Here is a 72,089-nt window from a genome sequence, read left to right on the forward strand (position 1 = left end):
AGGTAGACAAAAGGTAAAGGGTAAATGGACAGGGGGGGGGGGGGCGGAATCAAGATCCATAGAAAGGAGCGGCACAGCAGTGATCAGAGGATCACAGGAAACAGCTAAAATTAAGCTGTTTATTGAGGCCCAATGGAGTCATGGATTTTAAATAATAGATCCAGCGGGTTTCACGCTGCAGGATCGCCCGATCCCAGTCTCCCCCCCCCCCCCCCCCGACGTGGAGGGAAAACTCTGTCAATGCCCATGACGGACACGTGAGCACTGCCATTATGATGATTCTGGATGTGGTTGGCTACTGGTGTATCCTTGCCCTTGGATATGTCGTTAAGGTGCTCACCCACCCGCCTGCGAAACTCGCGGATGGTTTTGCCGACATATTCTTTGCCGCATTCGCAGGCGAGGCGGTAAATCACCCCATGGGTCCTACAGTTGATGAAGTGGTTAATGGTATAGACCTTCCCAGTGTTATTACTGCGGAAAGTCTTACCAGTTTGCAGATGGCTGCAGGCAATGCAGCCACTGCATCTGTAACAGCCTTTGATGTTGGACTGTAGCCATGCAGAACCGGCGGGTACAGGAGCTATAAACTCACTCGGGACCAATCTATCGCGGAGATTACGTCCTCTGCGGTAAGTGATGTTGGGGTATTGCCCCAATACCTCTCTAAGATCGGGATCCATCAGAAGGACACCCCAGTTGTTACATATGATGTTGCGAACCTCAGGTGCCGCACGATCAAAAGTACTGACTAGGCGGATGAGCTTCCCTGTCTGTGCCTGGTCAGACTTAGGGATTAGAAGATTTGTGCGGTCTACCTGCAGTGCTGCCCTGAAGGCTTGTCGCAACACCTTGTCAGGGTATCCTCGCTGAATTAAATGCAGTCGCAAGTCAGCGGCCTGTTTGATGTACTCTTTTTTAGAGGAGAAATTTCTCCTAAGGCGGAGGTACTGACCTTTTGGGATGCCTTTCTTAAGTGGGAGCGGGTGACTACTCTCCCACTTAAGGAGATTTTTTGTCGTGGTCAGCTCTCCCTCCTCTGTTTAGAGATGAGGACGTCTAAGAACGGCAAGTGGGCAGTGTTTTTTTCACTGGTGAAACGGAGACCTAAATTGTTTGTATTCAAGGCCTTCACTAGGGGGCAGAACGAGACATCATCGCCATTCCAGATGATGAAGATGTCGTCGATGTATCGCGCCCACAGTCCCATGGGATCCATGAGAGAGGATCCGGCGTCCGTAAATACTGTCCTGAAGCTGATATCCAAGGGCAAGGATACATCAGTAGCCAACCACATCCAGAATCATCATAATGGCAGTGCTCACGTGTCCGTCATGGGCATTGACAGAGTTTTTCCTCCACGTCAGGGGGGGAGACTGGGATCGGGCGATCTTGCAACGTGAAACCCGATGGATCTATTATTTAAAATCCATGACTCCATTGGGCCTCAATGAACAGCGTAATTTTAGCTGTTTCCTGTGATCCTCTGATCACAGCTGTGCCGCTCCTTTCTATGGATCTTGATTCCGCCCCTCCCTCTGTCCATTTACCCTTTACCCTTTGTCTACCTTTATGAGCCCTACCACCAGTAATTTTTGTCTTTGTAACTTGGGCTGGTTTGTCTGCGTTACTAAGTACATATGTAGCTCTGTGAGTCCTGCAATTCTCTTTCTATTTTTGCTGTATATTGTAGACCGCTTACACACTGGTCTCTTCTGCAGCCTGTGATTTCCCGTGACACCGTTCATGGCGTCCGGCTGCTAGGTAACCGGCCCGCTCCCAGGTTGTTTTACTTTATGTTCCTCCCCCGATCCTGCGTGTCATTCCGGCAGCGGCAGGCGTGTCCACGTGTCTCCGCCCCTGACGCTTAGCACACCTCCATCCTTGCGGCTCCCTGGGCGGAGCCTGGGATGCATACGCCACACTCAGGACCGCCGATCACGTGGCCAAGCCTTCCCGGCCCCACGTGACACTGGAGGACGTACCCTGGCGTTTGGTGCGCTGTGTCTTCCTTTAAAAGCGGCGCTTAAGAGGTAAGCAGTTGCTGAAAGCCCCATACTCTATACCCTATGATTTAGGCCCCACAGTGACCACATTGTGCTTTTTTACAGCGCTGTTTGTGCTACGGCAGCCCACTGACATGCCAGTACCTTGCGGTCTTTCTGTGTACACAAGTGTGCCGTCAGGTCCCATTGGCCTGGCCACCATAGTGCCATCAGGTCCCACTGGCCTGGCCTCCGTACTTTTGAGCTTATTTTGGCCCCACTGGTCCATTTTTTGTCGTCTCTGACCTTCTTGGCCATAACGACACAGCTCATAGCTCGTAGCCTTTTTTTGCTTTAAATTTAATAATTTTTAGCCCACTTGGTTACCAGTATTGCTTTCTTCAAAGGCATTTCCTTGCCTGTTACCCTGTATTTATTACGTCCCCTGATACATTTTTTCAACTGAAACGTGACACGTCGGGACACCTTTAGGGTACACTAGGTATACCAGCCCCCATAAGGGACAAGGTATCCGGACGGGGTCGCTCCTTGCGGGGCAAGTACCCCGTATAGGTAGGCAGAGTCTACTAGCCCCTTCCCACTTTTCAGGGATATACTAGGGACTCCGTTCCTGACCTTGCTTACTACTCAGCAATCTATTTGTACGACCATTCCCCTTGCATGGTTTCCAGTGATTACCACCCCAAAGAATTGGAAGATTCCTGCTCTGGCACTGTCTGAAAAGACCTACCCATTCATCCATCAAGCTCTTCTTGGGTGAGATCGTTTCTCTTCTACACTGGTTTTCTTTTCCATGCTCTTGTTTGTGGCCCATCCGGGTTTGTCTATATATGTGTTTTGTGATTGTCCTTTTTTGTGCCACTTATTCTAAAGTATTTACGATTAAATGTTAAGTTTTATTTCCTTTGGTCACACTCAGGGGATCAGTCCATTAACACAATCCTCACCCTGATCCTCCTTCCTCTCACCATTTACAGTCTGACCAAACATATGATCCCACACTCGGATATTCCGAGGACCTCTTTTCATCGCCATTACTTGATTTGCCCCTCTCCCTAAGCACATTTGAAGAGGGACATGAGATCTTGTGCCCTGATTCCCAACCTCTTGAGCATCCACAGTCACAAGAACATAACGGGGGAACGGCAATTTGTATTTAATGAGGTGGATGATGATGAGACACTGCCAATAGGTCAACCGCAATTACTGTCTCATAAGGTTGATGAACAGGATGAGACACAGTTGTCAATCACTGAGGTTGTGGTTAGGACAACAAATAAGGAGGATGATCAGAGTGAGGAAGTGGAAGAGGAGGTGGTGGACGATGAGGTCACTGACCCAACCTGGGAAGGTGGAAAGCCGAGCAAGGACAGCAGTACAGAGGGGGAGAGATCTGCATAACAGCAACAGGCTGGAAGAGGCAGTGGGGTGGCAAAAAGGAGAAGGCGGGCCACACCAAACAGGCTCGCAACTGTTCCACGAGCACCCCCTTGCGGGAATCTCCCTTGCCAAGCAGTAGATGTTACGCAATATGGCGCTTTATTGAGGAAAGTGCAGATGACAAAAGAATAGTAGTTTGCAATCTGTGCCATACGGAAATGAGCCGGGGCGTGAACACTAGCAACCTCACCATCACCAGCATAATCTGCCATATTGCATCCAAACACTGTAATAAGTAGGACGAACCCCTGGGTCCACAATCTGTGTCTGCGGGTGACACCACTGCCTCCTCTTCCCCTGTGTTACATTCTGCGAATCCCCTGTCGAAGACGCAGGCCCGGATGCCTCCCGCCCTGCACCTGGACCTTCGCAAGCACCATCAGCTACCACATCCACTTCCGTGTCCCAGTGCAGCGTCCAAATGTCCTTACCCCAGGCCTTTGAATGCAAGCAAAAATACCCTGCCACTCACCTACATTCCATATCACTAAATGCGCAGCTTTCCAAATTACTGGCCCTGGAAATGTTGCCATTTAGACTTGTGGACTCTGAGGCCTTCCGCAGCCTGATGTCAGCGGCTGTCCTGCGTTACGCAGTCCCCAGCCATCACTATTTTTCATGGTGTGCCGTGCCCGCCTTACACCAACATGTGTCCCGTAACATCATCATACGTGCCCTGACCAACGCAGTTACTGAGAAGGTCCACTTAACCACGGACCACTGGCGGATCCGGGGAGGGGGGGCAACGGGGCAATTTTGCTCATAAGTGAGGGGGGGGCGGCGGCGGGGCACAGGGAGATGAAGCGTTCATCTCCATAGTGATCTGTATCGCCGTCCTCAGGACAGCGATACAGATGACTGTGCTGAGGCAGGGGAGGGAGAGGCGTGTCCCTTTCCCTTCCTCTGATAGGCTGCAGGCACTAGGCCGGCAGCCTATCAGAGGCCGGCGCAGGTGGCGCGATGACGTCATCGCGCCGCCTGAGCCGTACAGCGCGGGACACAGGCCGGAAGAGGCCTGCATCGCTGCCAAGGAGGTAAGTATAAGTGTTTATATTTTTTTGTGTACAATACTGGTGGCTACTAGCACGTAATGGGGGGCTCTGGCTACTGGCACATAATGGGGGGCTCTGGCTGCTGACACATATCGGGGGCTTTGGCTTCTGGCACATAATGGGGGCTGTCATTACTAGTACATAATGGGGGGACTGTCATTACTGGCACATAATGGGGGGCTGTCATTACTGGCACATAATGGGGGGGGCTGTCATTACTGGCACATAATGGGGGGCTGTCATTACTGGCACATAATGGGGGGCTGTCATTACTGGCACATGATGGGGCTGTCATTACTGGCACATAATGGGGGCTGTTATTACTGGCACATGATGGGGGGTCTGTTATTACTGGCACATGATGGGGGGTATGTTATTACTGGCACATGATGGGGGGCTGTTATTACTGGCACATGATGGGGGGCTGTTATTACTGGCACATGATGGGGGGCTCTTATTACTGGCAATATTATTGGGGGCACTATAGGGGCATCTACTGAGGCCACAAAGAAGGGGTGTTTTATATGGGGGGCTCTGTACGGTAGAATTTTATACTGGGACACATTATGGTGGGTACTATGAGGAAGGGGGGAGAGGAGTACTATGGGGTCATCTACGGTGGGCACTAAGAAGGGGTATTTTATACTTGCAAATTATGGGGGACAGTGAGGGCATCTACTGTGGCATTTTATACTGGTACATTATGGGGGGCGCTAGGAGGAAGGGGGAGAGGAGCACTATGGAGGCATTTACTGGGGACACTCTATAGGGGTATTTTATACTGGCACATTATGGGGGCTCTATGGGGACATTAGATCAACTAGGGGCATCACAAGGGGGTATATTTTGCACTGTCACATTATAAGGAGAATTATTTCTACTGGGGGGCATTAGGGTTGGCTTTATTACTCCCCCATGGTATGACCCCCTAGTAGCAGCACCATCCTCTCCCTTCTCTGCTATCCCTCATTAGGATAAAACACAACATCTGCTCAGCCGAGCCCCCAGCCAAGTGTTGAAGTGGTGTCCGAGATCCCCAAGGGCCAAGCCAAGTAATTGTAAGTTTTTACGTGAAATATGTTTATGTTATACACATATAGCCTACACTGTGCCACACAATATACAGTATACCTCTACGCTGTGTAGTTTGTTCTATAAGCACCATTTTTTGGTGGCGGCGGACAGACAAAAATCTGGAAGTGCCCCTCCCGAGACCAGGCTCTGTGCCCCTCACAGACACATGGACAAGTGCATTCGGCCAGGGATGCTACATTTCCCTGTCGGCACACTGGGTGAATGTTGTGGAGGCCGGGAGCGAGTCATACCCTGGGATGGCACAGGTGCTACCGACGCCAAGGATTGCAGGTCCTATGTCGATCAGGGTTTCCGCCAGCACCTACATTAGTGGCTCCAAACCCCACTTCTCCTCCTCTGCCTCGTCCTCCACTTCCACCTCCGATTTATCCGTGTGCAGCACTGCTGGAAGCAGTGTAGCACTACAGTGGGGAAGCAGCAACAGGCTGTCCTGAAGCTGATATGCTTAGGGGACAAACAGCACACCGCCGCAGAGCTGTGGCAGGGGATAAGAGATCAGACTGAGCTGTGGCTCTCGCCACTCAACCTACAACCAGGCATGGTTGTGTCTTATAATGGCCGTAACTTGGTGGAGGCTTTGGAGTTCGGCATGCTCAGATACATCCCATGCCTAGCCCACATGTTCAATCTTGTGGTCCAGCGGTTTCTCAAAACCTACCTCAATTTGCCTGAGCTACTGGTGAAGGTGTGCCACGTGTGTGCACATTTCTGCAAGTCATCGACAGCTTGAGCCAATCTGTCAACGCTGCAGCAGCGGTTTAAATTGCTAGCTCACTGGCTGTTGTGCGACGTGAGCACGCGCTGGAACTCCACGTTCCACATGTTGGCCAGACTTTGTGAGCAGCAGAGGGCAGTAGTGAAATACCAGCTGCAACATGGTCATCGCCAGTCAGCTTCCGCTATTCACAAGCGAGGAGTGGGCATGGATGTCTGACCTCTGTGAAGTTTTAAGAAGCTTTGAGGAATCAACACAGATAGTGAGCGGCGATAATGCTATTATCAGCGTAACATCCCACTACTCAAACGCTTGCTGCTCACAATTAAGGACGACGCTTTGCATGTGGAAGACATGGAAATGGGGGAAGAGATTACACAGGGTGATAGCCAGACCACCCTCAGTTTGTCTTCTCAGCGCGAATTGGACGATGGAGAGGAGGAGCAGGAGGAGGAGGAGAAAGTTGCCTCCGCTACAGAGGGTAGTACCCATGGAAGTTTAATTCCATCTTTTCAGCATGGGTGGGCAGAAGAGGAGGAAGAGGATGAGGAGATTGAGAGTGATCCTCCTGATTATGACAGCAAAGTCTTGCCTGTTGGTACACATGGCTGACTTCATGTTAGGCTGCCTTTTTCCGCGACACGCTCGTTATACGCATTTTAGACAACACGGATTACTGGTTATTCACCCTTCTCGACCCCAGCTACAAAGAGAACTTCTCATCTCTCATTCCTCTGGTTGAGAGGATGAGCAAAATGGTGCAATACCAGAAGAGCCTTGTTAAAAATTGCTTCAAAAATTTCCATCTGACAACGCTGGTGGCAGAATCCGTAGTTCCTAGGCCAACTGAGGAGGGGAGACAAGGGGAACACACAGCAGTTCCAACAGAGGCAGAGCAACACTCTCCAATCCTGGGACAGTTTCATGACACCCCGCCTGCACCCTTATTCGCGGCCTAGTGTCACAAGGAGGGAAACATTTTGGAAGATGGTGAAGGAGTACATAGCATCCTCAATGATCCCTCAGTGCCTTACAACTACTGGGTGTCCAAGCTGAACACGTGGCATGAACTGGCGCTCTACGCCTTGGAGGTGCTGGCATGTCCTGACGCCAGTGTTTTGTCTGAGCAGGTATTTAGTGCTGCTGGTGGCATTATAACAGATAAGCGTATCGGCCTGTCAACTGAAAATGCTGACAGGTTGACTCTTATAAAAATGAACATGGCTTTCCTGAGTTGGACAATTCTTTGCTTTATGGGTATGTAATCTTATAGCGTGAGGCTATCTTCTGCTTGGACAACAAGCGTTTTTGTGATGCACTTAAGTTAGGGGTTAATCTCTGTGATCTCTGGGTTCACTAGTGGATGCGGCTATCTAGGTGATCAATTCCTGTGTTTGTATATGCCTCCATACATGGTTCTATTTTCAGGGCACTGGCAGTTGCCCCATATGCCTCTACGGTGATATGTACGTATATGGTCACATATGTCCATAGGATATGGTTTTATATTCAAGTGATAGATGTTATTTTGCATATTTGCACTTTTTTGTTGTGACTTAAACATCCATGTTTATCGCGAGCGGATAGGACGATTAGAGTGACCGGTTGCTATACACGAGTGTATCTTCACTTGGGATTTTTGTCTATAGTGCACTGGCAGCTTCTTATGCCTTTATGGAGATATATACAGTACGTGTATGCCAACACAATTTGGACACTTGTGGCATCTCCAATATATCAATAGGTCCCTTCCTATATACGTATATCTACGTTTAGAGGTGTATATTTGCATTTTTTCTGGACATCTGTGACAATTATGTGTGAGATTTGTATATGTTAGTGCGTTTGTTGTATGCCTTAGCTTTTTTGTTGCCTCACTGCCCTCTTCCCTCAATTGTTATGTTATTGTCCCCTCAGGTGTAGTCCACCTTTTTATCAGATGTAATACATCATATGTAATTAACTTTTTATGTAATATTGAATAAAGTATATTTATATTTTGCTACTATACCCGTCAGTTTATCTTTTGTTTGTGTATGTTTATGTACACTGAGTGGGTATGTTACTATAGGGTACTCTCCATCACATAGGATCACTAAATGTGAACGCAAATCTATGTGTATTCTGTGACTGTTGTATTCTAAAAATGAACAAGGCCTGGACTGACCATGACTTCCTTAACTCCACCAGAGGAAAGCTGATGAACATATAGGCACTTTAAATGTGTTGTTTATAATGTCCTGAATACATTGTATTCCCATGCACCCCTTCCACCACAAACAAGGGTATATGGTTGAATCTTCCTCCTTCTCCTCTTCCATCATATCAACACATGCTTGTCGCATATAATGCCCTCGCATATACAGTACAGACCAAAAGTTTGGACACACCTTCTCATTCAAAGAGTTTTCTTTATTTTTATGACTATGAAAATTGTAGATTCACACTGAAGGCATCAAAACTATGAATTAACACATGTGGAATTATATACATAACAAAAAAGTGTGAAACAACTGAAAATATGTAATATTCTAGGTTCTTCAAAGTAGCCACCTTTTGCTTTGATTACTGCTTTGCACACTCTTGGCATTCTCTTGATGAGCTTCAAGAGGTAGTCACCTGAAATGGTCTTCCAACAGTCTTGAAGAAGTTCCCAGAGATGCTTAGCACTTGTTGGCCCTTTTGCCTTCACTCTGCGGTCCAGCTCACCCCAAACCATCTCGTTTGGGTTCAGGTCCGGTGACTGTGGAGGCCAGGTCATCTGGCGCAGCACCCCATCACTCTCCTTCATGGTCAACTAGCCCTTACACAGCCTGGAGGTGTGTTTGGGGTCATTGTCCTGTTGAATAATAAATGATGGTCCAACTAAACGCAAACCGGATGGAATAGCATGCCGCTGCAAGATGCTGTGGTAGCCATGCTGGTTCAGTATGCCTTCAATTTTGAATAAATCCCCAACAGTGTCACCGGCAAAGCACCCCCACACCATCACACCTCCTCCTCCATGCTTCATGGTGGGAACCAGGCATGTAGATTCCATCCGTTCACCTTTTCTGCGTCGCACAAAGACACAGTGGTTGGAACCAAAGATCTCAAATTTGGACTCATCAGACCAAAGCACAGATTTCCACTGGTCTAATGTCCATTCCTTGTGTTCTTTAGCACAAACAAGTCTCTTCTGCTTGTTGCCTGTCCTTAGCAGTGGTTTCCTAGCAGATATTCTACCATGAAGGCCTGATTCACACAGTCTCCTCTTAACAGTTGTTCTAGAGATGTGTCTGCTGCTAGAACTCTGTGTGGCATTGACCTGGTCTCTAATCTGAGCTGCTGTTAACCTGTGATTTCTGAGGCTGGTGACTCGGATGAACTTATCCTCCGCAGCAGAGGTGACTCTTGGTCTTCCTTTCCTGGGGCTGGTCCACATGTGAGCCAGTTTCTTTGTAGCGCTTGATGGTTTTTGTGACTGCACTTGGGGACACTTTCAAAGTTTTCCCAATTTTTCAGACTGACTGACCTTCATTTCTTAAAGTAATGATGGCCACTCGTTTTTTCTTTACTTAGCTGCTTTTTTCTTGCCATAATACAAATTCTAACAGTCTATTCAGTAGGACTATCAGCTGTGTATCCACCTGACTTCTCCACAACGCAACTGATGGTCCCAACCCCATTTATAAGGCAAGAAATCCCACTTATTAAACCTGACAGGGCACACCAGTGAAGTGAAAACCATTTCAGGTGACTACCTCGTGAAGCTCATCAAGAGAATGCCAAGAGTGTGCAAAGCAGTAATCAAAGCAAAAGGTGGCTACTTTGAAGAACCTAGAATATGACATATTTTCAGTTGTTTCACACTTTTTTGTTATGTATATAATTCCACATGTGTTAATTCATAGTTTTGAATCCTTCAGTGTGAATCTACAATTTTCATAGTCATGAAAATAAAGAAAACTCTTTGAATGAGAAGGTGAGTCCAAACTTTTGGTCTGTACTGTATGCCCTTTGCATATAATGTTTTAAAATGGCAGCTCAGCTCAAGACCCTCGCATATAATGTTTTACAGGGTCAGCTCACTAGCAGGCCCTCGCATATAATTTTTTTAAAGGGTCAGCTCACCAGCAGGCCCACACCTAAAATATTTTACAGGGTCATCTCACCATCAGGCCCTCGCATATAATTTTTTACAGGGTCAGCTCACCAGCAGGCCTTCACCTACAATCTTTTACAGAGTCACTTCACCAGCAGGCCCGCACCTAAAATCTTTTACAGGGTCAGCTCACCTGCAGGCCCGCACCTAAAATATTTTACAGGGTCAGCTCACCTGCAGGCCCTCACCTAATTATACCTACAGTAATAGGTAATTTGCATGCATACTGCCTTGTTTGGATGTGGTAGCTGTAGCTGTTTCTCAGGCTCCCTCTCTGGAATCGAACCCTGATTCCCCATTACCCGTAGTCACCATGGTTTGCGCTGACAATCACATCGAAAGTTGATAGGCCAGACATCCGAATAGATCGTCGCCATCATGGGGATGTGCGATGGGCCCCAGGTTATCTAGAGTCACCAAAAAGGTAGCAGGCCCTCACCCATAATGTTTTAGATAGTCAGATCAGCAGGCCCTTGCTCCAAATGTTTTTGAGGGTCACCAATAGGCCATCAATCATAATTTTTCAAGGCTGTGTATGATGCCCTACTTTATGTGTAACAAAGGGTGTATTGTAGTGCCGATTCCTTGTAATTTTTAGAAGCCCTTTCACAGGCACCCTCCCCTCTTCAGAGCAGGGGATGCCTGGTTTAATGCTCGGGTTCTCCCATTGACTTGCATTATATTAGGGTGCTCGGTAGAGCACCAGAGCATCCTGATGTGTTCGGCCCGAGCCTCAGAGCACCTGAGCACTATGGATACATTACTCACATTGCTTTACAGTGTCTCCTCTTTGATGGATTCCGCCAAGCTATATTTTGCACATGCTCTCTCAGGTTGTAATATCTTCATTGGTAAAGCTCCAGTGGTTTGTTTTTGGAAATATGTTCTTTACTCAGAGTCCAAAGAAATTAAACATCCAAAATAATCCTAGGACAGAAAACAAGGCTATTTCCATCTCAGATCAATGGGAACTTAGACATGCCAACAACATTTACAGTAAAAAGCAAATGCAAATTCCATTACAATAGAAACATTGCTACGTAACTTGGGTAGATTACATATGATATGTTATTCATAAAAAAAAAATATAATGCTATCTTTGCAGACTTTTAAATTGTGTAATGCTTGTAAAGCAAATATATTCCCCATCTTTATGTGTAAAGCCAGTCATACACATTAGATAGCAGTCAAGATTATTTTGATAGGGAATGGGGGAACAATAAGCCGATCCATCTTTGCCCTGACATTTGTCTCAGGGGGCAGGAGGGAGGCTCCCATAATCATTAGGTCATTGAGCAACCCCAATGTGCTCAGATTACTTTTACCTTGTGGGTGCCCATCTTAAAGCATACCTGAGTTTTCAAAGAAAAATATGTATAATGGCTATGCTTCTTTGTACAATCGTTACTGTAAAGGAACTGGTGTTTTTAAGTTTCCATAAAGTCTCTTTCAGACTAATTATTCCCTGTTTCAGCTGCACAGCTAGATGCATTTCTCTCAGAAGCAGTTGATGTCTCGCTTCTGCCAGTACTGTTTGCAGTGACTTTACTTAACTTATTTCCTACTGTATTTGTTTTCTTCTAGGTAGCTCAGAAAGCTGATAAGGATGGATAAATCACATTTCCAGAAAGGCAGGAGGATCCTGTGATCTTCAGATGCAGTATCGGAGCAGTTGTTTTATCAGGCTAGCTAGCTCTGACATGCTCCTCCCAGCCATCTACTGAGTCTCTATTACCAGGGACAGATCTTTTCTGACAACAGCCAGTGGACTGAGAACCTAGTGGCAATGACTTTACGGCTTTTTTTGTTATTAGTGGCAAAATTTTTTATATTATTTGCCGTTCAGTGGTGTAATAGTATGTTCCAAAGCTTTTTGTGGCATGTATAAGTGTAAAAAATAAGGCGCTGTTCTACGTTTTAAAGCCCTTTTTGTCGTGCATTAGATGCACAAAAAAGTATTTGTTGTTGTGTGGTGAAGTGAGAAATTACAGCCATTTTTGACGTGAAGCAGTGGCGAAAAAAAATATATTTGCCGTTCAGCGGTGCAGTTTTATGTTCTAAAGTCCTTTTTTGCATGTATTAGTGGCACCTATTTTTTTTTATTGCTGTCACATGGTGAAGGGAAAAAATTACAGCCCTTTTTGGCGTGTATTAGTGTCGAAAAAAGTATATTTGCCGTTCAGTGGTGCAGTTATATGTTCTAAAGCCCTTTTTTGTGTGTGTTAGTGGCCCAAAAAAAAAGGTATTTGCTGTTCTGTGGTGAAGTGAGAAAATTACAGCCCTTTTTGGCGTTTATTAGTGGCAAAAAATATATATTCGCCGTTCAGCGGTGCAATTATATGTTCTAAAGTCCTTTTTGGCGTGTATTAGTGGCAAAAAAGCAATATATTATTTGCCGTTCAGAGGTGCAGTTATATGTTCTAAAGTCCTGTTTGGCATGTATTAGTAGCAAAAAAATAAATATTATTTGCTGTTCAGTGGTGCAGTTATATGTTCTAAAGCCTTTTGTGGAGTGTATAGGTGGAAAAAAATAAGGGCCTATTTGCCGTTAAGCTGTGCAGTTATATGTTCTAAAGCCCTTTTTTGCGTGTATTAGTGGCAAAAAATATATATTCGCCGTTCAGCGGTGCAATTATATGTTCTAAAGTCCTTTTTGGCGTGTATTAGTGGCAAAAAAGCGATATATTATTTGCCGTTCAGAGGTGCAGTTATATGTTCTAAAGTCCTGTTTGGCATGTATTAGTAGCAAAAAAATATATATTATTTGCCGTTCAGTGGTGCAGTTATATGTTCTAAAGCCTTTTGTGGAGTGTATAGGTGGAAAAAAATAAGGGCCTATTTGCTGTTAAGCTGTGCAGTTATATGTTCTAAAGCCCTTTATTGCGTGTATTAGTGGAAAAAAAATATATTATTTGCTGTTCAGCTGTGTAATTATATATTCTAAAGCCTTTAGTGGCGTGTATAAGTGGAAAAAAATAAGGGCCTATTGCCGTTCAGCTGTGCAGTTATATGTTCTAAAGCCCTTTTTAGCGTGTATTAGTGGCAAAACAATATATATTATTGGCCATTCAGCGGTGCAGTTATATGTTCTAAAGCTCTTTTTGGCATGTATTAGTGGCATAAAAATAATGGCCTATTTGCCGTTCACCTGTGCAGTTATAATATGTATAAGTGGAAAAAAATAATGGCCTATTTGCCGTTCACCTGTGCAGTTATAATATTCTAAAGCCCTTTTTTGCATGTATTAGTGGCCAAAAATATATATTATTTGCTGTTCAGCGGTGCAGTTATATGTTCTAAAGTCCTTTTTTGCATGTATTAGTGGCACCCAATTTTTTTTATTGCTGTCATATGGTGAAAGGAAAAATTACAGCCCTTTTTGGCATGTATTAGTGGCGAAAAAAGTATATTTGCCATTCAGTGGTGCACTTATATGTTCTAAAGGCCTTTGTTGTGTGTATTAGTGGCCCAAAAAAAGGTATTTGCTGTTCTGTGGTGAAGTGAGAAAATTACAGCCCTTTTTGGCGTGTACTAGTGGCAAAAGCATATACCGTATTTTTCGCCCCATAAGATGCACTTTTTCCCCCCAAAAATCGGGGGGAAATGCCCCTGCGTCTTATGGGGCAAATGCGGACAATTTAACATCGCTGGATGCGATGTAGCGTACGCCGGGGCCGGGGGAGGGACTGGAGGAGGAGCTGGGGGCCGGGAATAGCGGCGGGGCGGTGCAATCAATGTACTATAGCCCCGCCCCGCCGCTCCGATATACTAATATTAAATGTCTTATTCGATTAAAATGTATTAGATATGCCCCCTCACTCCTATATTGCTAATTGTACCTTAAATCCTATTCCTAGCTTCTGTAATGCAGGACGGGCGGGCGGCAGCGTGACTCCCTGATGTCAAGTGCCTGCGCCGCCTACTTTATGAATGAAGCAGGCGGCGCAGGCAAGTGATGTCAGCGAGTGACGCGCCGGCCGCCCGGCCTGCATTACAGAAGCTAGGAATAGGATGTAAGGTACAATTAGCAATATAGGAGTGAGGGGGCATATCTAATACATTTTAATCGAATAAGACATGTAATATTAGCACTAGGGGCGGCAGAGGCGGGGGCGGCGGCGGGTGGGTGAGCTGATCTGTGGATGGCACAGTTAAGGGGGGGGGAGTGTCTGTGGATAACACTGTTATGGGCTGGGGGGCTGTGGATGCCACTGTTTTGGGCTGGGGGGCTGTGGATGGCACATATATAACAGTGCCATCCACAGATCCCCCCTGTAACAGTGCCATCCACAGATCCCCCCCTGTAACAGTGCCATCCACAGATCCCCCACCCCCTGTAACAGTGCCATCCACAGATCCCCCCCTGTAACAGTGCCATCCACAGATCCCCCCCCTGTAACAGTGCCATCCACAGATCCCCCCTATAACAGTGCCATCCACAGATCCCCCCACTGTAACAGTGTGTCAGTCATCCACAGATCCCCCCCATAACAGTGTCAGTCATCAACAGATCCCCCCCATAACAGTGTCCGTCATCCACAGATCCCCCCATAACAGTGTCCGTCATCCACAGATCCCCCCATAACAGTGTCCGTCATCCACAGATCCCCCCCATAACAGTGTCCGTCATCCACAGATCCCCCCATAACAGTGTCCGTCATCCACAGATCCCCCCATAACGGTGTCCTTCACAGATCCCCAGTAATAGTGCCACCCACAGACCACCATTAGTTCCAAACCCACCAAAAGCTAAAAATAATTTTTTTCTTATTTTCCTCCCCAAAAACCTAGGTGCGTCTTATGGGCCGGTGCGTCTTATAGGGCGAAAAATACGGTATATTATTTGTCGTTCAACGGTGCAGTTATATGTTCTAAAGCCCTTTTTGACGTGTATTAGTGGCAAAAAAATATATATTATTTGCCGTTCAGCTGTGTAATTATATGTTCTAACGCTTTTTGTGGCGTGTATAAGTGGAAAAAATAAGGGCCTATTGCCGTTCAGCAATGCAGTTATATGTTCTAAAGCCCTTTTTGATGTGTATTAGTGGCAAAAAAATATGTATTTGCAGTTCAGCGGTGCAGTTATATATTATAAAGCCTTTTGTGGCGTGTATAAGTGGAAAAAAATAAGGGCCTATTTGCCGTTCAGCGGTGCAGTTACATGTTCTAAAGCCCTTTTTGGCGTGTATTAGTGGAAAAAAAGGGCTTATTAGCAGTTGTGTGGTGAAGTGAGAAAATTACTGACTTTTTGGGGGTGTTTTAATTTACTTTTTATTTATTTATTTGATCTAACAGTATGTCAGACAGAGAAGTGCCTGGCCCTGCACAGGGGAGTTGCAGAGGCATAAATGTTTCTGGCGCAGGCACAGGTCACAGTGTCATTTAACGGTCGTGTCTTGACCAGCAACCCAGCAGGTTCTTGAATGGTTGACTCGGTCATCCACTTCGTCCCAAGTAACTTTAGACACCCCTAGCCTAGAGTCGGTGAGTTCATCAGACACAACCCTTAGTTAGCATGGCCCGGGAGCAAGCCCTGTGCTCTCACCTGTCCTGAACCTGCCTCTGTCCTTCTCTGTTCCCTAAGCCAGAGTAGTATTATATGCTGTGGACTCAGCTCCACTATACAGCGAGGACGACCTACTAGAGGACAGTCAGCAGGTATTGGCGAGCCAAGATGTGAAGGAGACATCCGCCTTCTCCAGTAGGTGGGCAAGTAGTGATGAGGAGAGTGGCGTGGGGGCTGGTGTTGTGAGCAGTCAGGCTCCTGACTCAGAGACCGTTGAGGAGGACATCAGTGATGTACAGAGAGTACTCGATGATGTAGCTGATCGCACTTGGGAGTCGGGTGAATTAGGGGCATCATCATCATCAAGGAGAAGAGGGTGGCAGCTTGCCCGTGAATCACCGGCGGAGCCAGCAAGTCGCTAGCGTGGCCGGGAGTCAGCAGGGTGGCAGCAGTGAGGAGTGTTGGGGGTAAAATCACCTACTCAGCGGTGTGGCAGTTTTTTTGTTAAGCCGCTGGAGGAGGTGAACATGGCCATTTGTAGAATCTGTGAGCAGAAGGTGATGCGTGGCCAGGTTGCTAATGTTGAAGTGTTACTATAAAGTGGCCTGGGAGAACCAACGGGGCAGAAGCTGAATGCGCTCCTGGCCTAGTTGCTGGTGCTGCAGTCCTTCCCTTTCCAAGTGGTGGACTCTGCACCTTTCAGAGAACTGATGACTTGTGCCGAGCCGAGGTGCAGAGTCCCAAGCCGTCATTTCTTTGACCTGCACACGTATGTAGAACAGAAGGTGGGCCAGTCCTTGAGCTTGTCGGTGTCTGCCAAAATGCACGGCAGCGATAACGTGTGGAGCTGTAACTACGGTCAGTGACAATACATGTCCTTTACGGCCCACTGGGTGAATGTGGTTCCTGCACAGCCACACCAGCAACTTGGCCAGGTGACGCCGCTTCCGTCTCCACATATGATGCCGTTGGTCCTGCGACAACATACGCTTCTGCCTTCTCATCCTTCACCTTGTCCTCAGCCTCCAGTGCAGGGACAATTCACAGTGCACCTCCAGCATACCACATGTGCAGGGCACGGCAGTGTCATGCTATTCTGCACCTTGTTTGCCTGGGCGAACTGAGTCACACAGGGGAGGAACTGCTCCGTGTCCTTCGTCAAGAAATCAAATCCTGTCCTGGCTTTCTCCGCGGGAACTCAAAATCTGAACGATGGTGACCGATAATGGGAAGAACATGGTGTCGGCACTGCGTCAAGGATGGCACACGTGTTCAATCTGGTTGTTAAGTGTTTCCTGAAGTCTTTCACCCATCTGCAAGACATCCTAAACATGGCCACGAAACTTTGCATGCACTTCAGCCAATCGTACACCGCTTGAGCTGCAGCAGCAGAACGGTATCCCGCAACATAGGCTGATATGCGACGTTTCTACCCGTTGGAATACCACCCTCCATATGTTGAACTGACTATACGAACAGAGAAAGGCCATAAACAATTTCTTGATGATCCAAGCGGACAGGAGTACTCCCCTGTGTAACTTTGATGTCAGCCAGTGGCAGCTCGTGCGTGACTCCTGCCGTTTGCTCAGGCCCTTTGAGGAGGCCACGTTATTTGTCAGTTGCCAGGGCTATGGGATGAACAACGTCATTCCACTGCTTCATGTCCTGGAACAGATGCTAGTAAATCTGTCTGGTCAGGGGACTGGAGACGTGGTGCCTAAATCTCATAGCCACATGAACCCTGTGGGGGCTGAACTGGAGGAGGAGGAGGACATTGGAGCACAAGCCATATGTAGTGAAATGGGTGGTTTTTCTACACAGGTGACAGGAGAAGAGGAGCAGAATCAGACAGAATCCGTTTTTGGGGATTATTGTTCTGACGGATCATAGGAAGGGCAACATAATCAGTGACGTCAATACAAACTTACTGCTGACATCCTCCCCACTCTGTCGTGTTTTAACACCAAATATGTATCCTTATCTGCTAATAATCTTTGTAATTCTGTCTCATATTTTTTAACATCCATAACAACTACCCTTTTTCCGCTGGCTTTATCATTATATTTCGATTGTTCTCCAAACTTCCTAGGATTTCCTTTTCCCCTTTGGTCAGATTGTACGTCTTAGGTCTTGTGTCCATTTTTTCTATTTCATTCAATAAATCTCTTTTAAAAGCATCAATACACTCATTGTTTTTGTGGTAAAAGTTAGATTTTTCTTTTAACTGAGTATGGATTATGTCACCTACCTGTTGTGCATTTTCCAGTATAGCAAATTGCTTGTTAATACAATATTTGGCATTTAGCTTTCTGATGTACTTATGTACATCTACAAATGCCTCAAATTTATTTAACCCTTTAGTAGGTGCAAACTTTAATCCCTTTCCCAACACATAAAATTCCTGTTCAGACAAGATGTGGCTACTAAGGTTGGAAATCCCTATTTCACTAGTTTGCTTTCTTTCGGGTTTGGTCCTGTGCTTTTTACCCCCTCTTTTTCCTCTAGAAGGCCTCTTTTTTACTGAGTCCCCCTTGTTGTATTATACTCTCCATTTTCTCGTTTACTTTCTGTATTAGGTCTCCTATCTTCTCCCTTTGGATTTCCTTTGTCATTTGGTGAGGAACATTTTGTTCATTGATTGTTTCTTCTATCTGCGTCTGTGTTTCTATATTGGTATCCTTTTTGTTGTTATTTTCACTTTGATATCTTTGTTGGTAATTTCTCCTACTATAATAACGGTCTCCATTATAATACCGTTGTTGGTAATTATTCTCATATTGGTGGTAAAACTGTCGATGTGGTAGTCTATTTATACCTTGCTGATATAAATCCTTCCCTACTGTATGGTCTATATCCTGTATAATTATAATTCTGATATGGTTCCCTCCATGTTCTTTAAACTTGACCCTCTCTATTCACATTTTGATGGGTCCATTTATTCATTACTTCACTACCGTTGTAGGAATTATTTATCCTATTATTCACCTTCACCATGCTTTTCTGATCCCTGACCGTGCCACTCTGTACATATAAACCTGTGTCCAAGTTGTGCCTTTATTTTTTAGTATGCTGTGTACCTTCCTTTTTATTTTTCCATTTATAAATCCTATCCTTTTCATACTCATCACATATTTTTCTATATTTCTTTTGTTTCTTATGTTTTACTTCTTTCTCGGCTGCTACCAGATTCATTTGGCATTTATTACTCAACTTCATATATTATATTTGGTCCTTAAAAGGTTTAAGTAGTTCCTGTAATCTTTCTTTACATTAATTTGTCATTAATTTGTTTAAGCTTTTTTCTTCATATCCTTATAATGAATTCTACAGCTTTCATACCACAATCATTCATAAATCTTTCCCATTTATTCTGATCCTCCAGCTCATCTGAATTCAAAGGTAGCTGCCATCTCAGCCCTTCAGGGATTTTTTCTTCAGAGAAAAATTTCTCTAAAGACAAAATATCCCAGGTTGTTCTAATTTCTTTCATCCGGTCTCTCTCTAATTCAACAAAAAAATCCCCTAATATATCTACTTTTTCCCCTTTAATTGAAAAGGTGGACTCAATGTCACATACCAAACTTGCTCTAAACTGATAAATAAACATTGTATAACGCACCTGGTATTCCCACAAATCCAATGTAAATACAATGCACAATATTTCCAGTCCGTTATTTGCGATGACTTTTCGCTGCGTGTCTCAAACGTGATGTGGGTTCAGTTCACACAAAGTAAAATGCAATATATATGAGGCAGCGCTTTTTCTTCAGCACAACTTATCATAGGTATTATCACTCTCCCTCTTCCACAGAGGAGTCGAGTCTCACGGATGTAAAAATGTCAGAACAGGGTAAATAATTACCTGGAAGAGATAAATCGATGATAGTCTTTTAATCTGGGAAGGAGAAAGAGAAGGTCTTGAATTGTTCATAGAGGAATTGAATCGTAACAAGTGGAATCTGAAGTTTACCAGCAATATCAGTAATGATGTGGTGAACTTTCTCGATCTTACCATTTATGTAGAAAATGGCAACTTAAAGTCTAGAACTTTCTTTAAGCCCACAGATGTCAATGGGTTCATTGAAACCAGTTGTTGCCACTATAGCCCTTTCTTGGTTATACAACATTCCGAAGGGACAGATAGGGAGGATTCACCGTAACTGTTCAGACCTTGCAGTTTTTAGGGATTAATTCAAAGTAATTCAAGATAGATTTTCTGAAAAAGGGTATTCTGAATAAGAGTTAATAAGATATAGTAAGGAAATGGAAGAAACAGGGAAGAGAGGGGATGGAGGTAAGAATAAAAATAAAAACAAGGATATTATGGATTTTCGGTTTGCCTTCATGACTCAGTATACGGTGCATTCAGGATTAATGAAAAAAACTATTCGAAAAAAAATGGGCCACGCTTAAAAATGAGCCGGTGACAGGAAAAGAGATCCCTGACTGTCCTAAGATGATTTTTAAAAGAGCTACCTAATATCCGCAATTATTTAGTACATAGTGCGATTCCAGAGGAAAAAGAAAAAAAGAAAAGGAAAGATCAATTTATGTGGTGCGGCTTTTGTGCGGCTTGCAAAAGTAAGGAAAAGAAAGATAGAAAACAAAAAAATCATTCTAATAGCAGAAATAAAGATCTTAAAATTAAGGGAGAAATCACTAGTGAAAACGTTGGTGTAGTGTATATGCTGGAGTGCCCGTGTGGCCTCCAGTATATGGGGCATACCACGAGAAATTAAAAATCTGTATGCAGGAGCACATTAGAAACATAAGAAAGAGACTGGAGACTCATGGTGTCTCAATGCACTTTAAAAATATCCATAAAAAACCCTGAAAGGGTTAATTTTCACGGGTATCGAACTAGTAAAAGGAGAGGAGATTTGATATAAAAAATAGATAAGTGTGAAGCAAGGTGGATATATGAATATATGAAATGAATACGTTACAACCAGGGGTACTTAATGTTGACTTTGACCTGAAAGCATGCCTTACTGAATAAAAGTTGATGTTTTCACATTTTGAGTGATATAAGAGCAAGGAAATAATAAGAAAGTGGTGCTAATGTATGGAGTGTATTATGAATGAAGGTAGGAGGTCAAGTGACTGGATGTAAAGCTTTTATTGAAATTGAACGGACTAAAAAACTGGAGATGTAGACAGTTGTGGATAGGATAAAATTAGCTAGTATAAGGATGGGACATGAGGATTCGCTCTTTACATGAGAATGTGGGTTTTCTCATACTTAAAAAGGAACTATTGTTCTCCCTGTTTTATTGGTCAAAAAAGTAATTCAATAGGGAATTCAGAGTCTGAATAGAGTCTAACTCTGTGCATACTTACCAACATTTTAGTTAGTATATTCGGGGCATTTATTTCCTATCCCGGGAAAAGCCAAACCTATCTTGAAACATCTCACTGAAGGGTGAGGTTTTCATTAGTCCCAGCCTGTCCATGTTTTATGGTAATTTACTTTATAATTTATTCTAAAAGAGAGGTTTTTTATATTACTCTTTAATTTGAAAGACTGTGAAGCAATTTAAATGCAATGTTGCCATATATGAGGGGTATGGTATGATGTTTGTGTAATTTTGAAGAATCTGAAAAAGAGCTGGTTGTTTTTTGAATACTTAAAGAAAAAGGCATGGATGCTAATTAATTGAAGGTCTTGTCCTATATAATGCGCTGACCATGCCCCAGAAGAAGCAAGCAAGTAAAACCCTGGGTTGTTGGTCAGGGATTTTACACGTATTATGAAAAATGCAGTTTTCAAATTTCCTTTGTAGGTATCGTGAATAAAACATTTAGCTTCTAAACTGTTTGTCCTCTTCCCTCCTAATTGTATCTAGTTAGAAAATCGAATAAACTGATGGTCCAAAGATCTTACATGTGTGACCCTGTGACAAGAAATTAGGAGGGACTCTTTAGGATGTAAATTTTAATTCAATACTAATAAAATGGAAGCCTTTATTATTCCACTGCCAGAATGCCATTCAATGCCATCCAGTGTGCACCCCATAGGGGACCCAGGTCTTAACGATGACCATCCTCATCTTTTCCTGGCTTTACTTGTTCCGAATCATCCTTCAAAGTCTCCAGAAAAGTCAGCCAGACGCAGAAAGAGGAGAAGCTGGATGTTTCTGATGACATATTCTCATCAATATTAGATGATGTGTGTGGCGAAACCAACCTCGCCACTGGGTTTTGGAGGGGCCTGGTTGCCAGCCTCTTGCCCCAGGATTATGGCCCATACTAACTTTGAAGGAGAAGACAGACCAGCCGCACAGCTTAAATCTGTGGAACTGTTTTGGACAGAAAAGCCATGAGTACAGCCAGGCCCAAGAGACTTTTACAACTAATTTGTGCTATGTTGGGATGTTAAATGTCTATGTGTATTGTAAAGGGTGGGACATTGTATACGTTGAGTAGTGAGGTCTGTTCCATTGTCTCTCTGTGTGTATTGGCGATTGCCCTCTGTCCTGAGAGATAATTGAATTACAACTCGGTTGTCTCCAGGACAGAGGACATTGTGTATTCTTCTGCCTGTGATGATTATGTTAACCATGGTGTACCATGATTATATCACAGGCAGAGGGGAGGATTCTATGTGGGTTGTAGCCTTTGTGTTATTGGTAATTGTATTTTGTTGATTGCGTCTCAGACAATGCCAGTGTGTTAGTTAATTGCGTCAAAGACAATGCTCATTGTATTTTGTTGATTGCGTTACAGACAGAGGGAAGGGGGTTTTGTGTACAATTGCTGGGAAGGTTTCAATACTGTAAATGCATGTGATTGGCTAAAACATAAACTGTCACAGTCTTCTACAAGGGCCCCAGAGGGAGTGTCCCTTGCTAGGAGACCTGCATAAAAGGCTGAAAAATAACCCCTTAAAGAGTTCCTGTTTTACATTTAACATAGAGCCTTGTCTCATGTGTGTGGGGATTGCTATACGCTGAAGATTTGCTATACTCCCCTGGCTATAACTACTAGCTCTTGTAAGAGCTGTTCCTGGCTCCTGTGGTGGTTTTGGTGTAGAGCGAAGTGCTTGGAGTCCTCGGGAAGCACTGGGAGCATACATCAACAGAGGTACCCGGTCAGGGTGCTAGGAGATCCGTTACAATGTGGAAAAGGAGGAAAAGCAGATGGCAGAAGAAGGGTTCCCACCTGTAGGGCAGGAGAGCGCTGGGGTTGGAGAAGTGGGTATGCCAGAGCTGATTTATATTCTGTGCTTACTGTCAAATAACCAGGAGATTGCAGACCAGAACAGCAATAATTTGCATATTGTGCCCCCACCTAACCAGCCAAACCCCATACCAGCAACACCCCCTGTTTAAAGGAGCTGCACAGCCATGAAGACTGACTATACAGTGTGGTCTTCATTATTAAATGTAAGGCAGCATGACTGCTTCGTGTGGCTGTACCCTAAGGCAGAGTAGCCTGGGTATACCTGATTTATAGTGATTTGTAACATATCAATTCGGAACAGATCGAATTTCTAGGCGAACTTCAGCAAAGTTGCCAAATCAAATTTTTCAAAACTTCGTTCTTCTCTAATTGTAAGATAACATTCTTTCTGTTATGGATTCATACATTTCGTTGGTTTCCATACATTATCAGTTACTAGTTTGAACTACATGTTCATTTACCGTATCTCTTGATTTGAAGATTTCGTTGTATTTGTCTTTTATATTTTTTCTCTCTCGTTTTATGATCCACTCCTGATTTTGGCTTCCAAAGCTGCATCAGGAAACCTCACTGTGTGGCTATACTCCTACAGGCATACATAAGGTTGGATTTACATGTTTAGGTTTGTTAATGTAGTTTTTAAGCCAAAACCAAGAAAGGATCATAAACTGAAGACACTACATAAAGGACTGGCAGAGTGGTCTTTTATTTTTTTAATCCACTGCTGGCTTTGTTTGAAAAAAAACGGCATCATAAACTCTGAATGTGTAAACTCGGCTTTATAGTTATGGTCCTTCAGCTTTAATCAGTAATACACTTCCATCCCCTGTGTTTTGTGAGCATTATAAGTTATTAAAGGATTGGAAGTCATTTGCGTTTTTGGCTTGAGAATTGTTATTTTTGTTTTTTAAATCTAATTACTTTTGGAAGACACACAAAGCAAACAATCCCTCGTTGTACTGCCAGTCTCCAAATCCAGCTTTTGGACTTTGATATTACATGTGGTTTAGAAGGCATGTCTGCAGTCTCAAGCAAATCCCGGGCGGATTAATATACAAATTGTTTTGTCGCGGACTGATGCTGTACATTAAATTCAATGTGTGGTTTGTTAAACTTAGCACAGGAGAATTAAGATATAATTTAATTTTGACAATTTAATTTTCATTTACGTCTGATGCACAGAGCACGTGTCTTGATACTAAATGACCAGCGACATTAATACCTTAAAGGGGTTTATGAGATAAAATAAATGAGCAGATTGATTCTTTTCTGCAGGTTGTGTGTGATATATCACTAGAATATGTCATCACTAGAGATGAGCATATCGAATCAGACAAAGTGGAATTCAATCCGAATTTCAGGAAAAACTTGATTCGCAATGAATATGAATTTCCTTGCGCCTTATGGTAACGAGTTGCAACTTTTACTAAAATAGTGGCTACACGTGTGAGGACTGAGGACATGGGGCAAGGAACTCTGGGAAGGCGGGATCACCCAGATTTAAATGCATGCATGCAGCCAATCAGCAGCCAGCCAGCCTTTGATGTCACAGCCCTATAAATATGGCAGCCATTTTAGATTCTGCCATTTTTTCAGCGTTCTGAGTTCAAGGAAAAACGTGAGAAGGTGCTATGGACAGTAATAAGAAAAACCTCATTGTGAACAAAGAAACTGAAAAAATGATTTATAAGTGCAGGGAAAGCATAGGGAGGAAATATTTCACGGCATCTTAGTGCAGGCAGAGACGTCAGAAGGCGCTAGGGACAGTGCTAGAAAAGAGATTTACAAGTGCAGGGAAAGATTATTTGGAGATCCAAATAGCCATTATACAGCTTTGTCATTCCAGCAATTTGTTCTTGAAGTGCAAGTGCTACGTTGAAAAGCCTTTAGTGGCTTATATCTGTGGAAAAATAAAAATATATACGCAGTTCACTTCTGCAGTTATATGTGGTGAAAGCGTCTAGTGGCGTATTTCAGTACAAAAAGAAAAATATATAGGCAGTTCAATGTTGCAGATATTTGCGGTTAAAGCGTTTAGTGGCGCATTTCAGTGCAAAAAGAAAAATCTATACGCAGTTCACTGTTGCATTTTTTGGGGGTAAAAGCGTTTAGCAGCCTATTTCAGTACAGAAATAAAAATATATATGCACTTCACTGATGCAGTTATTTGTGGTAAAAGCATTTAGTGGCCTATTTCAGTACAAAAAGAAAAAATATATTCACAGTTCACTTCTGCAGTTATGTGTTAAAAGCGTTTAGTGGCGTATTTCAGTACAGAAAATTAAATATGTACGCACTTCACTGGTGCATTTATTTCTGGTAAAAGTGTTTAGTGAAAAACACAGAAATATAGTGGGAAATCTGGGGGAGCTGCTCAACCTCTAACACTGTAGCGTGTTTTTCATTGGGGAGCAGCCCCACCACATGTGGACCGCAGCAAACGACTATCCCCAGCAAAAAAATGCATACGGTGGAGGATGTCGGCGTGGTCCACATGCACCACAAACGCATCCTACACAAAACGGAGCATTGTGCGGATGAAAATATAATCATATAAATCACAGAAGAAATGCACCAAACGGATATGCCACTGACTATACTGGCTAGTCATAAATGCAGATATTAAAAGCTGAGACTTTTGCCAATATATTCCTGTCAGGAAAATATCGGAGCCCATCATGCACCACGTCACGGTCACTCAGCATGGCAAGGGGTCCTACCACTAAGCTACCTATGGTGTGAACAAGGTCTGAAGGTGATGTAATCCAGCTCACAGCCAAGCTTCCACACAACGGCATAGCAGGACAACTAATGCAATGTGAACAAAGCAAGACTGTAAGCCACACCCATATCAGACCATGTGATGGAGGTTACCAGGTGCAAAGGAGAGTGTTTGAATGCCAGGTAAAGGCACATACACTACATATAAAACAAGACAAAAACACAGAAATATAGTGGCAAATCTGGGGGAGCTGCTCAACCCCTAACACTGTAGCTTGTTTTTCATTGGGGGAGCAGCCCCACCGCATGTGGACCGCAGCAAACGACTATCCCCAGCAAAAACATGCATACGGTGGAGGATGTCGGCGCGGTCCACATGCACCACAAAGGCATCCTACACAAAACGGAGCATTGTGCAGATGAAAATATAATCATATAAATCACAGAAGAAATGCACCAAACGGATATGCCACTGACTATACTGGCTAGTCATAAATGCAGATATTAAAAGCTGAGACTTTTGCCAATATATTCCTGTCAGGAAAATATCGGAGCCCATCATGATTTGCCACTATATTTCTGTGTTTTTGTCTTGTTTTATATGTAGTGTATGTGCCTTTACCTGGCATTCAAACACTCTCCTTTGCACCTGGTAACCTCCATCACATGGTCTGATATGGGTGTGGCTTACAGTCTTGCTTTGTTCACATTGCATTAGTTGTCCTGCTATGCGGTTGTGTAGAAGCTTGGCTGTGAGCTGGATTACATCACCTTCAGACCTTGTTCACACCATAGGTAGCTTAGTGGTAGGACCCCTTGCCATGCTGAGTGACCGTGACGTGGTGCATGATGGGCTCCGATATTTTCCTGACAGGAATATATTGGCAAAAGTCTCAGCTTTTAATATCTGCATTTATGACTAGCCAGTATAGTCAGTGGCATATCCGTTTGGTGCATTTCTTCTGTGATTTAAAAGTGTTTAGTGACCTATTTCAGTACAAAAAGAAAAATATATTCTCAGTTCACTTCTGCAGTTACATGTGTTGGAAGCGTTTAGTGGCCTATTTCAGTAACATAGTACATAATTCCGAAAAAAGACATTTGTCCATCCAGTTCGGCCTGTTATCCTGCAAGTTGATCCAGAGGAAGGCAAAAAAAAAACTGTGAGGTAGAAGCCAATTTTCCCCACTTTAGGGGGAATAAAAAATTCCTTCCCAACTCCAATCAGGCAATCAGACTAACTTCCTGGATCAACGACCCCTCTCTAGTAGCAATAGCCTGTAATAATATTACACTCCAGAAATACATCCAGGCCCCTCTTGAATTCCTTTATTGTACTCACCATCACCACCTCCTCAGGCAGAGAGTTCCATAGTCTCACTGCTCTTACCGTAAAGAATCCTCTTCTATGTTTGTGTACAAACCTTCTTTCCTCCAGATGCAGAGGATGTCCCCTCGTCACGGTCACAGTCCTGGGAATAAATAGATGATGGGATAGATCTTTGTACTGACCCCTGATATATTTATACATATTAATTAGATCTCCCCTCAGTCGTCTTTTTTCTAAAGTGAATAACCCTAATTTTGATAATCTTTCAGGGTACTGTAGTTGCCCCATTCCAGTTATTACTTTAGTTGCCCTCCTCTGGACCCTCTCCAGCTCTGCTATGTCTGCCTTGTTTACAGGAGCCCAGAGCTGTACACAGTACTTCATGTGTGGTCTGACTAGCGATTTGTAAAGTGGTAGGACTATGTTCTTATCACGGGCATCTATGCCCCTTTTGATGCAACCCATTATCTTATTGGCCTTGGCAGCAGCTGCCTGACACTGGTTTTTGCAGCTTAGTTTGCTGTTTATTAAAATTCCTAGATCCTTTTCCATGTCAGTGTTACCGAGTGTTTTACAATTTAGTATGTACGGGTGACTTGCATTATTCCTTCCCATGTGCATAACTTTACATTTGTCAGTGTTAAACCTCATCTGCCACTCCATACACGGTAAGTGTCGACTGCATAATACAGCAGGCACCAGGCTACAATAACCGGAAACAGCGTTCAAGCCAAACCCCATCATTTAACCCTCTCAGATGCCCCAATCAACTGCGATTGCAGCATCTGTGAGGTAAGGCAGAGGAATGTGGCTTCCTCTGCCTTCCGATCGGATTCCCCGCAGTGAAGTCACTGGGCTCTGATCAGTTACCATGACAGCTTGGGACCTGCTGAGGCTTCCCAGGCAGTAATCTGCCTGCTGAGCTATGCATGACGGAGCAGCAGAATACCATTCACCCTAATAGATCTCTATTATGGTGAATGGGATAAGGGATCAAAAGATTCCAGGTTCTAGCCCCCTAAAAATATTAAACGTTTAAATCACCCCTCTTTCCCAATTTTAAATATAAAAATAAATAAACAAAATTTCTAAACTATTAAAATATAAAAATAACCTTTGTATGATGTAAACGGAGGGAAAAAAAATTAAAAAGACAGGATTTGCCATTTTTAGTCACCTTGTCCCACAAAAATGGTAACAATAAAAACTACAGTTCGTTCCGCAAAAAAAAAAAAAAAGGCCGCATAGAGCTCCATGGATGGAAATTAAAAGTTATGGCTGTCAGAAAATGGCAAGGCAAAGAAATGTTTGATTTGTTTGAAACTTTTTTTAGTAAAACAAAATAAAAACTATACAAGTTTGGTATCTCTGTAATTGTATTGACCCGTAGAATAAGAACGTAATGTCATCTTTATTGCACAGGGAACGTAGTCATGTCAAAATCCCCAAAAACTTGGCGGAATTTTTAATATTTTTTATTTTTATTTCACCCCACAAAGTATACAAAGACATGTTAAATTAAATAATGCCATTAAAAAATACAAATTGTACTGCAATAAATAAGCCCTCATATGGCTATGTGAACAGAAAATTAAAAAAAGTTAATACAGAAGATAAGGCGATAATAACAGCAGAGGGGCAGCGACCATCTGTCTGCTTTGGAGCCCCATACACAGTAGGGTTCGCTGAACTGTTGTTTTAGACACATGTCTGGTAGCCCCCTGGTTCATTTTGGCGATGAGCTGCTCCACTGTAGCATGTTGGTCCACCCCAGTGCACCTTCTTAGCCGACCTTCATCTCACACTGGAATTTCCAGTCCATCTGTTACCTCCAAAACTGGCCTCATCATTGCATGCACTAACACCTGCATCGCCACGGAACCATACTTTGCCACCACCTTTCTTAGAAATCCTGCCTTGCACCCCTAAAAACAGTGGCCATAAGTAGTGGTGACATGCTGCTTGCTGCCACGTCACCATTAAAGCCAGTCATTGGCTGCAACGGAGCATGTGACAATGCCCATGCTGCGGCGAATGTAAACACCATGCGGGGACCAGGACATGGACATACAGGAGGCATGCGAAGGAATCGGAACGGCAGGAACAGTTAAAGAGGACCTTTCACCACTCCTGACATGCCTATTTTAATAGCTACATGTATTCCTCATGTACTAACAATTCTAGAGCATCTATTCTTATGTCTGTATGCTGTGCCATTCCTTTATTATTTGCACTAGAAGTTATGAATGAATTGCTATTAGCCTTCGGTAAGGGTACAGAGAGGAGGTAACCAGCTGGGGGGTGTATCTGCACAATCTGAAAATGGCAGCACTGATTGGATAGAGCCAGTCTGTGCAGGGACACCCCCCCAGCTGGTTACCTCCCCTCTGTACCCTTACCGAAGGCTAATAGCAATTCATTCATAACTTCTAGTAGAAATAATAAAGGAATGGCACATCATACAGACATAAGAATAGATGCTCCAGAACTGTTATTACATGGGGAATGCATGAAGCTATTAAAACAAGCATGTCAGGAGTGGTGAAAGGTCCTCTTTATGAATCTTCTGTTTACAGAGGTAGGCTGGGGGCACTTGCAAAAAACTTGTGGGGAAACAAGCTTAGTGGCTACCACAGACTTATGACAGGCAACATGTTTACTGGTTACAATCTTGCAAGGGCTAATGCACAAGGATGTATTTTTTTGTCTGTGTCTGTTGTGGGGGGTTTTTCCGGCCCATATGCTGGACCAGGGGCGTTGCTAAGTCAAAACATTCGGGGCCTGGGCCCCTGATGTTTTGACCCAGGCCCCAAATGTACTGCCTGCCTGTTAGATATAACTGTATTGCCGTCCCAAGGACAGCAATACAATTGAATCTAATGAACTGCAAGAGCTGTAGGACCTGTGATGACATCAGTTCTAAATGTAGCTGAACAGGACCTGGGATTATGTCACCATGATGTGACCAGTGCAGGAGAGGATGCCTCAGCAGTGAAGAGAAGCCCTGGGAAGAGGCTGAGGTAAGGTCTGATACATGAGAAGAGGTAAGTGAAGATTACTGAGTGTGAGAGGCAGAGCAAGGTTTGGAGTTGTAGTTATTTAACTGGGACTTTATGTTAGGGCTGAAGGGAGGGAAGTTATTTACATGGGACAGTGAGGTGGAGTGATGTTAATTACATGGGACTGAAATTTGAAAGTGGCTGGGGGTAGGGTGATGTTATTTACATGGGACTGTATGTTGAGGGGTCATGTTATTTATATGGGACTGCATGTTGAAGGAAGCTGTGGGAGGGAGTGATATTATTTACATGGGATTGAATGTTAAAGGGTAATGTTATTTACATGGGACTGCATGTTGGAGGTGGCTGGGCGGGGGTGATTTTATTTAGATGGGACTGTATGTTGAGTAGTGAGTCTGGGGGTGGGAGTAATGTTATTTATATGGAGCTGAATATTGAGTAGGTGATGTTATTTACATGGGACTGTATGTTGAAGGCGGGTGGGGAGGAGGGTGATGTTATTTACATGGGACTCTATATTAGAAGGGGCAGGAGAGATGGTGTGATGTTATTTATATGGTACTGTATTTTAGAGGGGGCTGTAAATAGAGAGGGATGTAATTTACATGGAACTGTATATTGGAGAGGGCTGGAGAGATGGTGTAATGGTATTTATATGGGACTTTATGACGGAGGGAGGGAAATAGTGTTATTTACGTGGGACTGTATGGCGGAGTGCTGAGAAATTATAATTTCTGAGGACACTAAACGGAGAAATATAACTACAGGGGGCACTGCAGGCGGCATTATAAATACTTGGGGCGCTTTAGGGCGAGCAGGGGGCGATATAAATACTGGGGGCACTGTGGGGGCATTTTAAATCCAGGGGACATTAGGCGTTCTTATTACTACTGTGTCTCTATAGGAGGGATCTGCATTATTTCTACTAAGAGCACTATGGGGGTCCTTATGTCATGCCTTGACCTGTGAATGTGCGGAGATCTGCCAGGCTGGCTGCACATGTCTGAATCTTCTCTTTGTTTTGGTTTGGGTTTGAGCTGGATCCACCTTCCTCAGGTGTACTGGGTTGATTGTTAGCGAGGCTATTTATTCCTCCTTCTCCCAGTGGCCTGTGCAGGTTATAGTTCATTCCTGTGGGCTTTGGATGTGTTGTGGATCATCTGCTCCAGCTCAGCTCAAGATAACTCCTCTCTGTTTCTTCCCTTGGCGTCTTTTAACTAGTTCTCTAGGTAGACGCTTGCTTCCTCCTGTTTGAAGAAGCAGGTCGCCTCTTCCCCTTTCTCTACTGCTCAGGGTTTTCTCAGGGTATATAGACACCTTAAGGGTATGCACATGTGCACAGCAGTATAGAGAAAGCCTTGGGGATCGCTAGGAGGTGACCTTTTTCTCCCTAGCTTTTGGGCCTAGTCAATTGTTCTGTTTGTTTTCCCTGTGTTTGGTTATTTCCCTGCTTACCTTCCTTCCGTGACACCTTATTACTACTGAAGGTCTGTAGAGAGCTTTATTAGCACTGGGGGGACAATAGGGGGCCCTATTTCTACTGGGGCTCAGTAAGGGTATTATTAATACTAGAGGGCTTGTCTACTAATGGGGGCACTCTTGGGTAGCATTATCACGGTTGGGGGCACTGTAGAGGGCAGTATTACTAATGAGGGCACTCTTGTGGAGCATTATCACTTTTGGGTCGAGTAGGTGGCAGTATTACTAATGAGAGCATTCTAGAAGGGAGAGCATTCAGAGAGCGACGAGGAGAAAGCAAAGCTGTTAAATATTTTTTTCTCCAATGTATTCACTGAGGAAAATAAACTGTCAGATGAAATGCTGAATGTAAAAATAAATTCCCTATTAAAAGTGTCCTGTGTGACCCAGGAAAAAGTACAACAGCGACTTAAAAAGATTAAAATAGACAAATCGCCAGGACCGGATAGCATACACCCCCGTATCCTAAGGGAATTAAGTAATGTCATAGCCAGACCCTTATTTCTGATATTTGCAGACTCTATACTGACAGGGAATGTCTCACAGGATTGGCGCATAGCAAATGTGGTGCCAATATTCAAAAAGGGTCCAAAAAAAAGAGCCTGGAAACTATAGGCCGGTAAGTTTAACATCTGTTGTGGTTAAACAGTTTGAAGGTTTTCTGAGAGACGCTATGTTAGACCATCTCAACGGAAATAACGCCATATCAGCATGGCTTCATGAGGGATCGGTCATGCCGAACTAATTTAATCAGTTTCTATGAGGAGGTAAGTTGTAGACTTGACAGCGGCGAATCAATGGATGTCGTATATCTGGACTTCTCCAAAGCATTTGACACTGTACCACATAAAAGGTTAGTATATAAAATGAGAATGCATGGACTGGGAAAAAACGTCTGTATGTGTGCAAGTAACTGGCTGAGTGATAGAAAACAGAGGGTGGTTATTAACGGTACACACTCAGATTGGGTCACTGTCACTAGTGGGGTACCTCAGGGGTCAGTACTGGGCCCTATTCTCTTCAATATTTTTATTAATGATCTTGTAGAAGGCTTGCATATTAAAATATCAATTTTCACAGACACTAAACTGTGTAAAGTAATTAACACTGAAGAATACAGTATACTACTACAGAGTGATCTGGATAGACTGTAGGCTTGGGCAGATAAGTGGCAGATGAGGTTTAACACTGACAAATGCAAAGTTATGCACATGGGAAGGAATAATGCAAGTCACCCGTACATACTAAATGGTAAAACACTAGGTAACACTGACATGGAAAAGGATCTAGGAATTTTAATAAACAGCAAACTAAGCTGCAAAAACCAGTGTCAGGCAGCTGCCAAGGCCAATAAGATAATGGGTTGCATCAAAAGGGGCATAGATGCCCGTGATGAGAACATAGTCCTACCACTTTACAAATCATTAGTCAGACCACACATGGAGTACTGTGTACAGTTCTGGGCTCCTGTGAACAAGGCAGACATAGCATAGCTTGAGAGGGTTCAGAGGAGGGCAACTAAAGTAATAACTGGAATGGGGTAACTACAGTACCCTAAAAGATTATCAAAATTAGGGTTATTCACTTTAGAAAAAAGGCGACTGAGGGGAGATCTAATTAATATGTATAAATATATCAGGGGTCAGTACAGAGATCTATCCCGTCATCTATTTATCCCCAGGACTGTGACTGTGACGAGGGGACATCCTCTGTGTCTGGAGGAAAGAAGGTTTGTACACAAACATAGAAGAGGATTCTTTACGGTAAGAGCAGTGAGACTATGGAACTCTCTGCCTGAGGAGATGGTGATGGTGAGTACAATAAAGGGAGTTATTCTGATTGCCTGATTGGAGTCGGGAAGGATTTTTTATTCACCTAAAGTGGGGAAAAGTGGATTCTACCTCACAGTTTTGTTTTTTTGCCTTCCTCTGGATCAACTTGCAGGATGACAGGCCGAACTGGATGGACAAATGTCTTTTTTCGGCCTTATGTACTATGTTACTATTGGTGGGACTATCAGGAGTACTGTTACAATGGGGGACGCTCATTTTTATTCAGGATAGTATTTGGGGGATCAATATCACTGAGGTACGACTACCTAAAATTTAACATTTATTATGGTCATTTAAAATTCCTGGAAGAGGAACAACTAGTACCACAAAACACAAAACAAATACAGTACAATAAACACACGAACGAGCAGGATAAGACAAGCAGATTAGTATGAGAAGAAAGAAGGGGGGAACGCATCAGGGCAACCCGTGCCATGACAATCTCTATCCCTACAATATCCCTTTATAACTCCTCCTCAGCCCGGAGATGTGTCTTGATGGTAGGCACACTCCGTCCACGTGCCTATGCTGTCTATCCTTGTAATGCCCTTTATATACTATCCCATATGGATATCCGGGTAATAGTATATAAGAAAAAGATATCGCTTATATAATCACGTGTCCCGACGTGATTATATAAGCGATATCTTTTTCTTATAGGAGAGGAGACTGGGACCGTAAGATCCTACAGAAGGAAGCCGAATGGATTCATCGGTTGCGGTCCCAGTCCCCTAGGGGCTTGAATGAAAAACTTGTATTTACATGTTTTCTATAGATTGATAAGTTTTAAGTCTAGATAGACGCTATTGGAAATATTCAGCATACTCCTATGCACTTGATCCTAATATAATGGATAGAAATATTATCGACACGTAAAGTGTCACATTTATGTATATCTTAGGGGTGACATTTATCTATTACCCATATTATATCTTATCTAATATCTGGCTTTGTACCATGAACATAGCATTAACTGACAATACGCCGTTATTCATTAATATGTGGTAGTTCACCAAAAAGATGTCCTGTTAAAAATAAGTGACCGGTGCATGATAAGTGCATTGTAGTGATTGGTGTTTAAGTGCATTCAGTGATGGATCCATATCGCGATGATTTTAGGGTCTTCGGCCCTCCCTCCACACCCTGTGAGTAATGGGGTTATTTGAACAATTACCTGGCGGAGACATATTCTGATATACCTATGACCGTCATTTATAGATATGAGGCCTGCCATTAATTATCCCCAGTTGCGGCCCACTTTGTTTAAATACTTTGGAGGCTGTTTTTATCTATGAATAGCACAGCGTTTTTGTGCTCTTTCGGGGTCTGCTGACCTAGTGGGGGAAGACATTATTTATCTCCATGTCTCCACCATTGGGCGGCGGTGGCTCCTGATTGGCGGTTGGTGGAGCGCACGGTCATTCTCTGATGGCGTGCGCTCCATCCGCCTACTTCCGGTGACGCACTTCCGGCGACGTCCCCATTGGTTGGAGGTGGAACGCACGGCCATTTTACCTCTTGGCGTGCGTTCCACTTGTATCCTGGACGGCTCGATCGTTCTGTATGGTGGTGGCTGCACAGATATTACCTCAATGTCTCCACCATTGGGCGGCGGTGGCTCCTGATTGGCTGTGGATGGAGCGCACGGTCATTCTCTAATGGCGTGCGCTCCATCCACCTACTTCCGGTGACGCACTTCCGGCGACGTCCCCATTGGTTGGAGGTGGAACGCACGGCCATTTTACCTCTTGGCGTGCGTTCCACTTGTATCCTGGACGGCTCGATCGTTCTATATGGTAGTGGCTGCACATATTTGATAAAAATTATGCGGCCTAATACAGCTCGGCACCAATTTGGCTATGTCCGGTCTTTTAGGAGAATATTGATCAGGATTCTCTGTAAATTACATTGGCTCCTCCTTATGGGAGGACCACATGACCAACACCAGCATCCCTGATTGGTCCCTTTAGTTGGGACAAGCCCCATATGGCTATTTAGGTTTGGTGGGAACTCCACAAAAATTGGAGCTACATCACATCTTGCCCCCTGGAGGCCTTTACAATATGTTCATCTAGAACCGCTGACTTGGAGATTGACCAGCTAAGTATACTCTTGACTAGGTTTGAAGTCTGTCTATCTTAACATAACTGTGTGCGGAGTCCTGTTTTAGTCAGTGATTTGTTTTTGGTTTTTGGCCTCCAGATTTAAGATCCGTTTACATTGATATCTGTCTGATATCTGTTGAACACTTTATGTGTTCGATTGTTTTTGTCCCCTGATGAACCCCTTCAATGAGAGGAAGGGGGGAAACGCGTCGGGACACGTGATTATATAAGCGATATCTTTTTCTTATATACTATTACCCGGATATCCAAATGGGATAGTATATAAAGGGCATTACAAGGATAGACAGCATAGGCACGTGGACGGAGTGTGCCTACCATCAAGACACATCTCCGGGCTGAGGAGGAGCTATAAAGGGATATTGTAGGGATAGAGATTGTCATGGCACGGGTTGCCCTGATGCGTTCCCCCCCCCTTCTTTCTTCTCATACTAATCTGCTTGTCTTATCCTGCTCGTTCGTGTGTTTATTGTACTGTATTTGTTTTGTGTTTTGTGGTACTAGTTATTCCTCTTCCAGGAATTTTAAATGACCATAATAAATGTTAAATTTTAGGTAGTCGTACCTCAGTGATATTGATTGAATAATTCTACGATTACCGGCTTTATCTACAATTAGAGCTTTACTACTTTGACTGTCCTCATGGCTAGTTTTCTATCCGGTACATTGTATACCGAGGATCTTGTTAAAGAAGCTAGGGATATCTTCTCTGATAAGGAGTTGCCGGGTCTTTCCAATTCATTAACATGTAAACTCACATTTACAGACCTCTATGAGGAATACAAAAATAACATAAAATCGTGGTGGGAGATTAAGTCCATCGAAAGTTACCTTGAGTATCGGATTGTCCCACAAGGACTACGGATAAGGATCACACCAGCAGAGAGAGTACGATCGCCTGGTCTACTTACCCTATGGGAACAGGAACTGACTAGTAGTTCGCTTAGACTAATGAATATACTGTTAACAGAGGAACGATTGTACTTTGAGAGATCCTCAGAGAAACTTAGAGGCCTTGTTGAGTTGGCTATTTCCTATAAAACGGACCCAGACTTCAATAGAAGGGAGGCATCCCTGCAGACGGCGGTTGAAAGGTTCCAAGGTCTGATTAAAGAGAGGAAACATAGACAATTCAACAAGGACCTAAAAGAATTCAAGGAGAACAGGGCTTACCAGTTTACTGGGGGATCCCAACCCCCCTCGGAGACTGACGTCTCTTCATCCGAGCAGGAGTTCTCTGACTCGGAACCCCTACAAAATAGGGGTAAGACTAATTATAGAGGAGGTCAGGGAAGAGGTGGAAGAGGCCGCTATAATAACAAAAAATGGGCAAAATCGGACAACAAAGGGGGGAAAGGGGGCGATTATCCTTCCCTGGTACCCTCCCAGTACTCTTCTTCCTCCTCTGCTGCATCTATTCCCTCTCTTACATCACAGGGGAATTTTTTAGCCAGGGGGGGGCCTTACGATCTTCGCAATCGTGTATAGGGAAGACTACCAGGAAGGCCGCTGTTGACGAATTACAGATCATTAACCTCTCCTCACGGACCCTTAGTGCCATTGAAGAGAGTATTCTTAAGAGAGGCTTATCCTTCGTCCCCACTACTAGGTTTGATCCATTTGTGTGGACCAAGGATTTACACTTATTTTCAAGGAAACTCAAATGGCATAAATTCATGAAAAACAACACTAAAGCCACCTGTGAACAACTGGGCCTACAGGAAAGTGACTATGCGGATTTCAAAATCCTCTGTGATCTAATGGAGGAAGGTACACGGACACCTGGTCAAGGTCCATTTACTGATCTCCGACCTAAAAGTAAGAAACCTGCACCTCCTATGAACTATGATCACATAGAAATATTCCTACAAATGACCACAGAGGAGATTGAAAGGTTACCCGCTAACTCACCACACTTTCATAATCTTTCTGGCCCTGAGATGGAGGCCCTTCGAGGGCTTGAAAAAGACACCACAATAATAATCAAGCCGGCGAATAAGGGCGGAAACCTAGTAATTATTGGTCATGTAGAGTACAAACACATGTGTGAACGCCTATTGAACGATCGCAGTTGCTATCGAGTTCTGCCCTCGGATCCCACAGATATTTTTCTGAATGAACTGGAAAATATCTTGAAGGATGGCCTCTCTAGAAAGGTCATCTCTGATGTGGAATACCGCTTTTTGTTCCTGAGCACACCCCAGATTGCCACATTTTATGGTTTACCTAAAATTCATAAAGGTACTTCCCCACTAAAGGGACGCCCGATTGTATCTGGGGTGGGCTCGGTAACACAAAATAGCGGGATTTATATCGACCGTGTACTTAAGGGTTTTGTATCGGCTCTGCCTTCATACACCCGAGATTCTATGGATTTCTTACGAAAGATTGAATCCATTAGTATCGAAACATCTTGCTCGTTGGCGAGCATAGATGTAGAATCTTTGTACAGTTGTATTCCTCATGATAGGGGTCTGGTGGCAGTATCTGACTTCCTCAAAACCAGAGCCGTCTCACATAGACTTCACAATGCTTTTGTTTTGACGCTTTTGGAATTTGTTCTCACTCACAACTTTTTTCTTTTCGATACGCGCGTCTTCCACCAGCTCAGGGGGACAGCGATGGGGAGTTCATGTGCCCCTTCGTATGCTAATCTCTTCCTGGGCTGGTGGGAGGACAAAGTGGTTTTTCCAGACTCACAGACCTGGTGGGTAGATAAGATCACACTATGGACAAGATACATCGATGATGTGTTTATAATATGGAATGGTAACGATGAGGAATTTGCGCTATTTGTAAAGGCACTTAATATCAACGACTTAGGTCTGGCGTTCACATCCGAGTTCCATCACGAGTCTCTCACCTTTTTGGATATCAGAATTACCAAAAAAGGGGATAGACTACTTACCTCCACTTTTAGGAAAGAAACCGCCACCAATAGCCTCCTTCACTGGGAGAGTCATCACCCCATGAGTCTGAAAAAGGGCATTCCACGAGGACAATACTTACGTATGAAAAGAAATTGTTCCAACCATGATAGTTTTTATCAAGAGTCAAGAAAACTACAAGATCGATTCAAAACTAGGGGTTACCCACAGAATGTACTCCGGGAAGCATTCCAGAGTGCGGTCTCTAGGGATCGCGAGACACTATTGGTACCCAGGGATTTAACTAACAAAGATGGTGACATCATGAGGATCATCTCTACTTATGACACCAGGAATAAGGAGGTCCGTAAAATTATCACCAAATACTGGCCTATCCTTTTGATGGACCCTGGTGTTGCTGACGTGCTTCCTGCACGTCCAAGCATCAGGTTTAGGCGGGGCTGTAGTCTTCGGGATCGCCTAGTACACAGTCATTATGTAAGACCAACCCCTGAGGGCACATGGCTGGATCGTAAGCCTTTGGGAACATTCCGCTGTGGGTCATGTATGGCCTGCAGCTATATCAACAACACAAAAATGAATGTTTGTTCGGCGACAGGTACTAATTATGCCATCAGAGATTTCTCCAATTGTAGGAGCAAAGGAGTGATTTATCTGGCGCAGTGTACATGCCCTCTTGACTATGTGGGAAAAACCTTCAGAGAATTCCGTAGACGTATCCTTGAGCATATCAATGATATAAAAAAGCGGAAAGAAACCCCTGTGGCTAACCATATTTGGGAGTGCCACAACGGTGATCCAAAATCACTCAAGTTTGCGGCCTTGGAGATCGTCAGACCATCCCCTAGGAGAGGAGACTGGGACCGTAAGATCCTACAGAAGGAAGCCGAATGGATTCATCGGTTGCGGTCCCAGTCCCCTAGGGGCTTGAATGAAAAACTTGTATTTACATGTTTTCTATAGATTGATAAGTTTTAAGTCTAGATAGACGCTATTGGAAATATTCAGCATACTCCTATGCACTTGATCCTAATATAATGGATAGAAATATTATCGACACGTAAAGTGTCACATTTATGTATATCTTAGGGGTGACATTTATCTATTACCCATATTATATCTTATCTAATATCTGGCTTTGTACCATGAACATAGCATTAACTGACAATACGCCGTTATTCATTAATATGTGGTAGTTCACCAAAAAGATGTCCTGTTAAAAATAAGTGACCGGTGCATGATAAGTGCATTGTAGTGATTGGTGTTTAAGTGCATTCAGTGATGGATCCATATCGCGATGATTTTAGGGTCTTCGGCCCTCCCTCCACACCCTGTGAGTAATGGGGTTATTTGAACAATTACCTGGCGGAGACATATTCTGATATACCTATGACCGTCATTTATAGATATGAGGCCTGCCATTAATTATCCCCAGTTGCGGCCCACTTTGTTTAAATACTTTGGAGGCTGTTTTTATCTATGAATAGCACAGCGTTTTTGTGCTCTTTCGGGGTCTGCTGACCTAGTGGGGGAAGACATTATTTATCTCCATGTCTCCACCATTGGGCGGCGGTGGCTCCTGATTGGCGGTTGGTGGAGCGCACGGTCATTCTCTGATGGCGTGCGCTCCATCCACCTACTTCCGGTGACGCACTTCCGGCGACGTCCCCATTGGTTGGAGGTGGAACGCACGGCCATTTTACCTCTTGGCGTGCGTTCCACTTGTATCCTGGACGGCTCGATCGTTCTGTATGGTGGTGGCTGCACAGATATTACCTCAATGTCTCCACCATTGGGCGGCGGTGGCTCCTGATTGGTTGTTGATGGAGCGCACGGTCATTCTCTAATGGCGTGCGCTCCATCCACCTACTTCCGGTGACGCACTTCCGGCGACGTCCCCATTGGTTGGAGGTGGAACGCACGGCCATTTTACCTCTTGGCGTGCGTTCCACTTGTATCCTGGATGGCTCGATCGTTCTATATGGTAGTGGCTGCACATATTTGATAAAAATTATGCGGCCAAATACAGCTCGGCACCAATTTGACTATGTCCGGTCTTTTAGGAGAATATTAATCAGGATTCTCTGTAAATTACATTGGCTCCTCCTTATGGGAGGACCACATGACCAACACCAGCATCCCTGATTGGTCCCTTTAGTTGGGACAAGCCCCATATGGCTATTTAGGTTTGGTGGGAACTCCACAAAAATTGGAGCTACATCACATCTTGCCCCCTGGAGGCCTTTACAATATGTTCATCTAGAACCGCTGACTTGGAGATTGACCAGCTAAGTATACTCTTGACTAGGTTTGAAGTCTGTTTATCTTAACATAACTGTGTGCGGACTCCTGTTTTAGTCAGTGATTTGTTTTTGGCCTCCAGATTTAAGATCCGTTTACATTGATATCTGTCTGATATCTGTTGAACACTTTATGTGTTCGATTGTTTTTGTCCCCTGATGAACCCCTTCAATGAGAGGAAGGGGGGAAACGCGTCGGGACACGTGATTATATAAGCGATATCTTTTTCTTATATACTATTACCCGGATATCCATATGGGATAGTATATAAAGGGCATTACAAGGATAGACAGCATAGGCATGTGGACGGAGTGTGCCTACCATCAAGACACATCTCCGGGCTGAGGAGGAGTTATAAAGGGATATTGTAGGGATAGAGATTGTCATGGCACGGGTTGCCCTGATGCGTTCCCCCCCCTTCTTTCTTCTCATACTAATCTGCTTGTCTTATCCTGCTCGTTCGTGTGTTTATTGTACTGTATTTGTTTTGTGTTTTGTGGTACTAGTTGTTCCTCTTCCAGGAATTTTAAATGACCATAATAAATGTTAAATTTTAGGTAGTCGTACCTCAGTGATATTGATTGAATAATTCTATGATTACCGGCTTTATCTACAATTAGAGCTATAGTATTTGGGGGTACAGAAAAGTAAGGAAGCTAAAATGTCTGTGCGTCACACTTTGCAGAGACGAGGCGGCTGAGAGAAGTGTCCGGACCGAATGGAGAAGATGATGACAGAGAAGATCTACATCAGAGAAGACGTCACCTGGGAGTCGCTGGATGTGCTGCTGTATAGCAAGTACAGTAAAATGTCTTCAGTGCTAGTGTTTGATGGGGGTGGGGGGACGCAGTTGTTCAACTTGGGCCATATGCATTGGTGCTTGGGCCCCGGATCTTTTGAGACCCTAGCAATGCCCCTGTGCTAGACCATTCACTTCAACGCAGGCCGCAAATGCAGCCAGCCAGTAGCGCAGGGGCAACACGTGAGGTGCACGGTGGACTGATGAGGGGTCAATTAATAACATACAGTTCATCAGTTTACTCACGGTTAGCAGAAAGCCTCCCTGGGCTGGAAGCACAGTGTTGAGGTGGACAGCATGAAATCCTCCGGGGCACGCTCTGTGGTAGGGAAGCATCAGCCAAGATGGGGGTTGAGGTGCCCTTGATGTTAGGGGTGCTTAGGGTGCTTGTTGCGGCTGAGTCCCTTGATGGTTTTTGTCGTGACGCCAATAACGTAAATGGTGGTACAACCAATAGTGATAATAATAAGGTAGACAGTGGTAAGATGCAACTCACAACTTTTACTGAGGTTGACTTTGGCTGCAGCAGTACAAAATACTGTCTTGTTGAGCTTGTTGATATTAGAGTTAATCTGCAGATCCACTGTTCCTAGACTTTCTTAGGCTTGATTTGAACTGTGGTTGGGGAGTACCTTATTCCTGTTGATATGCTCAGTCCTATACCTTGTCCTTTGCCTCCAAGCTGAATATTGGTGCAATGGAGCCAATGTACCGCAGTACGGCGCAGGTGATGCAGTGGGTCAGGATATGTATATATATATATATTTATGAGTTGTTTGTGATGCCAATTGCAGCTTGCGCAGGTACTGTTGCAGGGCCCTTTAAGATGTTGTAGCTCACGTACCAGGTGAGGAATGCCAGAGGGGGATAATGTCTCTGTGTAGTAGTGTCAACAGTGTCTCCTACCTTGGTACGGCTGGACTCCAGGATCCTGGCTCACTTGCAATAAAATTGAGTGTTGCGTAACTGAGGAACTTTGGTAATAGTAAATGAGATCCAGACTGGAGATCTAATCCACTTGTCTTTACTTGATGCAGCATAGATCCATACAAGTTACAGCAATAGTATTGGGTCCCAGCAGGTATAGGCAATGTATGGCAGGGATCAATATCTCTTCTGCAGCTATACTATGTGTCTGGAGAATCTGGTATTTATCTTCTGCTCTGTCTGTCTTCTGCTTGTTGTGGGCCTGACTAGCTGAGGAGGTTTTTGGCTTCTCCTGGACTCTGGATATGTACTCACAGCTTGGCTCACAGGGAATGCTTCTTCCTGGAGGCTGGAGGTGGCTGCTTTTCTTGTCAACCAGCTGAGGCTGATGGCTCAGGCTGGGAAGGTTCCTGGTCTCAACCGAGACAGGGTCCTAATTTGGGATCCCTATTTTCTGGGAGCTCCTACTAACACAGCCTTCCCCTAGCTGGGGTGGCTGGTACACTAAACTAACTTCCTTCTCCTCCCCATGAGACAGGACATGGGACCAGCCCACTTCTGCTCACAGAGGAGGAGGCTAATCTGGAATGAACTATTCCAGTCTAGCAATACTAAATTGGCTATGATCCTGATCACACATTGCTGCCACTTGCTGGTGTACATGTAAATGACAGCATAATATATAAAACAGGCTTATAAATACATAAAATGACATCAATGACGATATAATTACACTTAACATATGGTAGCAGGGAAAAAGAGTTTGGTAACATAACTCCGGGATGTTACATTGGGACAGGTAGCTACTCTGTTTCCCAGAAGTATGGTGTGGCTGCCAAAAGCTATAAGTCCTTCACCATGCGCAAAGCTGTCTGTGGCCCTTAATAATGACTGTTATCACCGATGAATCTTTAGGAAGCTTGTTTCTATTCCAGGGAGGCAAACTCTCTCCTACTGATCAGGGATGCAAGGGTATAGTCCGGCCACAGAAGGAATACGCTCTTCTGCGCCTCACACCTGGGTACTACCTCATAGCGAAGTTGGCTCCACTCACTAATCTGTGGTGTGGAGTCTTCACTCTGCATTCTCTCCCACTAATCTAATCTGATCTACTCAGATCTGCTCTAAACTCTAATCCATTCTCAACCCTCTCACTAGGACTGACCTAGGTATATATAGAACCTAAGTGTTATCCCCATCTAGTGGTGGGATGTATAAATTACACCTAATCTGCCTGGTAACAGGGATTTTGAAGATAAATTAGTACAAAGTCACATAATACAGCATAATACAGTTTTTAGGGTAAAAAGTGCTTTTAAGCAGTGCCCACACACATGTAGTGGGACGCTGCACAAACAACGGAAACAACTACGTGTACATTCTGTATGTCCGCATGTCCATTCCGCCAAAAGTATAACATGTCCTTCTTGTCCGCATTATGGATAAGGATAGGACTGTTCTATTATGGGTCTGCCATTTCGTTCCGCAAAATGCAGAATGCACACTGCCGGTATCCCTGTTTTGCGGACCTCAAAACAACAACGATCCTGTGCAGAGCCCTTAGTCAGTGGGAGCGGGCAGATATAGCACAGTCCCTTTAAAGACAATTAATTCTCTCTCTGGCTTGTCACTCCCTGGGTGTCAGCACTCTGGTTTAGGGCTGCAGTATACGATTATTTTAGAAATCGAGTATTCTATTGATTATTTTTCACGATTAATCGAGTAATATAATAAGAAAAAATGAATTAATAGACGGTTTTCCTTTATAAAAACTCAGACCCCCTGCCATCAGTCGCCAACACCTTTCATTCCCCCCAGTGCCATCAGCTCCGTTCCCCCACTGCGATCAGCTCTCCCCCACCCCAGAGCCATCAGCTCTCCCCCACCCCAGAGCCATCAGCTCTCCCCCACCTCAGAGCCATAAACTCTCCCCCACCCTAGAGCCATAAGATCTTCCCCCTTGTGCCAGCAGCTCTCCCCCTTGTGCCAGCAGCTCTTCCCCCGTTGTGCCAGCAGCTATCCGCCCTTGTGCCAGCAGCTATCCGCCCTTGTGCCAGCAGCTATCCGCCCTTGTGCCAGCAGCTATCCGCCCTTGTGCCAGCAGCTCTCCCGCCCTTGTGCCAGCAGCTCTCCCCCCTTGTGCCATCATCTCACCCGCTTGTGCCAGCAGTTCTCCCCCCTTGTGCCAGAAGCTCTCCCTCACCTGTGCCAGCAACTCTCCCTCCCCTGTGCCATCATCTCCCCCCTTTTGCCATCATCTCCCCCCTTGTGCCAGCCATCATTTCACGCTGCTCTGCGTCTGACACAGCGACACGTCAGCGACACGTCAGGTCAAGGCATGCGTACGTCAGGAGGTCAGTGCAGCGCGGGACCATGGATGTGTTGTGGAGTGTCCGGAGGCCCTCTGCTGGAAAGGTGAGTATTGCGAGCCAGCGGGAGACCACGGATCCGTGGTCACGTGACACAAACTAATCATCCCAAAAATTTGCATCGAGGATTTTTTTGTGCCAAATTGCTCGATTCAATCGAGTAATCATTTCAGTCCTACTCTGGTTCTGGTCTCCTTAGGCTACATGCACACGGCAGTTAAAAAAGATGGGTGCACTCCCGTCTAAGCGGCTGTTAAAAACCGTCCCATTGATTTCAATGGGGTCCCTCTGGCATTGAAAACTGACAAAAATAGGAAATGTCCTATTTTTTGACGGCGGCTATTAGTTGGCTGTTAAAAAAACAGCCATGTGAATAGCCCCTTAGACTTTCACTGGTGCTAAAAATGGACGGCCATTTTTAACTGTCATGTGCATATAGCCTTAGAGGGGCAACAATGAATATGTCTGTATTTGCAGTTATCACCAAGACTATCTCTCCATGTGGTTCTGTACTGCACAATCTGCACAGCTTCTAACAGGCTGTAATATCTCTTTCCTCATGACACTACACCTCACTCTGCCCAGGTCTTTCAGGTATTGAAGTTTCCTTGCAGAACACTCACAATTGCGACTTCGGCTGCCTGGTCTTTGTCATCTGACCTGGCTTCTCTTCAGGTCTCTAGCTAGCTAATTCAAGAAGTGCAAGTTACCAACCCTTGCTTTGGGCTGTCACTGTGGTGCTCAGCTGATTTGAGGCCCTATCTATGCCTTGAGGCTGGGAACTTTTAGAACTAGTGCCTCACACCCACTTGCTAGCTGACTAAAACACAGGAGTGTTTGGTCCCAACAGAAGCTTCTACCCAGCACAAACTTTCTCTTTGCCTATTACTACTGACTCTAGGTCTGAAGGGCACTACTATGTATTATCTCACAGACACGCTCACACACTTTAGCTGGAGGATCTGCATATTATGATCATAAAAGGTCCTATGCCCCTAACAGCAATTATCCAACAGCAATAGCAAGGTTGGCCAGTAGGTGACAGGATAACCCCCAGTACTATTTACACCATACATATAAATACGTTTAGGGGCACATTTATTAAGAATGGCATTTTAGATGCTGGTCTTAATAAACCCCTTAGCTGGCGGTGAAGCTATGAAGAAGTGCCGGCATCTTCATAACTAACATATCCTCCAGCAGTTCTAAACGTAAGTCGGCATCCTAACTGTCTTACATTTCAAGCTTTTTTTGACACCTGAAACAGCCCCTTTCTTGCAATATACTGATGTATACAGACCAGAAAGTGGACAGAGGATTCTCTTTTGGTCTCCGCCTGGCAACGGAAGGCTATGGGTACATTTGGCATGTATTTCAGAAGTTCTTCTGGTGTACACGCTAAATGTAAACAAAAAATGAAATATCAATGGGGCCTAAATTTTGGACCTCACCAACATGATTATAATGGATCTAGCATGCTCCAGTGCTAGGTTCACTTTACTCATCCTCCATTGTTAACTCTCTCACAGTTTTTTTAGACGATATATAATCTACATTCTAAAAATAAAATATTTATTATCCATTATATATATCAAACTGAGTTTTCCAAATAATTCCAAGACGATATAGAACAAAATATTGCCTTTATTTATTATACAATATTTCAGTATTATTGTAAAATGCCATCCCTTAAAAGGCGTGTGTCAGCAGAATCAACCCTATTAAACCAGCCGTAATGCCTGGGTATTTAAAGTGGCCCGGGGAAACAAAAGACTAAAAGTGGCCCCATTCTTTAACCAGGTCTAAATTGACTGAAGAGAGGGCCAAATGAGGTAGCCAGGGATAACATAAGTAGGCAGGGCCAGCAGTACCGTAGTACAGCACAAAATACTGCCCCAACAGAAGCAAATCTAATAGTGCTGCATAAAATATTGCTGTCCTCGCCACAGTATTCCATGGTATGACTGTTCTGAGGGTGGCGATACAGTTGCATGCAGGAAGGTACCTACAGCTGCCAGTAACTGATGCTCCTCTCACTAATTAATGCTGAGAGCATTGGTTTATTATGTACCCAGCCAGTGGCCGGGAGAACGGCTTGAATGCCCCCCTGGGCATTGGCCCATCAGGAAATTTCCCTGTAGGATCTAAGGCCAGTCCATTCCTACTGGTATGGCTGACTCTGCTGATTAAAAGCATGTGTTTCTTCTCCTGATCCAATGTTATGTTTAGTACAAATAAGTGTTCTACAAATAATATTTCGCCAAATGGTTTACGAAATATCAGCGTTTTTGTGGCGAAATTCCCATAGGAATGAATGAGGGAATGTTCAAAACTAGAGTGGGAGCTGACAAAGGCTAGAGTGGGAGCTGAAAAATCAGGACATGATTTCTAAACTGGCACCACTCCCTCATTTTCAAGCCCACCTACACAAACTTTCAGCTATCCCTGCTGCCACTAAAAATGTCCACGGCTAAGCCATAGTCCTGATAATTTTAACAATATGACCATTTGTTTGCAACTCACCCCGCCCATTGACATTCATTAAAACTACTCTCTAGCCACCTCAAATTTAAAGGACAATTTCTAAACTGCAACTGTGCCTTCATTTTTAATATTTCAGAGATATACTATGCACGAACATGTAGGTCTGGGTCTTGTGATTCTCACAATATAAAGCTCTTTGCTGTAGGATTTATAATTTTTTAACTACAACCGTTTGAAGATGGCAACCACCAGTGAAGTGACCAAGTTGGAGCAGTTTGTTTTTAACCGCTCTTTTCTGCCCTTGCTGTAGAGTGAGTTGCCATAGGAACCCAGGTGTGTGAGCATAGTGTTGAGCGCGAATATTCAAATTGCAAAATTTTTTCTCGAATATCGTAACTTCGAGATTTCGCGAATATTTAGAATATAGTTCTATATATTCGCAAAATCTAATATTCGTTGTTTTTTTTATCTGAAAATATGATTTCTCCCTGCTTCTTGTTTGTGGGTCAATAAGCCAATCGCCCACAAGCAACTTAAGCAGGGGGGAATCATGTTTTCATATGGAAAATAAAATGACCAATATTCAAAAAAACGAATACATAGCAATATAGTGAATATATTCGTTATTTAGAATTTTGGCATTATCTGTACAGTTGTTCGCATACTCCTCCCCGACAAGCGTCCACGTCACCATGGAAACGCCTGTGGGTTAGAAAACCATCGGATCTGAGTTTTCCCTGAGATTGTGAAAGCTCAGATACGATGGTATATTCTAACGCACAGGCGTTCCCGTGGTTACGGGGACGCTTGTCGGGGAGCAGTATGCCAAAGTGGAATAACAGTACACATAAATTACAGTCTATATGTGTATTTTACGAATATTCGTAATATTGCTCTAACTTTGTCTTTTAGAATATTCGTAATATTCTAAAAGACGAAGTTAGAGCAATATTATGAATATTCGTAAAATACACATATTATCCTAGCCATAGTCAATGTCATAGGAACGTTACCTTATACTGTCAAAAGAAAAATCGCAATACGCGAATAATTAAATCGGATATTATTCGCGATAAATAGAAAAATGATGAATATTCGATTTTATATAATATTCGCAAAATCGAATATGGCACCTCCCGCTCATCACTATGTGAGCAGCCAGCAGAGTGACAAAAGCTAGAGTGTGAGTTGAAAAATCAGGACATGATTTCTAAACTGCCACCACTCCCTCATTTTCAAGTCCACCTACACAAATCGTCTGCTTATGTTTTTATAAATGTATGTTTTAATGTAACTGTGAAGCACTTTGTGCAACAACATTGCAATTAAACGTGCTATATAAATAAATAAAAGTTGAAATGCATTTCTCACTCTATCAAGCTTGCCATGTGCACTTTTTAAATCTGATCAATCAATTGGTTACTATGTTTACTCACTCTAAACACTCCACACAGTTACTCTGCCCACTACATAAAGTTACTCTGCCCAGTCCAACCTTTCCACAGGGACTTCAGCCACTCCAACCACACAACAGTTACTCAAGCCACTCCACCCAGTTACTCCGCCCACTCCAATTGTAGACTACTGGTGGAGACAAGAACACTTCACACAATTTCCCCAGAAATTGTAGCTTTTCTAGTTAAGGTTGATCTTGCAGACAGATGCCCTTTAACAACATAGAAATAAAAAAATCTAGGCATTGACTATGTAGTCACTGACTTTTGCCTTCTTTGATTTATAAACAAAAAAATCACAGAAAAAACTAAGATAAAAACATCCTGCACGATATGATACAAATTTGCGGATGTCCCTGGCCATATTATTGAAGAAAACCACAGAAACAAGATAATAATGCACTTATTAAAGCAGATGCAAGCACTATATGTGGACTAAGTCCTCACCCTGATATGATAATGTCTGAGACACTTAGTCAATATATTTTGATCAAAACACATCTAAGCCCGCCACCAAGCGTCAAGGTGGTCTCAGGTCAGGCGGGTCCTACGCTAAACCTACCTAAGCCATTGGGCTTCTATGTTCAGGAGCGCAGACACCGCACATATGGTGTGCTGCTCCTAGTAACCTCCATGTGCATCAAGCAACCAATGGGAGGAGGAGCAAGCACAGCCATATGTACCACCTAATTAAGGCGCTCATTGGATAGAGGAGGGGGGCAAAAGTGCAGAGGAATGCTACTCCCAAGATACTAGGTGCGCATTCACACTTGAAGGTGCCACTCCCTCAAGCAAACACTACATAAACAAAAAAATCACAGAAAAAACTAAGATAAAAACATCCTGCACGATATGATACAAATTTGCGGATGTCCCTGGCCATATTATTGAAGAAAACCACAGAAACAAGATAATAATGCACTTATTAAAGCAGATGCAAGCACTATATATGGACTAAGTCCTCACCCTGATATGATAATGTCTGAGACACTTAGTCAATATATTTTGATCAAAACACATCTAAGCCCGCCACCAAGCGTCAAGGTGGTCTCAGGTCAGGCGGGTCCTACGCTAAACCTACCTAAGCCATTGGGCTTCTATGTTCAGGAGCGCAGACACCGCACATATGGTGTGCTGCTCCTAGTAACCTCCATGTGCATCAAGCAACCAATGGGAGGAGGAGCAAGCACAGCCATATGTACCACCTAATTAAGGCGCTCATTGGATAGAGGAGGGGGGCAAAAGTGCAGAGGAATGCTACTCCCAAGATACTAGGTGCGCATTCACACTTGAAGGTGCCACTCCCTCAAGCAAACACTACATAAACAAAAAAATCACAGAAAAAACTAAGATAAAAACATCCTGCACGATATGATACAAATTTGCGGATGTCCCTGGCCATATTATTGAAGAAAACCACAGAAACAAGATAATAATGCACTTATTAAAGCAGATGCAAGCACTATATATGGACTAAGTCCTCACCCTGATATGATAATGTCTGAGACACTTAGTCAATATATTTTGATCAAAACACATCTAAGCCCGCCACCAAGCGTCAAGGTGGTCTCAGGTCAGGCGGGTCCTACGCTAAACCTACCTAAGCCATTGGGCTTCTATGTTCAGGAGCGCAGACACCGCACATATGGTGTGCTGCTCCTAGTAACCTCCATGTGCATCAAGCAACCAATGGGAGGAGGAGCAAGCACAGCCATATGTACCACCTAATTAAGGCGCTCATTGGATAGAGGAGGGGGGCAAAAGTGCAGAGGAATGCTACTCCCAAGATACTAGGTGCGCATTCACACTTGAAGGTGCCACTCCCTCAAGCAAACACTACATAAACAAAAAAATCACAGAAAAAACTAAGATAAAAACATCCTGCACGATATGATACAAATTTGCGGATGTCCCTGGCCATATTATTGAAGAAAACCACAGAAACAAGATAATAATGCACTTATTAAAGCAGATGCAAGCACTATATATGGACTAAGTCCTCACCCTGATATGATAATGTCTGAGACACTTAGTCAATATATTTTGATCAAAACACATCTAAGCCCGCCACCAAGCGTCAAGGTGGTCTCAGGTCAGGCGGGTCCTACGCTAAACCTACCTAAGCCATTGGGCTTCTATGTTCAGGAGCGCAGACACCGCACATATGGTGTGCTGCTCCTAGTAACCTCCATGTGCATCAAGCAACCAATGGGAGGAGGAGCAAGCACAGCCATATGTACCACCTAATTAAGGCGCTCATTGGATAGAGGAGGGGGGCAAAAGTGCAGAGGAATGCTACTCCCAAGATACTAGGTGCGCATTCACACTTGAAGGTGCCACTCCCTCAAGCAAACACTACATAAACAAAAAAATCACAGAAAAAACTAAGATAAAAACATCCTGCACGATATGATACAAATTTGCGGATGTCCCTGGCCATATTATTGAAGAAAACCACAGAAACAAGATAATAATGCACTTATTAAAGCAGATGCAAGCACTATATATGGACTAAGTCCTCACCCTGATATGATAATGTCTGAGACACTTAGTCAATATATTTTGATCAAAACACATCTAAGCCCGCCACCAAGCGTCAAGGTGGTCTCAGGTCAGGCGGGTCCTACGCTAAACCTACCTAAGCCATTGGGCTTCTATGTTCAGGAGCGCAGACACCGCACATATGGTGTGCTGCTCCTAGTAACCTCCATGTGCATCAAGCAACCAATGGGAGGAGGAGCAAGCACAGCCATATGTACCACCTAATTAAGGCGCTCATTGGATAGGGGATGGGGGCAAAAGTGCAGAGGAATGCTACTCCCAAGATACTAGGTGCGCATTCACACTTGAAGGTGCCACTCCCTCAAGCAAACACTACATAAACAAAAAAATCACAGAAAAAACTAAGATAAAAACATCCTGCACGATATGATACAAATTTGCGGATGTCCCTGGCCATATTATTGAAGAAAACCACAGAAACAAGATAATAATGCACTTATTAAAGCAGATGCAAGCACTATATATGGACTAAGTCCTCACCCTGATATGATAATGTCTGAGACACTTAGTCAATATATTTTGATCAAAACACATCTAAGCCCGCCACCAAGCGTCAAGGTGGTCTCAGGTCAGGCGGGTCCTACGCTAAACCTACCTAAGCCATTGGGCTTCTATGTTCAGGAGCGCAGACACCGCACATATGGTGTGCTGCTCCTAGTAACCTCCATGTGCATCAAGCAACCAATGGGAGGAGGAGCAAGCACAGCCATATGTACCACCTAATTAAGGCGCTCATTGGATAGAGGATGGGGGCAAAAGTGCAGAGGAATGCTACTCCCAAGATACTAGGTGCGCATTCACACTTGAAGGTGCCACTCCCTCAAGCAAACACTACATAAACAAAAAAATCACAGAAAAAACTAAGATAAAAACATCCTGCACGATATGATACAAATTTGCGGATGTCCCTGGCCATATTATTGAAGAAAACCACAGAAACAAGATAATAATGCACTTATTAAAGCAGATGCAAGCACTATATATGGACTAAGTCCTCACCCTGATATGATAATGTCTGAGACACTTAGTCAATATATTTTGATCAAAACACATCTAAGCCCGCCACCAAGCGTCAAGGTGGTCTCAGGTCAGGCGGGTCCTACGCTAAACCTACCTAAGCCATTGGGCTTCTATGTTCAGGAGCGCAGACACCGCACATATGGTGTGCTGCTCCTAGTAACCTCCATGTGCATCAAGCAACCAATGGGAGGAGGAGCAAGCACAGCCATATGTACCACCTAATTAAGGCGCTCATTGGATAGAGGAGGGGGGCAAAAGTGCAGAGGAATGCTACTCCCAAGATACTAGGTGCGCATTCACACTTGAAGGTGCCACTCCCTCAAGCAAACACTACATAAACAAAAAAAATCACAGAAAAAACTAAGATAAAAACATCCTGCACGATATGATACAAATTTGCGGATGTCCCTGGCCATATTATTGAAGAAAACCACAGAAACAAGATAATAATGCACTTATTAAAGCAGATGCAAGCACTATATATGGACTAAGTCCTCACCCTGATATGATAATGTCTGAGACACTTAGTCAATATATTTTGATCAAAACACATCTAAGCCCGCCACCAAGCGTCAAGGTGGTCTCAGGTCAGGCGGGTCCTACGCTAAACCTACCTAAGCCATTGGGCTTCTATGTTCAGGAGCGCAGACACCGCACATATGGTGTGCTGCTCCTAGTAACCTCCATGTGCATCAAGCAACCAATGGGAGGAGGAGCAAGCACAGCCATATGTACCACCTAATTAAGGCGCTCATTGGATAGAGGAGGGGGGCAAAAGTGCAGAGGAATGCTACTCCCAAGATACTAGGTGCGCATTCACACTTGAAGGTGCCACTCCCTCAAGCAAACACTACATAAACAAAAAAAATCACAGAAAAAACTAAGATAAAAACATCCTGCACGATATGATACAAATTTGCGGATGTCCCTGGCCATATTATTGAAGAAAACCACAGAAACAAGATAATAATGCACTTATTAAAGCAGATGCAAGCACTATATATGGACTAAGTCCTCACCCTGATATGATAATGTCTGAGACACTTAGTCAATATATTTTGATCAAAACACATCTAAGCCCGCCACCAAGCGTCAAGGTGGTCTCAGGTCAGGCGGGTCCTACGCTAAACCTACCTAAGCCATTGGGCTTCTATGTTCAGGAGCGCAGACACCGCACATATGGTGTGCTGCTCCTAGTAACCTCCATGTGCATCAAGCAACCAATGGGAGGAGGAGCAAGCACAGCCATATGTACCACCTAATTAAGGCGCTCATTGGATAGAGGAGGGGGGCAAAAGTGCAGAGGAATGCTACTCCCAATGATACTAGGTGCGCATTCACACTTGAAGGGTGCCACTCCCTCAAGCAAACACTACATAAACAAAAAAAATCACAGAAAAAACTAAGATAAAAACATCCTGCACGATATGATACAAATTTGCGGATGTCCCTGGCCATATTATTGAAGAAAACCACAGAAACAAGATAATAATGCACTTATTAAAGCAGATGCAAGCACTATATATGGACTAAGTCCTCACCCTGATATGATAATGTCTGAGACACTTAGTCAATATATTTTGATCAAAACACATCTAAGCCCGCCACCAAGCGTCAAGGTGGTCTCAGGTCAGGCGGGTCCTACGCTAAACCTACCTAAGCCATTGGGCTTCTATGTTCAGGAGCGCAGACACCGCACATATGGTGTGCTGCTCCTAGTAACCTCCATGTGCATCAAGCAACCAATGGGAGGAGGAGCAAGCACAGCCATATGTACCACCTAATTAAGGCGCTCATTGGATAGAGGATGGGGGCAAAAGTGCAGAGGAATGCTACTCCCAATGATACTAGGTGCGCATTCACACTTGAAGGTGCCACTCCCTCAAGCAAACACTACATAAACAAAAAAATCACAGAAAAAACTAAGATAAAAACATCCTGCACGATATGATACAAATTTGCGGATGTCCCTGGCCATATTATTGAAGAAAACCACAGAAACAAGATAATAATGCACTTATTAAAGCAGATGCAAGCACTATATATGGACTAAGTCCTCACCCTGATATGATAATGTCTGAGACACTTAGTCAATATATTTTGATCAAAACACATCTAAGCCCGCCACCAAGCGTCAAGGTGGTCTCAGGTCAGGCGGGTCCTACGCTAAACCTACCTAAGCCATTGGGCTTCTATGTTCAGGAGCGCAGACACCGCACATATGGTGTGCTGCTCCTAGTAACCTCCATGTGCATCAAGCAACCAATGGGAGGAGGAGCAAGCACAGCCATATGTACCACCTAATTAAGGCGCTCATTGGATAGAGGATGGGGGCAAAAGTGCAGAGGAATGCTACTCCCAAGATACTAGGTGCGCATTCACACTTGAAGGTGCCACTCCCTCAAGCAAACACTACATAAACAAAAAAAATCACAGAAAAAACTAAGATAAAAACATCCTGCACGATATGATACAAATTTGCGGATGTCCCTGGCCATATTATTGAAGAAAACCACAGAAACAAGATAATAATGCACTTATTAAAGCAGATGCAAGCACTATATATGGACTAAGTCCTCACCCTGATATGATAATGTCTGAGACACTTAGTCAATATATTTTGATCAAAACACATCTAAGCCCGCCACCAAGCGTCAAGGTGGTCTCAGGTCAGGCGGGTCCTACGCTAAACCTACCTAAGCCATTGGGCTTCTATGTTCAGGAGCGCAGACACCGCACATATGGTGTGCTGCTCCTAGTAACCTCCATGTGCATCAAGCAACCAATGGGAGGAGGAGCAAGCACAGCCATATGTACCACCTAATTAAGGCGCTCATTGGATAGAGGAGGGGGGCAAAAGTGCAGAGGAATGCTACTCCCAATGATACTAGGTGCGCATTCACACTTGAAGGTGCCACTCCCTCAAGCAAACACTACATAAACAAAAAAAATCACAGAAAAAACTAAGATAAAAACATCCTGCACGATATGATACAAATTTGCGGATGTCCCTGGCCATATTATTGAAGAAAACCACAGAAACAAGATAATAATGCACTTATTAAAGCAGATGCAAGCACTATATATGGACTAAGTCCTCACCCTGATATGATAATGTCTGAGACACTTAGTCAATATATTTTGATCAAAACACATCTAAGCCCGCCACCAAGCGTCAAGGTGGTCTCAGGTCAGGCGGGTCCTACGCTAAACCTACCTAAGCCATTGGGCTTCTATGTTCAGGAGCGCAGACACCGCACATATGGTGTGCTGCTCCTAGTAACCTCCATGTGCATCAAGCAACCAATGGGAGGAGGAGCAAGCACAGCCATATGTACCACCTAATTAAGGCGCTCATTGGATAGAGGAGGGGGGCAAAAGTGCAGAGGAATGCTACTCCCATGATACTAGGTGCGCATTCACACTTGAAGGTGCCACTCCCTCAAGCAAACACTACATAAACAAAAAAAATCACAGAAAAAACTAAGATAAAAACATCCTGCACGATATGATACAAATTTGCGGATGTCCCTGGCCATATTATTGAAGAAAACCACAGAAACAAGATAATAATGCACTTATTAAAGCAGATGCAAGCACTATATATGGACTAAGTCCTCACCCTGATATGATAATGTCTGAGACACTTAGTCAATATATTTTGATCAAAACACATCTAAGCCCGCCACCAAGCGTCAAGGTGGTCTCAGGTCAGGCGGGTCCTACGCTAAACCTACCTAAGCCATTGGGCTTCTATGTTCAGGAGCGCAGACACCGCACATATGGTGTGCTGCTCCTAGTAACCTCCATGTGCATCAAGCAACCAATGGGAGGAGGAGCAAGCACAGCCATATGTACCACCTAATTAAGGCGCTCATTGGATAGAGGAGGGGGGCAAAAGTGCAGAGGAATGCTACTCCCAAGATACTAGGTGCGCATTCACACTTGAAGGTGCCACTCCCTCAAGCAAACACTACATAAACAAAAAAATCACAGAAAAAACTAAGATAAAAACATCCTGCACGATATGATACAAATTTGCGGATGTCCCTGGCCATATTATTGAAGAAAACCACAGAAACAAGATAATAATGCACTTATTAAAGCAGATGCAAGCACTATATATGGACTAAGTCCTCACCCTGATATGATAATGTCTGAGACACTTAGTCAATATATTTTGATCAAAACACATCTAAGCCCGCCACCAAGCGTCAAGGTGGTCTCAGGTCAGGCGGGTCCTACGCTAAACCTACCTAAGCCATTGGGCTTCTATGTTCAGGAGCGCAGACACCGCACATATGGTGTGCTGCTCCTAGTAACCTCCATGTGCATCAAGCAACCAATGGGAGGAGGAGCAAGCACAGCCATATGTACCACCTAATTAAGGCGCTCATTGGATAGAGGAGGGGGGCAAAAGTGCAGAGGAATGCTACTCCCAAGATACTAGGTGCGCATTCACACTTGAAGGTGCCACTCCCTCAAGCAAACACTACATAAACAAAAAAATCACAGAAAAAACTAAGATAAAAACATCCTGCACGATATGATACAAATTTGCGGATGTCCCTGGCCATATTATTGAAGAAAACCACCATAGAGGACTTAGTCCATATATAGTGCTTGCATCTGCTTTAATAAGTGCATTATTATCTTGTTTCTGTGGTTTTCTTCTTTGATTTATAGTGCAAATATGGATGGATTTGCCTGGAGAAGATGGAATTATACAATGCTTGGAAGATGCTGGATCCTAATAAATAAATGATAAAGATAAATTATGATGTGTGAAACTACTGAACTACTCAAAGCTGAAAAAAAATGCTTCTTCCCTGGAGAATCAATATTCATTGCTGACGGCGTTCCAGCCAAGTGCCATTTACTGAAGGATGCCAGATGTCTAATTTATTTCTATCCAGAAACCTGGATTTTATACATTAAATTTGTAGTGTAGGTTCTGATCACTGCTTCTTTCACTGCCAATTAGTTGTTACAGACGATGATAGAAAAAAGGTGGTAAGGAGATGTTCAAGGGAGATAATAAACATCAACAACTTCAGTCTGCTAGGAAATGATTACCAAATTGTCGCCATTCTTACCCCAGATATCTGACGTACAACAGTGTGGATGTGGATACCCAGGATATTGCTGTGATAGCTACTGCCCATAGGCTGTAGTCCGGTCCTCTTGTGATGACTTGTTTAAACGCTATATACAGTATGTCTAAAGCCTCATGAACATGGCCATATTACTGCTCTGTGCAACCTTTGAGTTGTACGCAGCCATAATATAGAACTTGTAGAGGTATGTGTGGTCTTATTGTCTCTAGACAGGAATCCAACAGAAAAAAAATCATTCTATGATATCATATGCTTCGAAGGAACACTATCTCACTGTACAGAGCTCCATAGGGTGGCACGAGGAGTGCCTTTGATTCCATGATATGATGCTGCAGGGTCTCAGTATACCACTCTACAGGCTCCTACACATAGCCCTGTGCTCACACTATTTATTCACGCCTCACGGTCATGTTGTGTTTTTTATATGTGATTTTCCAAAATCGATGGAGCTACTTTGCTGCAATTTCAGATAATCACTACAACAAAAGTATATCAATGCCTTGTTGGAGTTATGCTGTTAAAGGGGTTTTCTAGGCATTACCTGTTGATGATGGATCCTTAGGATAGATCATCAAAATCGGAATCATTAGGGTTCCCAGTCCCAGCAAGCCCTCCATTCAACAGTTGCCACCAGTGATGGTCAGTTCGCAGTGTTCGCCAGCGGGCTGCCATCTTGACTCACCCGTCTGGCGATGCACAGGTAAGCCCTTACCTGTGCCTGTGTAGGGAGCCGGTCTGAAATCAAATGTGGTCACCGGGAGCAGGCAGTTCCCAAGAACAGCCGTCGGGGGCCTTCATCGGGATGTTCTCGGAACTGCCTGCTCCCGGTGACCGCATTTGATTTCAGACCGGCTCCCGACACAGGCACAGGTAAGGGCTTACCTGTGCATTGCCGGACGGGTGAGTCAAGATGGCAGCCTGCATGTGTTCGCTGGCGAACACTGCAAACTGACCATCACTGGTTGTCACTAGCCATAGCGCCAGGACCAGCCACCAGAATTACACAGGTTTGTACACTGCGCAGTGGTCATGCCTGGTTCCTTCTTCCATTCATTTAAAGAGGACCTGTCACCACTCCAGACATGTCTATTTTATACCACATGAAATTATAATTTTAGAACATTTATTCTTCTGACTCTGTTGGACCATTTCTGTATTATTGTTACTACTAGAAGAGTATGAATATATGTACATCATGTCAACAGGAGCAACATTGCAGTAACAAGCTGAGTCCACTACAATGTCCCATGGTGGGGGTATAAAAACAAACAACGATATAAAGAATAAATGCACACTGCCTCCAAAAATCTATGAAATATTTTATCTTTAGTTAAAGTGCATAAATGTTTAAAAAGCAAATACAATGGATCAACACACATTCCACAGAAATAGTTGCCATCTGAGGTCAAAAGTAGATGCAAGCGAAGAAACTACATCCACATCCATTATCAATTCAAAGCATGAAATACAAGTAAAAAATCATCTTAAAAAAAACGCTTAATACATTACAGACCCAGAAGTGGCATTCATGTTATCCCCAATGGTGGAGGTGTAGCCAAATAGCTGATCAGTGGGGTTGCGGGGTGTTAGACTCCTCCAATCAGTTAATGATGGCCAATCCTGAGAATAGGCCATCATTTAAAAGGTAGACAACCCCTTTAAATAATACATTTCTTTACTTATCTCATTTACATTTTGGAGAGCGACAATAGAAGCGACCACCAATGGTCATTGTCAGAGACATATTAAAAACTTAATAAAGAACAGTCTGTTCAAAACGGGCACACTGTTTTTGTGTCCTCCAGGCATTGCATTAGTTATCACATAGTCAGTTTGGCCTTGAGTGTTGAGATGACCATACACCTAGAATAGCTGTCTTCTGCAAGCTTGTTCAGCTGTGGCTCTTGCTCCTGACTCCCCCTACACACACACAGTCTGCTCGGGGGGTAGCCATAAACCACCTCATTCATGGCTCACCAGAAAATGATTAACCATTAGTAATTGTGATACATGGTTAGAAAGTAGCATAGCTTCTTATATTTGATCTAGCAGAAATTAAGAACCGTTATTATTTTTAAATGTAGAAGTCATCCCCTTGTTTGCAAAACCTCTGTGCAAGTAGATCTCCTAAGCTGAAGTTTAGCACTGACTAGACTGGCGCAGAGTCTAAAGAATCTCTGTATTGTTCAATATTAAGCCCTACAAGAAGATATGGTCTTTCACAAACATATTCCAAGGTGGCAGTCCCCAGAATGGTTACTGACTTTCTGCATGTGCACCATAGCACTGAACAAGTAGTGAAGTCAGGAACGTAGCCAAGGTTTTTCACCAGAATAGCAGCGAAGATGCAGCGAGCTTAGTGAAGAAACAAGCCAGGAGTCTACAGGGAGTGCAGAATTATTAGGCAAGTTGTATTTTTGAGGATTAATTTTATTATTGAACAACAACCATGTTCTCAATGAACCCCAAAAACTCATTAATATCAAAGCTGAACATGTTTGGAAGTAGTTTTTAGTTTGTTTTTAGTTTTAGCTATTTTAGGGGGATATCTGTGTGTGCAGGTGACTATTACTGTGCATAATTATTAGGCAACTTAACAAAAATCAAATATATACCCATTTCAATTATTTATTTTTACCAGTGAAACCAATATAACATCTCAACATTCACAAATATACATTTCTGACATTCAAAAACAAAACAAAAACAAATCAGTGACCAATATAGCCACCTTTCTTTGCAAGGACACTCAAAAGCCTGCCATCCATGGATTCTGTCAGTGTTTTGATCTGTTCACCATCAACATTGCGTGCAGCAGCAACCACAGCCTCCCAGACACTGTTCAGAGAGGTGTACTGTTTTCCCTCCTTGTAAATCTCACATTTGATGATGGACCACAGGTTCTCAATGGGGTTCAGATCAGGTGAACAAGGAGGCCATGTCATTAGATTTTCTTCTCTTATACCCTTTCTTGCCAGCCACGCTGTGGAGTACTTGGACGCGTGTGATGGAGCATTGTCCTGCATGAAAATGATGTTCTTGAAGGATGCAGACTTCTTCCTGTACCACTGCTTGAAGAAGGTGTCTTCCAGAAACTGGCAGTAGGACTGGGAGTTGAGCTTGACTCCATCCTCAACCCGAAAAGGCCCCACAAGCTCATCTTTGATGATACCAGCCCAAACCAGTACTCCACCTCCACCTTGCTGGCGTCTGAGTCGGACTGGAGCTCTCTGCCCTTTACCAATCCAGCCATCTGGCCCATCAAGACTCACTCTCATTTCATCAGTCCATAAAACCTTAGAAAAATCAGTCTTGAGATATTTCTTGGCCCAGTCTTGACGTTTCAGCTTGTGTGTCTTGTTCAGTGGTGGTCGTCTTTCAGCCTTTCTTACCTTGGCCATGTCTCTGAGTATTGCACACCTTGTGCTTTTGGGCACTCCAGTGATGTTGCAGCTCTGAAATATGGCCAAACTGGTGGCAAGTGGCATCTTGGCAACTGCACGCTTGACTTTTCTCAGTTCATGGGCAGTTATTTTGCGCCTTGGTTTTTCCACACGCTTCTTGCGACCCTGTTGACTATTTTGAATGAAATGCTTGATTGTTCGATGATCACGGTTCAGAAGCTTTGCAATTTTAAGAGTGCTGCATCCCTCTGCAAGATATCTCACTATTTTTTACTTTTCTGAGCCTGTCAAGTCCTTCTTTTGACCCATTTTGCCAAAGGAAAGGAAGTTGCCTAATAATTATGCACACCTGATATAGGGTGTTGATGTCATTAGACCACACCCCTTCTCATTACAGAGATGCACATCACCTTATATGCTTAATTGGTAGTAGGCTTTCGAGCCTATACAGCTTGGAGTAAGACAACATGCATAAAGAGGATGATGTGGTCAAAATACTCATTTGCCTAATAATTCTGCACGTAGTGTATACCTGGTGTGAAAATGTAATGGTGTTACCACTCCTGCACCCTGCCACTGTCTTTATTGGGCTAACACTAATGCCATCCATGTATTTTGTCCAAGTCCTCTGTGAGATTGAGAAACAGCTCTCATTGTCTGAACACTGGCCCAGATTCAAGAAGCACTTGCGCGGGAACAAGTGTGATTTGCGCCGCGCAAGTACTGATTTGCTCCTATGCAAATTTGCGGCTGATTCTGTAAACCAGTTAAGCCTGAAATGCGGCCATTTTCCCGCGCACGCAGCCTAGCTGTTCCTGCGCAATTTTCGTGCAATTTTGCGCGGGGTGTAAGTTGCGCCTTCATGGAATTCCCTCAGCGAATATGCAAATTAGGTACTGCCGATGATTCAGAAACATGCGCGTGTGATGCGCATCTTGCGCTGGAAGCGTGCAAGCTTTTTTCCCTGGGCAAACTTGCTCCTGTTAAAAGCAGGGGCAAGTTAGCAAAAGATGGCCAAATGTCATCTGAAGGAGCGCGCAACTTCAGCAGCACCTAGACAGACGATCTGAACAAGCAGAGCACCCACATTTTCGGGACCTCACATCTGTGCACCAACATGCCAGGGGCAGCTATGGTTCTTGATATTCTATTGACTGAGCCGACTCGTAGGAGGGCACGGGAGAGGATTTACAGAGGGCGCTACAACCTTTTTCAGATGACTGATACTGAGGTGTATCGCATGTTTCGCTTTAGCCCTGAAGTCATCCTTGAGTTGGTAACAATCCTGCAGGATGACATCAGCAGCCCGACCCATCGGGGACAGGCAGTGCAGCCACTGGTGAAGGTAGTGGCAACCCTTCATTTTTTGGCAACTGGCTCATTTCAGCGCACAGGTGGAGTGGTGGCGGGGATGTCCCAATCCAGCATGAGCAGGTGTGTGCACCAAGTGATCCCTGCAATACTCAGACGAATGGGCACACAATTTATCAAACCAACCACGGCTGACGTGCGGCAGAAGGCAATCAGTGATTTTTATTTATTAGCCAGATTTCCACGCACTGTGGGTGCAATAGATTGTACCCATGTGGCACTACGCCCCCCCCCCCCCGGCACCTCGAGCATATCTACTGCAACAGGAAACATTGGCATTCGATAAATGTGCAGATGATTGTGGATGCACATGGCCTCATATGGCATGTCCGTGCCAAACACCCAGGGTCAAGCCATGACAGTTTTATTTACCGACACAGCCCCATCCCAACCGAGTTTGACCAGAACATGTATGGAGACAGCTGGCTGATTGGTGAGTGACATGGGTGTCAGGTATGACTGCCCCCCCCCCCCATGATGCACACATCACAAGGGGCACATGCACGACTAACATCCTCCTGTCTTTTCCCTTCCAGGTGACTCTGCCTATGCCCTGGGACCTCACATGATGACCCCATTTCGTAACCCTCAAACACCAGGAGAGGAAAGATATAACGAAGCCCATGCACGTACCCGTGCGGTGGTGGAGCACACATTTGGCATCCTTAAATCTCGATTCAGATGTCTGGATAAATCAGGGGGGACCCTATTGTATTCACCCAACTTTGTATGCCAAATCGTAGGGGCATGTAGTATTCTCCACAATTTAGCTCAAAGAAGGGGCATGCACATTGAGCTACGCAATGACCTTACCCCCGAACCACGCAACCCCCCCCCCCCAAGAAACACTACCGGATCTTCTGAGGGAAGAGCAATCCGGAATGGTCTTGTGGAACGTCTCTTTGCACATTAAACACACCCTGATCTTGTCACAAGTATAATGCATGTATGTACACCACTGTAGTCCCTAGCACACACCCGACACATGCACCCCCAATTGGATTAGACCCAACAATACCCCATGGTATTAGGGAGCAGCAACGCCGCGTCAAGGCTCCAATTATGTTGCTGTCCATTCATACACCTTTCACATGGCAGAGGGTGACACCCCTTTTCCAGCAGGAGTGCCACCCCCCCCCCCCCCATTCACACACCAGTCACACTGTAGTATACACTCCTCACCGTGTGTAGGGACTACAAATAAATCTAAAAACTCATATCCTGAGCATATAAAAAAAAATAATCTCATACCCTGAGCATATCGAAAAATAATAAAAAAAATCATATTGTGTTGAGCAAAAAAATGTAGACATAAAATTATTTTTTTGTTTTTTTCTTTGGGCCAAGGGTGCCCCGGCTCTGGCTCCTCAATCTCCGTGGTGCGGAGGAGGCATGGGGTGGGGATGGAGGGGTGGGGGGAGGAGGGGGGGGAGGAGCATCAACCCCTACTTCCACACTCCTTGCAGGTGGTGGCTGCATGCCCTCCATGGCGTTGGCCAGGCGGGCAAGGATGGTGTTGGTCTGGGCCAACATCCGCATTTGGCGGGTGGTGGTATCCCGCTGATGCCGGCGGGTAACTCTCGCCTCCTCCTGCACTGCAGCGGTGTTGGCCTGCACAGCAGCGGTATTGGCCTCCACCGCAGCTGTCATCCTGCTTAACAAAGCTGGTGTGGTCTCCAGAGCCACCAAGCAGGTGACTATGGCCTTAGAGTTGCCACTAATTTCCCCCAGGCTCTGTGCCACATGTTTGTCCCGGTCCTCATGCAGGGTGAGGGCATGCTGCATAGAGGTGGAGGTGGATGCCATGCTGTCCGCCAGACGACGCACCTCTCCCACCATGGCCCCTATATGGCGGGTCTGCAGGGCCTGCTCCTCCAGCAGACCGTCACGGAGGCTGGAGGATATATGCCTCGTTTTGGACAGAGCCTTCCTGGGAGGAGAGGCTCGGCCACGGACAGAGGGAGAAGGGGAGGGGTCCACAAGGGAGGGGCTTGCCCTGGAGGGGGATGACGTGCTGGGCGGGGGGGTGGTGGGTTGCACAGGGATGGTGGTATCCTCCTGGAGGGAGCCAGAGTCCTCCTGGATGAGGAAAAAGGAATCCTCCTCCAATACCACTTGCTCCTCCATACTTGGCCCCGGTATGATCTCCTCCTGGACCAGCATAGCCAGAATGTCCATGGGGCCTGACTGGACCCCTGGCTCTGGTCTGGATGGGCTGGGTCGAGCCGCAGCCGAAGACGGCCCAGCTTCTTCTTCCTCATCACCACCTGTGGATGACACCAAAACGACATATTTTGCTGGTGCAACACACTTCTCATATGTTCACTTGTACCCCCTCCCATGATGCACAGCAGATATGAAAGAAAAATAACTTACCAGTCCCCAAGTTCCCAACAGTGGAGTCGTACCCTTCAAGTCCCTCCACCTGCTCCTGCACGAACGTTTGTGCAATAAGCTGCTCCTCCTGATTGAGCCGGATCATACATCGCGGACCACCTCCCGTGCCACCGGTATGCTTCCTGATAAGAGCCAGTTTTTCACGGACCCTGCGCCTCATATCATTTAATTTCTTCTGGATGTCATCCCAGGTACGCACTTCATTACCCAGGGCATTGATGTCCAGGGCAATGGCTTCATATATAGCCCTCCTTTGGGCAATGGTGGTGTTTGCCCGCTGGGCACCATATAGGACTTCCTTATGCTGCTGGAGTGCAGCAATCAGGATGTCCATCTCTGCAGCCACAAAGTTGGCCTTCCTTATTTTGGTCCCTTTGGGAGGTGCCATGTCTTGCAAAAGGGCTGAATTTCCTTGCTCAGGGGGGGTAGGAAAAAGCAGGATGAAATTCAGCAAAGAACCTGCGCAAGTCTGCTCCTATTTATTTGCTCAGTGCAAGCAGCTGAGCAGGATTTGCCCTGAAATTATGCTAGCAAACCTCTGCTGAGCCGAAAATTCCTCATTTACATAGGGGCACACCCACTTTGACTTGCACGGCCTTGCGCCCTCAGCTTTGCCTTAAACAGGAGCAAATTAAATGAACAAACGATTCCTGAATCAGGTGGCAATTTGGCAAAATTGCTCCAGCGCAGAGAAATTCAGCTGAGCGGCTCAGGTGTAAGTAATGGGCAAATCTACCTGAATCTGGGCCACCCACTTTGACTTGCACGGCCTTGCGCCCTCAGCTTTGCCTTAAACAGGAGCAAATTAAATGAACAAACGATTCCTGAATCAGGTGGCAATTTGGCAAAATTGCTCCAGCGCAGAGAAATTCAGCTGAGCGGCTCAGGTGTAAGTAATGGGCAAATCTACCTGAATCTGGGCCACTGTGTGTGGATTAAATTAAATGTTCTGGACTGATGTTCTGCTGTTTGGCCACAAGATGCTGCTATTTCTTAGGCACAGCTGACTGACTATATATATATTTTCATATTCACAAGCATGAAGAAAGAGCAGCCATCTTATGATCGAGCTGCTGAAAGCTGAGGAACTGTGTGTGAGCGGACAAACTGATGAATCCAGGAGAAAGAGGACCCCCTCAGTGACCTGACCACAGCAACAGCTGAGTGAAGCTGATCGTTGTACAAGATCCAGATCCTGTCCAGGGAGAGGAGAATTGTTTCCAGGAAAGCTGACAAGAGCTAAGGAACAAGCTGCATACCCCGTGGGACCTTATGTTTGCTTGAGAGACTGGTTGTTCGGTTCAGAGACATCAATGGATAAACCGCGGTTAGATCATGCACGCATCTCACTGCAGTTTGGCACCTAGAGACTTAGACCAGGCCTGTTGTTAGCTAGTTAGGGTCTCTGCTTTGTGTCAGGTCTAAAGAGTTGCTACTGGTACTACAAGGACTCCATTACTAAAAGAGACATTGCACATTTGAGAGCTGATAAACACCCCCCACTAGCTCTATCCAGTTTAGCATTTTGCTCATGAGTAATAATCAGGCACGATTTACCAGACTAGTTATGGGAGGGGGAATACTATAGAGCACGGTAAGATTGTAAACTGTTGTGTTGCACCGTACTAAGCACCTAACCAATTGTTCGTGATTGTTTCAGGGTAACAATAGGTACGGCAAGGCAGTTTTAGTTGTGCCCGCCAGTAGGTAAATTACCGCTAAATTGTCCGCTGGCATCCATCATATGGCGCTGTGCTGTGAAACACAGGGTTTTCAGCCTTCGGGCTGGGTGTATGTAAATTTATTTTATGTTCTCAGCATTTGTGGTTGTGTTTATTATCACATGTTAGTAAAATTCCATTTATGCAAAAGCTGGTGTCAGAGTTGCTTTCCTCGTTCGCGACTTTGCTATGTCCTGGGGAGTCCACTCCGGTACACGGCTTACACCTCCACACTGTGCATTCCTAATCTGTTTGCAACTGTTATGTTCATGTAAGTTACCTGGTTCACCAGCAGGTGGCAGAAAACACTGCATAGCTATACTTAGATAGAATGGAACCTTCCATTCCATTCTAACCCCCCCTCTGGAGAGAAGTCCTAATTCCTTCAGGAAGGGTGGGGCAGAAGTCCAGTTAGTCTAGCTTACCCCCAGCTAGGGGAAGGGTGTGCAGGGGCACATATCTGCTGGACGTGCCCACGCCAGCTAGAGCACCCTAAGCTCTGCTGGCCATGGAGGCCAAAACTTGAAGCCTCAGGAGACAGGAGGGAAGTTCCCTGGCATAACCTAGACTCAGACGACAGAGAAGAACTGCAGCATACAGAAGAAGCTGAGTTATACAGCCATCCTGTCAGTACAGCAGAGTCAGAGAGAAACATAGCTATAGCAGAGTTGAGTTTGCCTGCCAGTTTAATGCTTAAGCCTGCTGGAACCAAGACAAAGCCTGAAACAGTTTGGAGAAACATTTATTCAAGTAAAGCTGCCATTGAACTTCATCTCAAGGTCTGGACTCCAGTTATTTTATTCCTCAATTATTCCCCCTCTTTATTGCTTCAGAGCCAAAGCCTGTGGTCAAGTGGTATCCAGGTAGGAGCACCGTGACACGCATAGAGAGACAATTTAGGCTGCAACATACCACTTGGCCTTTCCTACAATTGGGACGCGTTATAGAGAGGGCCCTGGGGAGAGGCGCCCGTTGCAGAACCACAAGAACTGGGTAACAAATACAAAGAACAAGGCAGGAACATAATCCATGAACAAACCCAAGGCTAAGGTTAGGATAATGAACCAGGAAAGGAGTACAGAAACAATAAGTTGATCTGCAGGCAATGTTGAAGTCTCTTTATATAGTCTGCCTGGGTAACAAGAAAAAAAGAGTAAATTGAGTTGACAATATGCTCACCTGAACCTTGCCACAGCTTGCAGGAGAGCAGAGAGGCTGTGGGATCAGTAGGACATCTGGCTACCTAACAACCTGACACAGACACCTACTGAAGCCATGGCTAGCAGCTTGGATAGAACAGGTTGCACATATGGCATGTACACCCCTGCTCCGTGGCTTGAATTTCCATCTTAAGATTTGAAACTCAAAGGGTGGGCTCAGTAACAAAATTAACACAAAAAATTGTATCTGTAATTTTACATTGTTCTTGTTTTCCGACATTATATTTCTCTTAAATTTTTTCAGTTGAATGTAACTCTCAGGGTTCAAAAGAGTGTTTCAGAATCTATAAGAGCTTAATATTATTATCATAGTCCAAAGGATCTAAGTGGTTGTTTTTGGGTAATGTCTCTATGGAGAATGATATAAAAAACATTTTAAAACTGAGAAATTGATAAAATGAGAACATTGCACAAAACATATAGAATATATTACAAGGGTTTCAGGGACGAAATTGCTATGGCTCATTACCACGTAATTTGAATTTCACATTGATGGAGTATATATCATTTACAGTAGAGGACACTTCATGAGATATCTGTTGACACTTCCATAGAAGACATTTCCATGGATAAATAGGTATGTTGATTAAAACACATCAGTACCTTCATTTGCTGCTAAAGGAGTGCCCCAGTGTCCTTGGTGGTTGTCTGTTCTGTTAAATGCACTTCATCTTTTAAAGAAAGACTGCACAGATGTTTTTTTGTACTGTGTACATACATGAATATATGTACTGTATATATGTTGTGCTGTACTGTATATATTGTTTTCTTTATTTTGCTGGATGACAGATTTATGTTTTCCTCCACAATAATATATGTATTGTTATAGCGCCCCAGAAGTGCATTACCACCTTTTGCATCTCAAACTATCTTCTATGGTTAACCTTATGTCATCACATGCATTAATTTTCAGGGCCTGCAAAATGTGTATTTCCATTTCCATGTAAGTGTTATGTTAAAGTGTAATGTACCTGGTTCACCAGCAGATGGCAGCATGCATGGCAGGATTATTTTGTCTGGAATGGAACCTTCTTTCTATTCTTGCCCTTTCTACAGGTGAAACAAAAAAAAAATGTGAATAATATGCAAAAGTCCATTTATTTTAGTAATGCAAATTAAAAGGAATCGCATTAATGCAGCTTAAAATTATAATTTTGTGAAAAGGTTCAATATTCTAGGCTCAAAGTGTCACACACTAGTCAGCTAATTAATCCATACCCCCTGAGCAAAAGGTACCTCAAAATTGTGACTTTGGAGTTTCATAAACTGTAAGCCATAATCATCCAAATTATAACAAATAAAGGATTGAAATATCTCGCTTTGCATGTAATGAGTCTATCTCATATGTTAGTTTCACCTTTTAATTTGCATTACTGAAATAAATGAACTTTGCACGATATTCTAATTTTGGGGTTTCGCCTGTAGAGAGAGAGGAGTTTTAGTTAGTGAAAGTCCATCTAGCCTACCCCTTATAGGGGAGAAGTCATGTCTAGCTTACCCCCTGTAAGGGGAAGGCTGTGTGCAAGCCAGCAGAGTATCCCTAAGCTCTGCTGGACATGGAGGCCAAAGCTGCAAGACTCGCAAGCAAGGAGGAAAAGTTCCCTGGATAAAGATAAAGACTAGACTACAGAAAGTAAAGTTCAGCATAAAGGAAAAGTTTATATTTAATCCTGTTAGCACAGCAGAGCCAGAGGGCAACAGATGTAGCAAAGCCAAATGTGTTTGCCTGCCAGAATTTATGCGAAAGCCTGCTGGTAAGCAAGACCAATTGGAAGATTGTTTCCTGATGAAAGTTTATTCAAGTAAAGCTGTTATCAACTTCAACACAAGGTATGAACTCAATTTATTTTATCACCCCCTGCGTCGACTATCCCTTTTTATGCAATGGATGACCATGTCTGGGATTCCGGCGTATCCAGGTTTGTGCAGTGAATAAGTAGGCACTTGGTCATCAATAGGAGCTAGCCTGTTCCCTCTGCTGGAGGGTGGCTATGGCTGTGGAGTTCGTAAATTGAAGGTCAGGAAATAGGACATTGGCTTGTGAGGAGCAATAAATGAGGTTGTTTGCAACTAGAGATGAGCGAATTAAAAAAAAAATTGATTCGGCCAGTTCGCTGAATTTCCCGAAACTATTCGATCCAAATTTATTTGTGGCGAATCGCGTTAAAACCGGCTATTTCCTGGCTGCAGAGAGCCTGTATAGTGTTGTAGAACACTGTGCCTTGCTTTAACATGCATAGGAAGTCTGCAGTGGTAGTGAAACAATACTGTAAGTCAGTATGACATGTAGATGACAGGCATCGCTCTTAGAATCAGTGCACACGTCACTTATTTGGGCAGTTACGGGGCCAAAACTGACCAAATAACTCAAGTATGAACTCTGCCTTACAGGTCGATGTTAGCGTCAAGAACAAGCGCACTCCTCTTACACCGTTGTCAGCTGATTCCACATAGATGTCTACAGAACCTGTTCTATTAAACGCTTATACAAGTAGAGCCCCCCTGACAGAGTGGAGAGGGTGTCAGCAGTAAGTTTGTGTTGACGTCACTGATTATTTTGCCCTTCCTCTGATCCATCAGAACAATAAGCCTCCAAAAAACAGATCCTGTCTGTGGAGCATCTGCCGTCACTCGGTCAGCATTTGGTCAATAATCCATCAGTATTGCTAATACCAAAAAAAACAGAAGTGGATCCAAAACAGATGACACGTGAATGGAATATTTGCATGTCTTCTGTGTTTTGTACCCACTCATGCTTTTGGCTACCAAATTAGAAGTCAATTCTGATGGGACCATACAGGCCTTACAGCTGCTATACAGGCAGCCTCCATTGTGCGTCTAATTTTTCCTTTCTTATGACAGATCAGAAGGGTCAAATAAATAGTGATGTCACTCAGGCCAAAAAGGAAAAATAGTGGCCCAGTCATGGAGTGTGGATGTGGCAGCAGCAGCAGCATGAGGAGGCCACAGAGTGGCCCAGTGACATAGTGTTGAGGTAGCATCAACCTTAGCAGGCCACAGAGTGGGACAATAACAGAGTGTGGAGGTGGCCGCAGCAGCATAAGGATACCACAGAGTGGCACAATGACAGAGCATGGAGGTGGCAGCAGCAGCAGCATGAGAAAGCCACAGAGTGGCAAGGTGACATAGTGTTGAGGTAGCAGCAGCAGCAGCACCATGAGGAGGCCATAGAGTGGCACAATGACAGAGTGTGGAGGTGGCAGCAGCAGCATGAGGAGGCCACAGAGTGGCAAGGTGACATAGTGTTAAGGTAGCAGCTGCACCATGAGGAGGCCACAGAGTGGCACAATGACAGAGTGTGGAGGTGGCAGCAGCAGCATGAGGAGGCCACAGAGTGGCAAGGTGACAAAGTGTGGAGGTGGCAGCAGCATGAGGAGACCGCAGAGTGGCAAGGTGAGATAGTGTGGAGGTGGCAGCAGAAGCAGAATGAGGAGACCACAGAGTGACCCTGTGACAGAGTGAGGAGGTGGGTGGCAATAACAGTACCCGCTGACGATGGTGGGTGTAAGAAGGAGCACTTGGCATCAGATGTGTGGCATCAGGCGGGTGGCAGCATCAGAATGGTAGCTGAGGCAGGTAGCCAGAAGAACCAGGTCTCTTTTGTCAAGATTTGGGTGAGGCAGCATAGATGATCTAATCTGATGCATCAGGCATTGGTGAGTGGAAATCTTGGCTGATCCATGCCTGATTCATCTTGACAAAGGTCAGTCTCTCCACATTTTGGTTGCCCAGTACTCCAGTGGATCTTCGATGATGGGTGGCAGGGTGCACTCCAAGTATGCCACCACCTGCTGGTTCAGGTTCTGCTCTATGTCTAGCTGCTGGTGAGTAGTTTCTTCACTATGCGGGTGAAGAAATTTGCTCATCAGCGACTCTAGACTCAGGCTGCTTCTGATGGATCCCCCCCAGCAGCCATGGCAGTGGAACATGAGCGCATATCAGCCTATGTTGGGGGATGCCATTCTGCCGCTGCAGCTCAAGGAGGGTGTGCTTGGCAGTGTACGAGTGGCTGAAGTGCATGCAAAGTTTCCTGGCCATTTTGATGATGTCTTGCAGATGGGTGAAAGACTTCAGGAACCGCTTTACAACCAGATTGAACACGTGTGCCATGCATGGCTCAGCCCTCCTTGACGCATTGCCGACACCATGTTTTTCCTGTTGTCGGTCACCATGGTTCCGATTCTAAGTTGTCGTGGAGAAAGCCAGATTTGATTTCTTGATGAAGGACACGGGGCAGTTCCTGCCCTGTGTGACTCCGTTTGCCCAGGCAAATGAGGTGTAGAACAGCGTGACACCACCTTGCCGTGCACATGTGGTATGCTGGAGGTGCACTGTGAATTGTCCCTGCAGTGGAGGCTGAGGACACGCTGGAGGATGAGGAGGCAGAGG

Source organism: Bufo gargarizans, chromosome 7 (genome assembly GCF_014858855.1).
Source record: "Bufo gargarizans isolate SCDJY-AF-19 chromosome 7, ASM1485885v1, whole genome shotgun sequence".
NCBI classification, from domain to species: domain Eukaryota; kingdom Metazoa; phylum Chordata; class Amphibia; order Anura; family Bufonidae; genus Bufo; species Bufo gargarizans.